The sequence below is a fragment of the Phaseolus vulgaris genome, unplaced genomic scaffold (assembly GCF_000499845.2).
Source record: "Phaseolus vulgaris cultivar G19833 unplaced genomic scaffold, P. vulgaris v2.0 scaffold_16, whole genome shotgun sequence".
In the NCBI taxonomy this organism is placed as follows: Eukaryota; Viridiplantae; Streptophyta; class Magnoliopsida; order Fabales; family Fabaceae; genus Phaseolus; species Phaseolus vulgaris.
The window spans coordinates 43,536-115,624 of NW_027174085.1; the positions used below are offsets into that span (position 1 = coordinate 43,536).

Genomic DNA, 72,089 nt, shown 5'->3' on the forward strand with positions numbered 1-72,089 from the left:
GCTCGGCAAGTGTCTAAGCTAGGAAGCACAATACCAGATCGTCGAGGTGATAACACGACATATGGACGCTTCGCGTGGTCTGCCTCAGACATGGCTGGCATCGACCCTAATTTCTTATGCCATCGTCTCACCATGGATCCAAAGGCTCGTCCCGTCCGCCAAAGATGGAGGAAGTTTAATGACGAATGACGACTGTTCATCAGGCAGGAGACTGGCCACATAAGGGAGATACAGTACCCTGAGTGGCTAGCGAATGTGGTGTTGGTTAAGAAGGCCAATGGAAAATGGAGGATGTGTGTCGACTTCACAGATTTAAACAAGGCCTGTCCAAAGGACTCATATCCGTTGCCAAGCCTTGACGCCCTAGTAGATAACACATCAGGCTGTAGACTTAGTTTTTTGGATGCCTTCTCTGGGTATAATCATATCCGGATGCATCCCAGAGATGAATGCAAGACTACATTCATGACAGAGCTCTCTAGTTACTTCTATAAGATAATGCCCTTTGGGCTAAAAAACGCTGGTGCAACCTATCAAAGGTTGATGGACAGGGTGCTCGCCCCTATGATAGCGCGAAATGTGAAAGCATACGTAGACGATATGGTCGTCACCTTCCATAAGAAGGATCAACACGTCGCCGACCTAGAGGAGTTGTTCACCACAATAGCGAAGTACAAGTTGAAGTTAAACCCCGAGAAGTGCATATTCGGGGTAGAGGCAGGGAAGTTCTTAGGTTTCCTCCTCACTGAGCGGGGAGTACTGGCAAACCCCAAGAAGTGTGCGACGATCATCGGCATGAAGAGCCCAACCTCGGTGAAGGAGGTGTAGCAGTTGACGGGACAAATGGCCACCCTATCTCAGTTTCTATCGGCAGGAGGAGATAGGGGGCATCCTTATTTCCAGTGTTTAAAGAGGAACAACAGGTTTGTGTGGACAAACGAGTGTGAAAAATCGTTCCTCAAGCTGAAAGAGTACCTGGCTAGCCCTCCGGTGTTGCGCAAGCCACTGCCAGGTACCTCCCTCCATCTATACTTTGCCATCACAGAGCGGGCGATCAGTTCGGACATCGTCCAGGAGAAGAACCACGTCCTGAGACCTATATATTTTGTTAGCAAAGTGTTGCAGGGGCTCAAGGTATGCTATCAGGCAATTGAAAAGGCAGCTTTAGCAATGGTATTTGCAGCACGAAGGCTCCGCCACTATTTCCAAAGTTTCACTGTAATCGTGATGACCGACCTTCCCATTCGTAAGGGCTTACAGAAGCTTGACGTGGCAGGACGTATGGTGTGCTGGACGGTCGAGCTGTCCAAGTTTGATGTGCAGTATAAGCCAAGAGGACCTATCAAGGGACATGTTTACGCTGACTTCGTGGTAGAACTCTCCTCAACGGCCATACATCGAGCGGAGGGAGACTTCCAGTGGGTCCTCTCCGTGGACGGGTCCTCCAACCAACAAGGAAGTGGGGCTGGTGTCATCTTAGAAGGACCAAATGGGCTATTGATAGAACAGGCCCTACGGTTCGCCTTCAAGGCTAGTAATAACCAAGCTAAATATGAGGCCTTAGTGGTAGAGATGTTGCTAGCTAAGGATATGGGTGGTCGAAGCTTGTTGGTAAAGAGCAACTCATTGTTGATAACTGGGCAGGTTATGGGCGAGTACCAGGCCAAGGACCCCCGGATGGCCGCATACCTAGAGTATGTTAAACTCTTAAGAGAGGCTTTTCATACGTTCGAGTTAGTACATGTCCCCAGAGAGCAGAATGCCCGAGCCAACTTGCTGGCAAAGCTTGTCAGCTCAAGCAGGGGGGGCAAACATAGGATAGTCATCTAGGAGACCTTAAAAACAAAGAACTACCACAGGATGCACGAAAGAGATCCAACAGGTAAGTGTCTCGGAAGGCTGAGGAAGTGGTCATCGGTCGTTGACCCAGGAAACGTTAAGGGTACCCAAGATAAGCGCATACGACTTGTCAATAGGAGAGCCATAACACATTTTCCTGGTCGACGAAGGTGAAACCTGGATGACACCCTATAGGCGCTACCTGGCTGATGGTCTACTCCCACTGGATCCAGCGGAAGCCAGGGTCGTCAAGAAGAACGCAGGTTCGTATACTCTGGTTGATGGCAACTTATTTAGGCATGGCTACACTCACCCTATCTTGTCCTGTGTGAGTGGGATGCAGTGTAAACGTATCATGGCTGAACTCCATGAAGGTATTTATGGGAGTCACATCGGCGGGCGAGCTCTCTCGTCAAAAACAGTTTGAGCAGGGTATTACTGGCCAACCATGAGGGAAGACTGCACGAGATACGCACAATGATGCAAGCAGTGCCAACAGCATGCCGATTGGCATCATGCGCCCCCAGAGGAATTACGGTCGATCCATAGCCCATGGCCTTTCCACACGGGGGGATTGACATCTTGGGCCCGTTTCTTCTCACAGTTTGCCAGATGAAGTACCTAGTGGTCGCCATCGAGTACTTCACAAAGTGGGTCGAGGCCGAGCCTGTTGCTTAGATCACTGGTCACAAGGTGCAACACTTCGTGTGGAAGAACATAGTTTTCCACTTTGGAATCCCAAAGCGTTTAGTATCTGACAATGGCACCCAATTCGCAAGTCAACAACTGGGCAAGCTATGCACAAAGCTTGACATCAAACAGGTATTTTCCTCGGTAGAACACCCCTAGAAGAATGGTCAGGTCGAGTCTGCCAACTGAGTCTTGCTCAAGGGCCTAAGGAGAAGACTGGAGAAAGCCAAGGGAACTTGGGCGGACAAGGTCCCCAAAATTGTGTGGGCTTACCACACCACTCCACAGTCCACCACTAAGGAGACGCCTTTTAGCCTGATGTATGGGTCGGATGCAATGATTCCCGTTGAGATCCATGAAAGTCCACCACGTTTCCAGAACTTCGTGGCTGAGGAGTCTAACGAAGAAAGAAGGGTAAACCTATACTTGCTGGACGAGGTCAGGGAGGAAACGTGCATCAAGGTCGAAGCTTTGAAGAGAAGGGTGTCTTAGAATATATGGCCTTAAACAAGAGGGGGGAGGGTGAATTGTTTATAAAAGATTTTCGAAAACTTTTGAAGGTTTAGTGAAACTCAGTGAAGAAATCCAGAAGAGGAATCAAGTTAGCCAACAACATAATCTGTTTTAAAGAGAAACACATAAAACAATCGGTTGTTTCTTCGATTCAATCGGTTGTTTATACCAGTAAAATTATAAACAACTTAAAAACAAAATTTAAAGAAGATCAGAGAAAGAGAAATGCACACAAGCAGTTTATACTGGTTCACTCTTACAACAAGAGGTACATCCAGTTCCCAGAAACCACTGGGTAATCCACTAAGCAATCAAACCAAATTACAAACACCACACACCAAAGTAGTGACCTTGAACCCCTCAAGAAACACACTACCTTTGGCAAACCATACCAAAAGTATTGATCTTGGACACCTCAAGAACACACAACACTCCTTGGCAATACAACAACAGAAATACAGAAGATTGAGAAAAGGATTACACCTGATCAAAGTACAACTGAAAAGAATAGAATTGCAATCGTATTCTACTCTCACTTGAAAATCCAAAGCTTGATGTGAATCTTGAAAACTTGAGATCAAATATGTCAAAATAAATTTCTCAAAATTGTTTCTTACACTTCAAAAACATATAACAAACTATTTATATTTACCAAAGATTGGTTAAAACATTTAATGAAGGAGCGTATTCAGTTAGAAAACATTTAAGACAGATTCACCATTCAAAACTGAATTCTATTAGGATTTTCAAAGAAACAATCGGTTGAAACCACGAAACAACCGATTGATTTGGTTTGACAATTAAGTCAACCAAGTCAAACAACTTTCAACCTTTTTCAAAACCTCTAAGAGCAAAACAACCGATTGATTCGACAAAACAACAGGTTGTTTTCCACTTAGTTGGAAAAACATCTAATTTCAAAAAGGTTTTAATTCACATCAGTTTTAGATTCAACAAAAGAGTGGATCACACTTTAATCTACCCAGATCCCACCCACACACAACAACAACACTAGCCTTTCATCAAACACCTTGGATTTGGATTCTTCAAAGCTCTTAATCACTCTTGATCATTAGGATGAACACCTCCACAAAAATCACACCTGATTGACTGACTTTGGCTTTGAGATGAATGAACAACATATAATTGTTGGGGCAATTTAGCCATTTGTGTAGTTAGTTGCTCAATCTGCTGTGTCAGAATCTTATTTTTAGCCAAGAGTGCATCTTCTAACAACCCTTTATTCTGAAGATCTTGTCCATCATGTTGGGCTTTATAATCAGTTGATGCCAATGCATCAATAATTATTGTCGCTTGTTCTACATCAAGGGCCATGATTGTGCCACCAGCTGCAACATCTAGGAGCATCTTTATGTCAGATCTGAGACCATTCAGGAATATGCTCAGTTGAGCAATATCTTCAAACCCATGATTTGGGCATTTTCTCAATATCATCTTAAATCTTTTCCATGTATCACAAAAGACTTCATTTGCTCCTTGTCTGAACATAGAGATTTCAGACTTTGCTTTGATGTAGCGAGAAATTGGAAAAAATCTTTGCAAAAAATTTTCCTCTACATCCTTTCAGCTAGTGAGGCTCTGATTTGGAAGTGATTTGAGCCATTCCTTAGCCTTTCCTGCCAATGAAAAAGAAAACAAGCGCATATAAACATTTTCAAGATCACCTGATTGAAAACCCATTGTTCCTACTAATTCATAAAATGTATCCAAATGTGAATATGGATCCTCATGTTCTATTGCTGTAAATTGATAGGCACTGATGAGAGTGAGAAAATCGGGATTTATTTCCAAGGCCTTGGTAGTAGTAGGTATTGCAATACTAGAAAAATGTCTTGGTCCTTAGTACATGACATAATCTCCAAGTGTCTTCTTAGTAGGTGGTGCTGGTTCTTTCATGTTGCTTTCTTCCTAAAACATATTAGTGGAGAGAAAAAATAGAGAACTTTTTTTTTCTTTAAAAAGAATAAAATAAAATAAAAACAAATCTGCAAAATAAAATAAAAATAAAACAAAAACAAAAGTAAAACACTAAAATGACGTTAAGAGAAAAATAACAAAAATATTAAAAATATATACAGATAAAACCAAAATTAAAAACAGAATAAAAGAAAACACTTAAAAACAAGAAATAACGTACTTAAAAATAAAAAATAAATACTAGAAATAAAATAAAAATAAAATAAAATAAAGCTAAACAGAATAAAACTGAAAAGTATAATTGTAAACAAAATTTCTAACGAACTTACGTAAAAATAATTAATTAAAACAAATAAATAATAATTACGTAAACCTAAATAAAACTACCTACAAATAAACTACACTACGTAAACTAAACCTAAAAGCAAAAAAAAAAACGAAATAAAATTTAAGAAAACAAAACAAAATTAAAATCAAAATAAAATAAAATAAAAATAAAAACCAACTAAAATAAATAACGTAAAGAAAAAAAATAAAAACAATTTTTTTTTAAAAATAGAAAATCTATAAATTAAAATAAAATAAAATCTATAATAAAATAAAATAAACAAAATCATAACAAATCAAAACAATTAAAATATTTACAATATTTAGGAAGTTATACTCAATAAATTAAACTTGTTCCAACTTGATGACTTTTTACAGCAAGTGCACCGCGTTTGTCAAAAGTAATAATTGTCCCTAAATACGGATATCGATCCCACAAGGAACAGTGAATTATTGAGTACAATAATCGCTAAATATAAAAATAGAACAATTAAAATAGTTTTGAATTAATTGTGTTGGCACTGATCAATAAGAAAACAGACAAAGAATTAGTTGTTTCAATTGGAAAAATAAGGATTAGTTTCATCTCTCTCACTCTCAAGTATTTTGATTAGCATGTCAATATTAAGTTCCTTGATTGAAATTGATGCCCATATAAAAATCATTTATATCGATTCCTCGCATATAAAATCCTTAAGAATGTTCCCTAACTATCGATCCGTCGCATAATTATAAGAGCAACTTAGAACGAAGCTTCGTTTAATAGCAATTAACATTTCAAGTCTATTACTAGCACTCAAATATGTTAAGTATTGTTGTTTAGGTCCGAACCCTAAAAATACCTCCCGGTCAGATTTAAGATTCTCAATTTGTCATGGAAAATTAAAAGTAAAACAACAATACCAATAATCAATCAAGAACTGAATATTAATATATAAGATATCACCTCAATACATAAGAGTTTGAGCAGATTACTCCCAATCCCAAAGGGTAGAATTAGCCACGCATACATCTAGCACCTTCCATTCTCCCAATTGGGTTACAATTCACTCTATGGTGTTTTCCTCTCAATCTGGCACACTAAGGTTGAGCCTCTAGCCCTCTATTTATCCTAATTTTCTAGGGTTAGGTTGTTTATTGTGTCGCGCTAATGGGCTAAATGATAAAACATAAAAAATGCTCAATCTTTCTTTGCATCTTTTTCCATTTTGAGACCTTCTATCTTTATCTTTTTAGCTCAAATCATTCATCTTTAATCCAAATCTCCAATCTTCCTTAGAAATCTGCAATTAACACCAAATTTGGGAATAAAATACTCTTATTCAAATAAATATCATAAAAAATGTAAAAAGGTATAAATTCATAAATTAGGGATTATTTTATATGTAAATTAGCAATAAATCCTCATAAGTGCCTATATTTTAATATGAAATATTATTGAAATTAGACACTTATCACTTCTCTAACAAGAGATAATCTAATGGAGCTTTGGGGAACACAAAGACGTTTTCCTTTAAAAAGAAAGCCATCTTTTATAAAAAAAATCTTTGTGTCCACCTTTAATACACTCTTGATAGATAAGAGAAAAATCAAAGTCATCATGATAAAGATCCTTAATGTGATCAAAGCCAAGAAATTGAGAACCCAAAAATTGAACAAGGCATAGCGTCTAGAAAGTGCATCGACCACAACATTATTTTTGCCTTGCTTATGCTTGATCACATAAGGAAATTGCTCAAGGAATTCCACCCACTTAGCATGCCTCTTGTTAAGTTTGTTTTGGCTTTTCAAATATTTAAGAGACTCATGATCACTATGAATCACAAACTCTTTAGGAAAAAGATAATGTTGCCAAGTAAACAAAGCTCTAACAAGTGCATATAATTCCTTATCATAAGTGGAATAGTTGAGATGACTTCCTTTCAATTTCTCACTAAAATAAGCTATGGGGTGGCCCTCTTGAAGAAGAACAACCCCAATGCCTATACTTGAAGCATCACATTCAATCTCAAATGTTTTAGCAAAATTAGGAAGGGCTAAAATGGGAGCATTAGTCCATTTTTCTTTTAAAACATCAAAAGCATGTTGTTGTGCTTCTCCCCATTTAAAAACCACATCCTTTTTCACTATATCATTGAGAGGTGCAGCTATGGTACCGAAGTTGGGTACAAATCTTCTATAAAAAGAAGCAAGACCATGGAAACTTCGGCCATCATTCACATTGGTAGGCGTTGGCCAATTTTGAATGGCCACTACCTTAGATTGATCTACATGGACCCCTTTTTTATTCACAACAAACCCTAGGAATTCTATATGATCAAGTACAAACATACATTTAGCAAGGTTAGCATACAAATGTTCTTTCCTAAGGGTTTCCAAGACTTGTCTAACATGCATCCTATGGTCACACAAAGACAAGCTATAAATGAGGATATCATCAAAATAAACAACAAAAAACTTGCCAATGAATGGTCTTAAAACATGATGCATGAGGCGCATGAAAGTACTTGGAGCATTAGTTAAGCCAAATGGCATAACCAACCACTCATATAAACCAAAGTTGGTCTTAAAGGCCATCTTCCATTCATCACCCGGATTTATACGGATTTGATTGTAACCGCTTTTAAGATCAATCTTTGTAAAAATTTTGGAACCATGCAATTCATCCAACAAATCATCAAGCCTAGGTATGGGATGCCTATACTTAATTGTAATGTTATTTATAGCCCTACAATCCGAACACATCCTCCATGTGCCATCTTTTTTAGGGACAAGTATAATAGGCATAGCACAAGGGCTCATGCTATCTTGAACCCAACCTTTAGCAATTAATTCCTCAATTTGTTGGCAAATTTCCCTAGTCTCACTTGGATTGGTCCTATAGGCCGGACGATTGGGTAAAGAAGATCCCGGAATTAAATCAATTTGGTGCTCAATCCTTCTCAAAGGTGGAAGGCCTTTTGGAGGATCTTGAAACACATCATGAAACTCCTTTACCAAATTATCCAAACAATGAGGACTATCTACAAGTGGTTCTAACTTAAGAGGTCTAGGAATAGCTAAGAAGATAGGATTGTGAGCCACTATATCCCTTTGGACCTCATGCCTAGAAATAAGAAGCGTAGGCTTAGGACTTTTTACTTTTTCACTCTCCCTCTTTTTCTTCATAAGAATTTGGTCCTCATGGACTTCTCTTGGAGAGAGAGATTTCAAAATGACCTTGTGACCATGGAAATCAAAAGAGAGTTTATTGGTAAAGCCATCATGAAAAACTTTTCTATCATATTGCCAAGGCCTTCCCAAAAGAACATGTGTAGCTTCCATGGGCACAACATCACATAAGACCTCATCCTTGTATTTTCCAATAGAGAATTTTTTTTTATTTTTTTTATCAGCAACGAATTAATAAAATTAAAAGAGTCACTTTAGGGGTGTCCCAACCCGTATACATCAGACCTTAAAGTCTAGCCTGTACGCATAAGCTAAACCGATTCTGCTAGACATAAAAGAGCCAACCTCAAATATGGTTTACCCATTTACCCCAACAGACAAAACCACCACAAAAGACCCTCACTCACCACCTAAGACAGAACCAACTTAACCCTTATAGAAGACCACGAAACTACATTCACCTCGCCACGCAACGAGTTACCCATGCACATTGCCTTCAGCGACCACCGACTACATCCATAAAGAGCACGCCACTTCCTCGACCAGCGATTATCTTTGCATAACTTCGGCGACCACCGACCGGCGATCATGTTAGCCTTTGCATCATTTCGACATCCACCGCATATGGGGAACGCCGCTTCCTCGATCGGTGATCATATTGACCATTGTCGTTTTTTATAACCGGCGATCATGTTGAGTGCTGCCATCTACGATCGCCGTCTGCACAGAGATGGAGAGCGCCGCTTCATCAACCGGCGATCATGTTGAAATCGTCGTTTCAATTACCGGCGATCATGTTGAGCTTTGCACAGTCGGCGATCACCGACTACATACAAATGGGTCATGCCGCTTCACCGATCGGCAATCAAGTTAACCTATGTAAAGCACCACTGCACCGACCGGCGATCATGTTGACTTGCATACCTTCGACGATCACCGACTGTAGTATCATCCTTCCACATAACAGTCCTTCAGATGCTCCAGAGCCAGAACCTTTGCCCTCCGCTACTTACACCAACAATAGACCTCACCCTTCCAAGGAGAACCCTGAGGTACTCCTTTGCTCAGGTTCGCCCACTGTAGCCAGCTGCATTGCAACCTTCCATAGGTGAATTAAAATCACCATCCCGCAATTATGGTTGTGACAACAGCTTCCAATCCAATGAGCATGACAGGGGCAATTCACCACCGATCTGTCTGAGAAGCTAAGCTGGCCAGTTCAGCCGGTACCTATAGAACAGGACAAGACCAATGGAAACTAAAAACCTTTAGTCAGCAGCCTCTAAACCCTGCAACCAGCACACTACCAATGCCTTATTCCCACGCTAGCAACATCTCCTCCTTTCCTCCACTGAGCATGTCACCAAGATCTGGTTATTTGTAGCTTTTTATGCAGCACATTGGATTCAGGACCCAATCCACTAAGGAGTAGTTAAAGGAACTTGTCTTATGTTTCAGCCATTGCCAAGATTTAATTTGTGCTTGCTGAAAAATTTCTTCTGCATCTACAACGTCTTGTTTGAACACTACCAAGTTCCTTTGATCCCAAATACACCTGACTATCGCCGCCCAAACCCCTTTCCAAACCAGGTTTTGATTATGACTAACCTGAAACAGGTTGAAGCTCTCGAAGTGCGCCATTATATCATTGTGTTGAACAGACAACATTCCAATCCACTTGAAGCACATGGACCACACTTGATTAGCATATTTACAATCCAAAAATAGATGTTGACACGATTCATCCTTCGTCTGGCAAAGAGCACATAAGGTTGTTTCCATCAACACCCCTCTCCTTCTCAAACATATTCTAGTAGGAAGTCTATCCATCATAATTCTCCACGCTACAGTCACCACACTTGGGAACGCCTTAGCTTCCCACAGCGACTTAAAGACATCATGTTGAGGCCCTCTTCCTTGTTTTGATAGACACACGTAAGCATTATTGACTGAGAAGCACCCTTTCTCCTCGTTCCCTCATACCTGGACGTCCTTCTCTTCTTTAAGAATGGTTGTCGTGGTTATGAGCACTTCAAGTTCTTGTACTAGAGCGGATTCCCACTCAAATCTTTCCCGTCTCCACCTTAACCGCCAGCACCACCCCGACTCTTCCCACACACCTACCTCTCCCACCTTGTGCCCCTGGTTTAAAGACAACGAGTATAATCTGGGGAACAAAGTTTTGAGATTACAGTTACCAATCCACACATCCTCCCAGAACCTAATTTTATCTCCACATCCTAATTTCCATCCAATTTCTTTATAAAACCACCCTTCACCTTCACCCTCCCTACATACTTTGTATAAGTCTCTCCACCACCATGATTGAAGTTTGACCGGAATCTGCACTTCCGAACCATACTTTGAATCTAGCAGTTCCTTCCATCTCCCTTTCTCCTCCGAAATGTATCTCCACCTCCATTTAGCCAGAAGAGCTGCATTGAACTTTCGAATCTCTCTCACACCCAGACCACCCTCCTCTCTATTTTTGCACACAACTTCCCAGCTTACCCAAGAGATAGACGTCTTCTCCTTCCCCCAACCCCAAAGAAACCTCCTTTGGATTCTGGTGATACTCTTGCAGATCGACGCCGGTGCTTTATACATAGATAGGTAGTAAAGCGGGACAGAGGTGAGAACCGATTTGATTAAGCACACCCTCCCTGCCATGGATAGGAATCTACCCTTCCACACATTGAGTCGGTCTTTTAACTTGTTTAGCACAGGCTCCCAAAACTTGCTTGTCCTAGGATTCCCTCCTACTTCAAGGCCCAAATATTTGAAAGGTATCCCCATTTGAGCACAGTTGAGGGTCTTGGCATAGCAATCTAAGCTGTTACTTTGGACATTGATGCCTGCTAGTTTTGACTTGTGAAAGTTTATCTTCAGACCTGAAGCTAACTCAAAACCCCTGAGTATTGCCTTCAACGTCACCACATTGGTGTAGGAATCCTCACAGAAGAACATGGTGTCATCTGCGAACTGCAGGATACTCAACTCAACCTTCTTCCTCCCAATCTTAAGGCCAGAGAGTAGATTCGCCTTAGTAGCTTGTCTTACTAGACCTGCCAAGCCTTCTACTACCAATATGAACAGGAAGGGGGCAAGAGGATCGCCCTGCCTCAGCCCTCTCGAAGGTTTAAATTCCTCCGTCGGGCTCCCGTTTACAAGCACTGAAACGGTGGAACTTTCCATGCATCCTCTGATCCAGCTAATCCACTTATTTTGAAACCCCAACCTTTGGAGCATGTCATAGAGAAATTCCCATCTTACCGAATCATAAGCTTTCTCAAAATCCACATTCAGACACAATCCACTCCCCCCACCCCTCCTTATATCCTCTACTACTTCATTGGCCATTAGCACACTGTCAAGTATCCCTTTGTTCTTTACAAAAGCTGATTGGCTATCATCAACTATTGAGGAGATGACGTTCCTGATTCTGCCAGCCAACACCTTAGAGATGATTTTGTACATAGCCCCTACTAACGAAATAGGTCGATATTGCTCCAATTTGATAGGGTCCCTAATCTTCGGGACCAAAGCAATGAAGGATGCATTGCATCCCTTCGGTAAAGCACCTGTAGCATGGAAGAGATTCATAATTGCCATAACCTCCTCTTTTACAAAGTCCCAGCTTTTCTTAATGAAATTGAAGTTAAAACCGTCAGGTCCTGGGCTCTTAGAACCTTCACATTGCCACACGGCATCCCTTACTTCTTCCTCAGAGAACACTTTTAGGAGGCTCATACTGTCTTCCCAGGTTAGGGATTCAAACTCAACCGCATCTAGTCTTACACCAAAGTCTTTCGTTGCTGTAAATCTAGATTCAAAGAGCTTCTTCGCTTCCAACCGAACTGTACAGGGTTCTTCACACCATTGACCTCCCACCTCCACACCTTTAACTTCGTTTCTGAGGCGTCTCCACTTTAGAGAGGAATGATAGAAACTAGTGCAAGAGTCCCCATACTTAAGCCAATTGGTTCTAGCTTTTTGGCTCAATAAGGATTCTATCCTCCTATCGGTTTCCTTTAGACGACTCAACAAGCCCAACCTCTGCACATTCTCGCTAACATCTAAAACTCCACTACATGCCTGGCAATCAAGAGCCTCAAGCTCCTCCAAAATCTTCTTCTTAGAAGACTCCAAGTTACCGAAACTATCCCTATTCCAAACCTTCAAGTCTCTCTTTAAACATTTCAGTTTCTCCTTAAACACTACAAAAGCATTCCCCTGAACGGGGTAAGAGGTCCACCAATCCTTCACCATCGTTAAGAATCCTTTCTCCATAAACCACGCATCAATGGTCCGAAAGGGTTTAGGTCCCCAATCCTTAACCAAAGACTTCACCACTATCGCACAGTGATCAGAAACCTCTCTACGTTGCACATACTGCTTACCCATTGGCCATTCCTGCAGCCATTCTTCAGAGACTAACACTCTGTCTAACCTGCTCATTGCCTTCCCATTTGAACTAAACCAAGTGTATTTTTTTCCTACAATTGGTAGTTCAATCAACATATTAGATTCAATGAAGTTATTAAACCTTCCCATCTCGCTTGTATGGTTGTCCCGTACACTTGTTCCTTTCCTTTCTCCTCGCTTTCTAATTGCATTAAAATCTCCACAGAAGCACCAAATTGGGTCCACAGAAGCCCCTTTAATAGCAGATAAATTCCCCCACAGATCAATCTTCTCTCTCAACAAGCATGCGGAATAAACATTTACAACCACACACCTACAGTTAGATTTAGTGTGCTGTCCAACCACCGCAATGAACCCCTTCCCCATTTCATGACTTTCATAAGTGAAAGCATCCTTATGCCACATAGTCAGCAAGCTTCCACTCCCATTTTCTCCACCATAGTGAACCCAGCCCACGTTGTTGTCCCCCCAAAGGGAGAAACATTTTACGTCTGTACAAGTTCTCAATTTCGTTTCTTGAATACACGCGAATTCTGCACCTTCCTTTGCTATAATATGCCTCAAGTATCTAGTCTTTGTGCTTCCCCCCACCCCTCTTATATTCAGGTTTACAATTAACATGATTGATCCTTCTTCTTACCCTCCTCATAACTCTGCAGAAACTCCAAGTCTCTCTCCTCTAGGCACATATATTCCTTAACCACCTCATCCTCGTCCTTTGTACAGTACAACCCCGCTTTTTTACCGATCTCCCAAAGCTTTGGTGGTTCCACCATATTACCGGGATCACAATTTCGAGTATTACAATTGACGAAATCCCCATCAGAGATGGACGCTGAAGAAATACCATGTCTATGATTAGAGGAAGCCCCAGCCTTAGTAACACGTGCATTAATTCTCACTGATCTTCTCGGATTTGAAGTAGAGGCCCCCACTTCAGAGAGCCCTTCAATCATGCGCCAACGTGGTGAGAGCATAAGGTTACTTCCTGCAACCGCGCCTTCCTCTCCAAACGCGATAGGCTTCGACCCTCCACCCATAACACCCTTTAAAGCTTCGTCAAATTCTTCCGTGCCATGGCATTCGTCCACCCTTTCCTTCAAAGGAGATTCAGTCTCCATCCCTTGATTACCTAGTCCACTAACCTCTCTTTCACCGGTTTGAACCTCCTCACACTCCTCCTCCTGTTTACCTCCTCGGTAGCTCACAGATTTGATATTTTCATTTGCATTTTCACTTCGAGGAGCCTCCTGCATCGTGCGCGGTCCAACGTCTTTTTTCCTAGATTGGGTTTCACAAGGAATATGGGCCACAAGGCATTGGGCCTCCTCCTTCCTTCCTTGGCCCACAGAGAGAGCGGGGGTCCCTTGTGAGTTAAAACTTTCAAGTTTTACCACTACTTTGGCCAGTTCAGCATGGATAGAGTAACTACTGCAGATAGGGGAACGACCTTGGTCAGGGTTGACATCTAGGTCAGCACCTTGACACGCAACCTGGCCTATTCTATCTTCTTCCATGCAAGATGTGCAGTCTATACTCTGGTCAGGGCTGTCTTTGTCAGCAATTGACTTAAAAAACAATTTTGTCTTATGTGCACCTTCGTCACCTTCTTCCACCGCCTTGCCACCGTCCTCCTCCCCTTCTGACCGCTGTTCTTCCTTGGACCCAAACCTCGCCTCCTCCTCACAGCTTTTAGAAGAGAAAATTGTTTCTTCAATAAAAGTCTCTGATGACGACACACTATCCGACGAGTCACCAAACCAGGATTGCGTGTGCCTTCCTTCGTGACAAGCAGGGGGTTCTTCTTCAATGAGGATATTCCAAAACTGTTCATTAATCCGCAACTTCTTCTTCAGTCTGATGTAGCTTTGGTTCTTCACCCAGACTTGCAACCTTGCGTATTCTAGGTTCTCCCATAGCAACGTGGAAGTGTCTATGGATACCAGCGTAGCCATATCTCCTAGAACCTTTGTTTCCAATAGAGAAATGAATGAGGACTTGCTTATTCACAATGATTTCGCCCACTTCACTTAGCCATTGAAATTTGTAGGGCTTTGTATGAGAGATAGTAGGCAATCCAAGCTTATCTACCACTCTTGTACTAGCCACATTAGCACAACTACCACCATCCACTATTAAAGAACAAATGTTGTTTTGAATAAGACATCTTGTATGAAAAATATTTTCCCTTTGACTTTCATCAAAAGGTTGTAAAACTTGTCCAAGAAGTCTTCTCACAACCAACAAATCTCCTTCAAGTGGACTCTCACTCTCATGCTCACTAGATGATCTAGAATGTGAAGAATGCTTAGGTGAATCCGAATCATGCTCACTAACTACAATGCCATTATGCACAAACATATTCCTTTTAGAAGGACAATTAGCCGCAATGTGACCATAACCCGTACACTTAAAGCATTTCTTACTAGACGATTTGATTGGAGATTTACGAATAGAAGTCGAAGGCCTAGATTCCTTAGGTTTGAAAGAAGACTCTTTATAAGGGTTTTTGGAAAAAGATTTTCTATTTTTCCAAGAGTTGTTGTAGTAACCATCATTGGGAGAATTTTTAAAAGCATGTCTTTTAGCAATTTGGGCCTCAACCTTCATTGCAGGATGAACCAAAGATCCCAAAGATGAATACTCTTGAAGCTCAACAACATCTTGAATATCCCTCCTTAGACCACTTACAAACCTAGCTATCAAGGCTTCCTCACTCTCTCTCAAATTAACCTTAAGCAAAAGCGTTTCCAATTCCTTGAAATATGCATCCACACTTAGCGTGCCTTGTTGAAACCGTTGGAGCTTCAACATGAGGTCTTTCCTAAAGTGTGGTGGTACAAACCTAAAGCGCATACACTCAACCAAATTGTTCCAAGAGACCACGGGAGGTCTCTTGTTATAGCAAATGTCCGTTACATAGCTATGCCACCATTTCATGGCATAATCAACAAATTCTAGGGTAGCTATCTTCACCTTTTAGTCCTCCTCAACCTCATAGGTGTTAAAGATTTGTTCACATTTAGCCTCCCAATCTAGATATACATTAGGATCACTATCCCCATTAAAACTAGGAACTTTGACAAAAGGAACTTGAGGCTTGGACTCTTGGTGAGGTCTTTGGTCACGGTGATGGTTTCTTTCATTGGAATGATGATGATGCCTCCTTCGTCTAGGATCATCTCTATAGCCATGAGCAGATGCAGAACCCTTTGAAGAATGCCTAGGAGAAAGTTGCCTCTCATGCAAAGAATGGAAAACTCCTTCTTGTTGCAATTCAATCTTAGCCAAACGTGCTTCTAATCTTTGCAATTCTTCATCCTTTTGAGCAAGAGCCTTCCTTGCTTCTTTTAATTCATTAAGACCATAAGCTCTATGATTAGAGCGTGGCTTTGAAGATTCAGCACTTGAATAGGTATCCATTAGAAAAGAAAACAACAAACACAAGAACAAACAATGTTAAGAAACAAAGTTAGCAACAACAATTAGAACAAAATGTCGAAGGTAGGAGTCACTCAAAGCACTCCAAAGAAAGAATATTTCCTTTTACCAATCTGATCTTGAGGCCTTTAGTAACCTCAAATGAAAGATGTCAAAGCAAAAGCACACAATCTCAAAGATAAACACCACAAAACCAAAGAATCAATGAAAGACAAACAAGAAAAGGCTATAACAAAAGGAATACAAGATATATGACAAACTCAAAGATTAGTGAATAAAAGACAAGCAAGAAGATAAGGTACTCAATGAAAAAGAAGGCACACAAAAGAGACCTAGAGAAAAGTACTAGAGTAGATGAAGAAAACAAAAACAGAACTACTGGAACATATTTTTATGAAAACTGTGCGTAATGTTTACATATTTATCTGGAATGATATAAAGCGAACTGGATTATGAAATTGTAACCATAGAAAGTTAAAGATCTTATCTCAATAATGGCACTGGAATTACTCAAAAACAGTAAGCCAATTAATTGTGATAAATTTTCTAAAATCACTGCCAGATTACCGTATTTTTTTCGGCAGAATTACACACTGTTTGTATTTCATTTATCATTTTTTTTGTACTTTGAATTTTGAAGTACTTCTTTTTTCTAATTTTTTTATAATACCTTGACGAACTCAAATCCAGAATTTCAGAAATTTCCAGTAAGCAAATCAATTGCAATAAATCGAAACAGTTAACACGTTTTCAGAAAACAGAGGAAACCTAACTGGAATGAAAAACAGAATTAAGAACTAACAAAGACATAATAGAAATGATGTTTAAGAACTTGTAGAGGTCTAAAATACAAGTATGAACTCAATACTAAAAAGAAAATGCATCAAAGGATCAAGAAACAAACTCAGAAAACTACACCACACAAAATCAAGAAACAAAAATTACAACAAAAGGACCACAAAGAATTGATAACATTGTTGGAAGAAACATGACTTGACAAAACTTTATAAGGATTCACAAATCAAAAGACACAAAAACAATGTAATATCAAAAAGAAAACAACAAGAAAACTCAAAAATAACCTAAAACAGAAAGGAAACAACAAGAATAGAAAGTTCTTGAATTAAAGAGCCTACAAACAACTCAAAACACAAACAAGAATAAACCTAAACTCTAGATACCACATGATATGACTCAAATAGCAAGATATAGATTATTCTTTGACATTTTATAGAATCAACTTGAGTTGGAAAGGGAATAGGCACTTTTCTAGAATTGGATCAATGTTCTTGATTCAAGAACTCACCAAAACTTGAGCCACCACACCAAAACTCATATGGAAGTCCATTTCTTGTCAATTGAACCGATTAAAATGCATAAGAATTCAAATGAACCGATTAAAATGCTTAACAATTGAAATGCTCCGAACAAAAGCAAGAAAGAAGGAAGATGAACCGATTAAACTCAGCAAGGAAGAAGATGAACCAAACAAAACAAGAAATAAAGCTAAAGAACCGAATATAAATGCAATAAAGGACGTAAGACATGTTTTAAGAGTTCATATGAACATGGAGATGAAAGAAAAGGATGGAAAAGAGAGAAGACTTATGTGGTTGAAGAACTTGGTTGATAAACACGCCACTTGAAGTGTGAATGCTCCAAGATAAGTGTGAATTGCCGCCACTTGAGGAACCAAGGCACTCAAGATGAGACTAGGAAGAGGAGAAGACAATTCTCACTCACTCAATCACCAATTTGGGAGAGTTTCATTACTTCAAAAATCAATTCTATTATTTGAAGGACCTAAGCCCTCCTTTTATAGGGGCAAGGACCGGTCATGAAGCTTACAAAGCTTGCACCACAAGCTAACCAAAAAGTCCTTTCATGCTACTCACTTCTAACGCCTATAGGGAGACATGAAGAGTCACCTTCTAGAAAAATTCTAAACTAATGCCTAAAGATGCTTTACAAAAGAGGTATCTAATGTTTCCCTCTAAGCACCTTCCTAAAAACTATATATTTAAACATTCTACTTTTTATACAAAAGATACTATAAAAAGAGAAAACATTCTACCACTACTTCCTAATTCTTTAAACTTGCTCCTTGTAAGTCTTTGAGGTAAGTTAAAGTCTTCTTGAGCCTCTTCAACTTCGGCCTCTACCTCTTCTTGATCTTGATCTTCGGCCTTTATCTCTTCTTGATCTTGATCTCCATCAACGCTTCTTCATTCGGGAAACCACACTGACCCAGGAGCTGGGTGTTCTTCGAAAGGTTGAGTTGGAGGCCAACAAGAGGCTTCACGGTGAAGGCCAGAAGTACACCACCCTGCTAAAAAAAGTGGTGCCACTGCGTGCTGAGGTGGTGGAACTCAAAGAAGCTGTTGTGGCCAACAAAGCCAAAATGGCCAGCCTCGAGGAGCGCTCTATTACTCGGGAGGTGCATCTGGGTAAGGTTGAAGCTGAGCTCACCGAGAGAACTAAGACCCTTGACAAGATCAAGGAGGAACTTACTGAGCAAGCTAAAAACCTTAAGAAGACCAAGGGGGAGCTTATAGAGAAACTGAAGCCCTTATGAAAACTAAGGAGGAGATGGCTGCCCAAGCTGAGGGCTTCGAGAAGGCCAAGGCAGAACTCCTCGATGATGTTGTTGATGCCTATGTCACCGGGTTCGAAGATGCCCTGGCTCAGGTTGTTTGCAAACATCCTGAGATGGACACTTCTCCTTTCGCAACGGCTAACTACATCGTCAATGGACAAATCGTGCCAAGGCGTTCTCAACAGAATGCCACTTAGTCTTCTAAGCTTTAAAATTGTATTCTCAAGAACACTTATAATTTTGAATGTATCTCGCACCTTGATTTAGATGCTTTATTCATCTCTGCTTGTGCTTTTACTTGCTTCCTTTACTAACAACGCTTCTGATGCTAACTTCATACGATGTTCTTAAGATTATTTAATGCTTCGAGCTTTAGGTAGCACGCCTTCTTCTTTTAACTTGCTTAACTACTTGCGAAGGCAACGAGTATGCGTGAACCTTCGTCTGCCATTGTCTTCACCTCCTGCTTTGGACAAGGAACTTCTTTGCTTGACACTTCTTTGCACTTTGCGGTCTTGAGGTGTCTACCCTCAAGGTGCGTCTCTGGCCTCATCTTCACTTAGAAGGCGAAGGAGGACTTATCTAGTCGAAGCCTACTGTTCGAACTTGGTGCCCACGCTCGAGGAGGAGGCGTCCTGAAAGAAGTTGTCACTCCCCCTCGAGGTGTCTAAACACCTAGACGACTGGTGCACTTTGTGCCCACTCTCGAGGAGGAGGCGTCCCAGAGGGAGCTGCCACCCTCCTCGAGGTGTCTAAACACCAAGACGACAGGTGCACTTGGTGCCCACGCTCGAGGAGGAGGCGTCTCGAAGGATACTGCCACTCCCTCTTGAGGTGTCTAAACACTGAGGCGACCAGTTCCTCACCAATCGAATTTTGCTAGTCACGCTTGATGCCCACACTCGAGGAGAGGCGTACCATAAGGCGTTGCCATTCCTCCTCGAGGTGTCTAAACATCAAGGCAACGGGTTCGTTTCTTACTGAACCGTGTTGTCCGCACCTGGCGCCCACGCTCGAGGAGGAGGCGTCCCGAAGGATATTGCCACTCCCTCTCGAGGTGTCTAAACACCAAAGCGACGTCGTTCTCCCCTGCATTGTACAGAAAACTTAGGAATACTTGAAAATGTAATTTTATTGGGTGACCTCATTAAAAAAACCCTTGTAAGGGAAAAAGAGTGTCCCCTTAAACTGTATACAATGCAAGAGTTTTTAACTGAAATAAAACTTGAGGTTGGCTGCATTCCAGATACGAGGAATGGGGCCTCCCTCCCAGGTCTCAAGCCTGTACGCCCCATTTTCCAGGACTTCCGTCACCCTAAAGGGGCCAGTCCACTTGGGGGACAACTTGTTCTACAACTGGTATGGGTGAGCCTTTAGCATTACCAGGTCAACGACTTGGAACTGTCGGGGCTTTAACTTGGAATTGTGCTTATGCTCCACCCTTCTCTTTACTGCCTCAACTTTGATCCTCACCTCCTCTCTCACCTCGTCCAGTAGATCCAGGTTCACCTTTCTCTCTTCATTGGACTCTTCAGCCATGAAGCTCTTCTGAATCTCTACTGGGATCATCGTGTTCGACCTGTACACCAAACTGAAAGGTGTCTCCCCGGTGGTGGACTGAGGCGTGGTGTGGTAAGCCCACACTATTCTAGGACCTTCTTCCGCCCAGGTCCCCTTAGTCTTTTCGAGTCTCCTCTTCAGCCCCCTGAGCAGGACTCTGTTGGCAGACCCTATCTGCCCATTCGTCTTGGGGTGCTCGACCGATGCGAACACCTGCTTTATCCTGACCTCTATACACAGCTTGCTCAGCTGCTGGCTTGCGAACTGTGTACCATTGTCAGAGACAAGGCGCCTAGGCACGCCAAAACGGCATACTATATTCCTCCACACAAAGTGTTGCACCTTGTGGGGTGTAATCTGTGCTACCAGCTCAGCCTCGATCCACTTCATGAAGTACTCGATGGCCACTACCAGATACTTCATCTGCGTTATCGCTAAAGGGAAAGGACCCAGAATGTCGATTCCCCACGTGTGAAAAGGCCACGAGCTGTAAATCAACCTCAGCTTTTTTGGAGGCGCCTTATGCCAATCGGCGTGTTGTTGACACTGCTTACACCGCTGGGCGTGCCTTATGCAATTTTCTCTCATCGTGGGCCAATAATAACCCGCACAGACTACCTTCGACGCCAAAGAGCGTCCTCCCACGTGACTATCGCAGATCCCCTCATGGAGCTCTGCCATTATACGCGTGCACTGCTCTCCACTCACACATACCAGGATAAGGTGAGTGAAACCGTGCCTGAACAGCTCCCCATCCATAAGGGTGTACTTGGCATAATTTCTCTTTATCTTTTTGCCCTCATCGGGCTCCAATGGAAGTATCCCATCAACCAGGTAGCGTCTGTAGGGCGTCATCCATGTGTCCTGTACCGATCAGGTCATCAGGTGTGATGACGTGGACAAGAGAAAGGCGGGTGGTCGAGAAGTCAAGTTAATTGGGTTGAGTGAAAACCAACCAAGTTATCAGGTGATCGCACAACAGATAAGTTAAAGCCACGTAGGTCGTCGAAAATGCAACCTCTTAGTCTTTTCGTTGAACAAGTCACAACTTAAGACTGGGGGGCTTGTGTACCGATCAGGTCATCAGGTGTGATGACGTGGACAAGAGAAAGGCGGGTGGTCAAGAGGTCAAATAGTCGCCGTTTATAGAAGTGGCGCTCTGCAGTATACATAATCGATTGTCGCCGAGTTGATGTCATCGTCGTGTTAGATAACGGAAGATCAGGTGGTTTGGCATCGCCGCAAGAAGCACATCGCCGGATTTCCCAGTAAACTGTTGGGGGGTAAAGACAAGAATGCCATGAGGATAATGGGCGAGGCCTTAGTCTTTTCGCTGTTGGGGGTTCAGGCGAGGAAGTTCAAGCGTGTGAGTTCAGTAAAGACAAGAATGCCATGAGGATAATGGGCGAGGCCTTAGTCTTTTCGCTGAATCAAGTATCAGCTCAAGACTGGTGGGCTTGTGTACCGTCCTGTTCCCGGGCGTTGACCAGAAGTCAAAGTCAACACATGGTGGGACCCCTCAAGGGACCCAAGGAAGGAAAGTCAACAGGTCGACCGCTCGTGACGTCGCCCCAAGTAAGACGTCGCCCAAGTAAGACGTCGCCTAAGTAAGACATCGCCCAAGAGAGACATCGGGCCTCGACAGTTCAGAACAGTAGCAAGGAGAAGAGAAAGGTGGCTTCAAGGCCATGAGTTCTAGTACCATGAGGGGGTAAACCTGACGCGTGAAGTATCCACGCCACTGCTGGGAGACCCTGGGACAGATACGACCCATGAGAGGGCCATGACCAGGGGAGAACCACGTGCATGATACGAGAGAAAGGTAGATACACCCCCAGGGCAAGTGACTAGTGATTGGGGCGCATGAGTTGGCACCCAAAAAGTCAACCCACGTGACATAAGCACTTCGCAGAGAAGAGGGCTCACACGATGGAAAAACCCTAAGTTGGGTGGCGGCGCTGTGAGACCCTCTGCACAGAATAACGATCAAGTCAGAGGGGCACGTGGCAATGCCCACGTGCTCATTAAAGGTTTCAGGGAAAGTTTGCCAAGGTACGCATTAAGTAAGTTAAGATTCGTATATTCCAAGACACATTTTGATACGCCTTCAATGCGCTTCAACGCGCTTTAAATGCAGAAGGTATATAAAAAGGGGCCTTGGGTCGTTTGAAAGGGGAGAGAGTTTTTAACCTAATTCTCATAGTCTTCAACCACACATACCTGCATAGGATCCCCTTCTCCCACCGAGACCGGATAAGCACTTACACTGGGCGTCCTCAGCGTTTCTTGAGTCAGCGACCGGTGACTCCTCGCCCTTTCCCTATCCGTACTGATCTGATGGACACCTACCATGTTATCAGCGACAAACGTCCGTGGTGTCTTGAGGGTCTCCTGTATCACTGTCCTCTGCCTTCCCCCTTGCCCGAACTGGCCAACTTGGCGAGTAGGTCAGCACGGGCATTCTGCTCCCTTGGGACATGCACCAGCTCAAACACCGCAAACGCCTTTCTCAAGACTTGTACATACCCTAGGTACGCGGCCATCTGTGGGTCCTTGGCCTGGTACTCCCCGGTGACTTGACCCGTAACTAACTGTGAATCACTCTTTACCAGTAAGATTTGTGTCCCCATCTCCTTGGCCAGGAGCATCCCAACTATGAGGGCTTCGTACTCCGCCTGGTTGTTGCTTCCCTTGAAAGCAAACCTCAGGGCCTGCTCGATCAACAACCAGTTCGGCCCTTCCAAGATTACACCCGCTCCACTCCCTTGCTAGTTGGAAGACCCATCCACCGAGAGCACCCATCGAAAACTAACCTCCTCCTCTAGCTGTGCACTTCCTGGGGAGATTTCTACTACAAAATTCGCGTACACCTGGCCCTTGATTGGGCCTAGGGGCTCATAATGAATGTCGAACTCCGAGAGCTCCACCGTCCAGCGCAACATTCTTCTTGCTACATCGGGCTTCTGCAGCACCTTCTGGATAGGTAAGTCCGTCATTACTGTTGCGTCCAATAGTGTCAAAGTTCAAGAGGGGGGGTGAATTGACCTTTTAAAAGTTTCTCGCAGAATCAGTATTTATCACAGTACACAGAAAATAAATCGATTTATTTGGAAATGAACATATTTATTTTGGCACTGTTTATGTTTGAAAACGTTTATATCAGCCAAGTTATTCTCAAGGTTGTACAGATTCATTTTCAAGCCACACACACTGATATTAGAGAGAAAACAATGAACAGCAAAAACAGTAACCTTCAATTTTTTACGCAAGTGATAAAGGTTCAATTATTAGCTTATCAATCAATTGGGTAACCTATCAAAAACAAGTTGTTCTAGTTGTAATTAACAGTTCATATAACTTCTTAACAGAACCAAACTGATTTTCCAGAAAATAAGAACAGTATGAACAGAACCAGAAAGAACAAATTTATTTTTAATTGAACATATTCAATTTCTGGTAGATTAACAGATAAGCAAGAATTCGAGTGCAGAGATGAAGAGAAATGAACACACAACAGTTATATTGGTTCACTCAAATGAGCTACATCCAGTCTCACCTAATCCAAGGTGAAATCCACTAAACAAAATGTACCAAACACACTTACACAGCCACTATTCTTGAACCCTACAACAAACTTGGCACACTTGCTGAAAAACCCTATTTCAGCACACACACTCTTCAAGAAACCCTATCAAGAAGAGTTTACAATCACACTTTTACAAGAAAAGAAATATGAAACGAATACACCTGATAGAGGATGCAGAAATCTGCCTTTAAACCAGTAGAACAGATTGCTCAAACAGTTGCAACACCTCTCACCAAGCTTTAGAACCAAACAAGAACAAGCACACTTTTGATTTTTGAAATCTTTCAAGAACACATGCTAATTCTATATAAATCCTTAATTCTCTGATGTAAAAACTTGTTTTCTCAAATGTATGATTCTTTTATAAACGCAAGAACAAGTTTTCAAAAAACAGATTTTCAAAAAACAGTTAAAGTTGTTATAAAAAGAACAAATTGAAAATAAAAAGAACAGATTTATTTTCAAAAGCAGTTAGAGAATTTGTTATGTGAAAGAGACTCAGTCAACCATTCTGGTGCAGGGACAAAACGAAAAATCGTTTAAGATAAACATGGCACCAGACTAAAAAGAATCTATTCATTTACAGATGAACAAATTTATTTTTCAAAACGATAACAGGAAGACTTAACTATTGAAACACAGTCATTTTGAAAAAGAGAAGACTTAGTCAAAATACTTGATGCACAAAACCTGATTTTCAAAAGACTTAGTCAATGCATCAGTTTAAAAAAGAATCTGGTTATTTAGAAAAGAACAGATTTATTTTTATGCAATAAAGGTGTTTTTTGCAAAACATGTGAAAAACAGTTTCAGAAAACTTGTGCTTGCTCTTATCACATGGTCAGGGGTTAAGAGGTGAGTTACCCAGCAGAAAGCCTACTCTTAAACAACCTCTAACCTATACCTAAGACATTCTTAAAGCAAATACAACTATACATGAAATGTACACAAATGGCTTCATCAAACACATGTCTTGAAGGGGCAGCAACCATCTTCAACAATTACCACCACCGTGAAGCTCTAGAAGTAATGACGAAGCCTCCTGGCCGAGAACACCACGGCCAGGGCCGCCTTCTCCAGGGCCTGATACCTCACCTCTGGCCTCTGCAGTACCTTGCTTACAAAATATATTGGCCTTTGCGTCTGGTCCTGCTCCTGAACGAGGACTGAGCTGATCTCCCGCTCCGTCACGGCAAAATACAACCAGAGCGACACGCCTAGGTGTGGCTTGCACAGCACAGGAGGAGCGGCCAGATACTCCTTTAACTTGAGGAACGCCTCCTCACACTCTGCGGTCCATACAAACCGGTTGTTTCTTCTCAAACACTAGAAATAAGAGTGGCCCTTGTCTCCTCCAGTGGATACAAATATGGACAGGGCAGCCATCCGCCCTGTCAGCTGTTGTACCTCCATTACCGAGGCAGGGCTCCTCATGGCAAGAATCGCCACACACTTTTCTGGGTTTGCCTCTATCCCACGCTCGGTGAGTAGGAAACCCAAAAACTTCCCTGCCTCGACCCCGAACACACACTTTTCGGGGATAAACTTCAAGCGGTACCTCGCTATTGTAGCAAATAGCTCATCAAGATCACCTACGTGTTGGCCCCTCACCTGAAAGGTCACCACCTTATCATCTACATAGGCGTGGACGTTTCTCCCTAGCATGGGTGCAAGGACCCTGTCCATCAGCCTTTGGTATGTGGCTCCTGCATTCTTCAGACCGATCGACATCACCGTATAACAATAACAGGACGTCTCGGTCATAAATGTTGTTTTACACTCGTCTCTGGGATGCATCTTGATCTGATTATACCCTGAGAACGCATCCAGGAAACTGAGCATCCTGCACCCCAAGGCGCTATCTACCAAGGTGTCAATGCTGGGTAGGGGGTACGAGTCCTTAGGGCACGCCTTGTTGAGGTCAGTGAAGTCTAAGCACATCCTCCACTTCCCATTGACCTTCTTTACTAAGACCACGTTTGCCAACCACTCAGGGTATTGAATTTCCCTGACGTGGCCAACGTCCAACAACTTCTTCCTCTCTTCCTGGACAACCAGGCGCCTCTCTTCGTTGAGCTTCCTTCTTCTTTGGAGAACGGGCCTCACCTTAGGATCCATGGTGAGGCAATGGCACAAGAAGTTCGGGTCTATCCCTGGCATGTCCGAGGCGGACCATGCGTAGGCGTCTAGATGGCGTGCTATCACCCCGCCACCAGGTCTTGTTCCGCTTGGTCCAATGACTTACCCAGCTTAAACGTCTTGCCACCTATCTGCCTCTCCACCACATTCCCAATTGGCTCAGGTCGCCTTTCCCGAGCGCTTTCCACGCGAGCAACTCCTGCGCGGTCCTCTTTGAATGGCGGGCGCTCCACCACCATGAACACCCCCATTGGCTTTGAGACTATTCTCATAGCATCTTTTGGCCTCTTGTTGGTCGAACTTGATCACTATCACCTTCCCGCTCAGCTCTGGCAACTTCATCTTCATGTGGCGTGTCAACGCCACCGCCCTTAACCTGTTCAGAGATGGTCTTCCCAACAAAACATTATATGTAGGGTGTGCATTAACCACTAGGTACCTAATATTCTCTGTGCGGGAGGCGGAGCCATCTGTAAAGGTGGTCCTCAGCTCCAAATACCCCCGCACTTCCACCTGATCTCCAGCAAACCCGTACAAACACCCTGTGTAAGGTCTGAGCTGGTCAGAAGACAACTGCAGCTTGTTAAAGGTGGACCAAAACATTACATCCGCTGAGCTGCCCTGGTCCACGAGCACCCTGTGCACCTTCCTCCATGCGGTCACCACCGAAATCACCACAAGGTCATTATCATGTGGAATGACGTCGCGAAGGTCGGCCTTCGTGAAAGGAAGGTCAATGTCGAGTATGTCATCCACCGCATGCGCCTCTAACGACATAACTGAACGTGTATACCTCTTGCGCTGAGAGGCAGTACACCTTCCTCCTGAGAATCCACCTGAGATCGTATGGATCTCACCATGGACAGGCATCTCGTGCCCCTGTTCTTCCCCTGACGTTGTTGAGGCCCCAGTCCCTTGTGACTCTGCCAAATAGTCATTCAGAAACCCGCTCTTCACCAGTTCATCCAGTTGATGCCCCAACGCCAAGCAGTTGCGTATGGGGTGTCCAAACGCCTGGTGAAACTCACACCATGCATCCATGTGGGGTCCCAGCACCTTGTTAGTCTTCGATGGGATCTTCAGCCTTTCTGCTATGCTAGGCACTGCTATGAGATCCTTCAGCTCCACCACGAAACTATGCCTCACAGGCTTATTCTCCCTTGCTCGCCCCTTAGCTTGGGGCTTCCTAGACTCGTAAGGCTGCTTCCTCCCCTAGCTCTTCTTGTCCGTCGCAGCTTCATGCACCCTCATGGGTTGCGCACGCACCGGTCCACGTGGGCGCGTGGGGACAATACACGCGCACTTTTCATTTACTTCACCTTCTGCTGCGATGTACACCACCGCGCGACGCCTAATCTCAGTAAAGGTCTTGGGGCGGTTTCTGATGAGAGATTCACTGAAAGGGCAAGGACAAATCCCTTCCCGAAACGCATGAACCATCATTGTCTCATCCTTGCTGGTGACCTTCACCACCTACGCCCCGAAACAATTCACGAACTCCTTCAGCGTCTCCCCCTGATACTGCCTTACGTCAAAGAGGTCGTAAGAATTGAGTGGGGGAGCGCGGTTCGCGATATAATGCTCTCTGAACAATTACGACAGTTGTGCAAACGAAGTCACGTGACCGTCTGGGAGACTGATGAACCAGTCCATTGCCACCCCCACCAACGTGCTCATGAATAGCTTGCACCTCATGGCGTCAGAACCGCCAACCAGCATCATCTGCATGTGAAACGCAGTGAGATTTTCCTCTAGATCTTCCACACCAGTAAACATAGCTTTCGGCGCTACGAACGTGGATGGTATCACCGCATCCATGATCGCCTGCAAGAAGGGCATGGGGAACTCTCTGGGAGGTGTAACGCATTCTTGATCCTCTATTTCGCGACTCCCAACCTGGTTGCGCAACCCGCGACGCAACACCTCGTTGGTGTGGTGCAACTCCTCATTTCTTGGACGTTTCTTGACGAATCTTGAACTGTTTTAACGAATCTTCGAACTTTCTTGATGAATCTTGGACTTTCTTCGGTGAATCTTGAACTTTCTTGATGAATCTTGAACTTTCTTGCGGTTGGGACAGATGTTTTAAATCGTGCCCCATGGTGGGCGCCAAATGTTCCCGCCGGTTGACCTAACGTCTTTGTGCATTTTTGTTGACTTCGTTTCCAAGTACCCTTCGCTCCAACATTCCCTTCCTCCGGTAGAAACACCTGAAAACAGAGAAACAAAGGGCGCCCTCGCGGCCGTTTGCACTCCGACGGTCAAGTCAGTATCTCGGGAAATGAACACCAAACTATCACTCTAAGATCACTGTGGGTTCTTTCTCACTCTGTTCACTCTCAGAAATGCGTAACTTGCACTAACGAAAGCGCAGAGTGTTTTCTGTAAAATGTCAAAAGCGTACCTTAGTTATCTCTGTTGTCAACCTTATATACCTTTGGTGTTATTGCCCTTCTGTTTAGCTTTGACCTAAGCGTTCTATAGGGGTGTCTTAGCAACACTAACGCCCAGACTTAGGGTTGTCTAGCATGTAAGACCGCCCTGCCGTAGTGCAACTGGCGTGGGATGACTGCTTGGGTGCCAACTCATGCACCCAATCTCTGAGTCATCCTCCCTGGGAGTCCCCTGCCTTCCCTACATGCCATGCATGCAGATCACCCTCTGGGAGTCCCTACACCCCATGCACGGATCCCTCGTGAGTTGGGTCTCTCCCTACTGGTAACTAGGAGTGTGGCTTGAAAACGAACTTTCTTTGTCTATCTTTATTGTTGAGGTGTCGAAGCCCGAGCCCTCCACGCCCTGCCTCTGTGTCGCCCCCTCCACGGTCGCCCTCACCCGCGAACCTGAGAGCCTAAGGGAACACTTTTCTGGACTGTTGTTCTTTCCATGGGTTCCACCTTCGGAGTCCCATCATGTTGACTTTGGTCAACGCCTGAGGTCGGTCAACGCCCGAGGCTGGTCAATGCCAAAAGGTTATGTTAGCTTCTTTAGCTTTCGTAGACCATGCCAACTGTACCGACCAGTCCTCGGACATAGACGTCAGGGATCGACATCGGACCTTGCCAACAGAGGGAGAGATCGAACATCGGTGGTCTGAACAGCTATATTGGGCCACGTAAGGTGAGCCGCAGAATTATTCTAGTTACTAGTTAAAACATCATATATGAGAGGAAGCCCTAAGACACGAGGGATCCATGCAAGTGTTGTGTACACATTCAGGCGCGACACAAGTAAATAGCCCTTGGAGGCACAAAGGCCCGATTAGGGTTAGGGTTTCCAAGGGAAGTTGCATGCATGGCACCTGAATACTTAAGGCACCCACAGAACAAATGGCCTCAAAGATTTGGTGCACAAGTTGGTACCCAGGCGATCATTCTATTAGTCGTTGCACTCCAGTTAAGGGAAGTCTTATGTGGCAGATTACACTAAGATTACGTAATAGCGGCGCAGGGACATTCTCCAAGGAACCCTAGACATGGGTAATAGAACAAAGGTAAACCTTAGTTTCAACCTATATAGAGGGTGCTAAGAACCCTAGCAAGGTACATGGTTTCTAAGACTGAAACTACTTTATACACTTAGTGTTTCTTTGCCCTTATACTGACTTGAGCGTCGGAGTGCAAACGGTCGTCAAGGCGCCCCTTTGTCTTTGCAGGTGAGAGATTCTTTGATCAAGAAAGTACGATTCTCAGACGGAGATAGAAGGGTCGAAGGTTGTCGTTAGAGTCAACCGGCGAAGCGAGTCAACCGGTAGGAACATTTGGCACCCACCGTGGGGCCCGGTAAAACCTAATCCCATCCACAATTGTGTTTGAGTTTTTTGATGTGATGAGGAACACGCGGATGGTCCATTGAGATCTGAAGGGAGCAAGGACCCCACCTTGCAGCAAATCATGGAAACCGTGAGAATCCTCCAATGAGTAAACGAAGAATTCAAGGCTGACCGGTTGAGGCCATTCCTAGAGCGTGGAATGTGGCAAACCTCGGGTTGTATTTCCAGCTAAGATATTCTAACCTAATGCTTTCTTTGTGAACAATGTGTGATAAGTTTGTTCTTGAAAGATGAGGAATTTAGCTTTATTGATTTATTTGAATTGGCACATGGTAAGTCGACCTAGCTCGGCATAAGTACGAGCAGAGGCGCTATGTGGGATTGATTTGTTTATTGATTTGCTTAAGCAAAGCACAGGTAAGTCAACCTAGCTCGGTGTCAGTACTGCCACTCGAGTATAGGCGCCCCGTGAGTAAATGATTACCTAGTGGCAGGTAAGACAGAGGGCATGCAGGAGAGCTCGTCAGCTCGACCCAAGTGTTTGGGGGAGGTCATCTCGGTGTTTGGGCACAAGAGGTGAGTTGTGAGCTCGGATCAGATGTTGGTCAGCCCAGAAAAGGAGAAAAGTTATTCTTGTTACTGGATATAGAGCATAGTAGTGTAAGAGTACATGTCTAGGAAAGTTCTGGCGAGGAAAGACTTGGTATTTAAGCGCGTCCATTGGTGACCCACCTCTCTTTCCTGGGAACTTACCTGGTGTACTAGTTCACTATCTACAATATACAATAAAGATCAACTCTGACAAATTTTCCAGAACTCATGTTTCAAGAATCACAAATGATTATGTCCTACCATAACTCGACGGTAAAGGGCAGTATAACACCAAACTTTTATACCATACAGGTTCATAGAAGTGTTGGGCGACGAAACCTTTCGGCTAGAAATTCAAGACGATGGAGCCATTCCTCGGATGAGGAACGCGCCAAGCCTCAAGTTCTATTTCAGGTTATTTTTAACAAGGTCACCCAGATAAAATTTCAAGTTGTTCAGTTGAAAAGTATGAGTGCAGTGCAGTTAATGAACCTCTCCCTTGAAGTGATACACCAAGAGCGGAGGTAGTTTGGTTCCCCAATGAACCCCCTCTTGTGTGAGTTCACCAAGGCGAAGAATAGTATGGTTCACCAGTTAATGAACCTCTCCCTTGAAGTAATGCGCCAAGGTTGGGAATAGTATGGTTCCTCGGTGAACCTCCCTCTTGCGCAAGTTTACCAAGGCTGAGAACAGTATGGTTCAAACGTTAAAGACCTGTCCCTTGACTTTTTATAACAAGGTTGCGCTCAGTTATTCAGACCTGTCCCTTGACTTCATACAGCAAGGTAGCGGTCAGTTCTTAAAAACCTCCCTTGCCTTATGGGGGGCTTGTGTACCGACCAGTTCTCGGACATCGACGTCAGGGATCGACATCGGACCTCGCCAATAGAGGGAGAGATCAGACGTCGGTGGTCTGAACAGCTATATTGGGCCATGTAAGGTGAGCCCCAGAATTATACTAGTTACCAATTAAAACATCATATTTGAGAGGAAGCCCTAAGACACGAGGGATCCATGCAGGTGGTGTGTATAGCACATTCAGGCGCGACACGAGTAAAAAGCCCTTGGAGGCACTAAGGCTCGATTAGGGTTAGGATTTCCAAGGGAAGTTGCATGCATGGCACGTGAATACTTAAGGCACCCACAGAACAGATGACCTCAGAGATTTGGTGCACAAGTTGGTACCCAGGCGACCATTCTATTAGTCATTGCACTCCAGTTAAGGGAAGTCTTATGTGCCAGATTACACTAAGATTACGTAATAGCGGCGCAGGTACATTCTCCAAGGAACCTATATAAAGGATGCTAAGAACCCTAGCAAGGTACACAGTTTCCAAGACTGAAACTACTTTATACACTTAGTGTTTCTTTGCCCTTATACTGACTTGAGCGTCGGAGTGCAAACGGCCATCAAGGCGCCCCTTTGTCTTTGCAGGTGAGAGATTCTTTGATCAAGAAAGTACGATTCTTAGGCGGAGATAGAAGGGTCGAAGGTTGTCGTTAGCTTCCTTAGCTTTCTTAGACTATGCCAACCAATGGTGGCATAAAATTGTAATGGACATTGGGCTAAACAAGAGACCAATCGTGGTTTCTTGGAATAATTTAAAGGCATGCATGCGCAAAAGGTTTGTTCCTCCTCCTTCTAGGAAGGAACACTTGTTGAAGTTCCAAAGGCTTCATCAAGGACATAGGATGGTAGATGAATACTTTAAAGATTTTGAAACAACCTTGGTTAGAACTAATATGCATGATAATGAAAAAACCAAGATAGTTAAGTTTGTAGTGGTTTGAGAAAAGAAATTAAAGATTTTGTAGAATTACATGAGTATTCTTCTTTAAAGAAAGTGGTTCACCTAGCCATCAAGGTGGAATCACACCTTTTGAAAACAACAACTTTCAAACATACTCATAATGATGGTTTCTACAACTCTTCTTGGAAGGATACACACAAACCTTTTACAAAAACTTCTCCTTCCAATTTTTCAAATCAACCATTTCTAAACCAAAAGTTTCTACCCAAAATCCTTCTACCCCTAAGTCACCCACCAAAATTTCAAAAACCAAATGTTGTAAATGTTTAAGTTTTGGGCACTTAGTTGCCACATGTCCAAATAAACAAACCATAATGTTACAAGTGGTTAATCAAGACCAACTTACCATAAACAACAAAAGCAAAAATGAAAAAGAAAGAGAAGGACAAGATAAATTAGGCCTCATCCCTTTACCTCCAAGGTGTTTTCCTTCCTTGTCTTTTTCATTTCCTAAACATTCTAAGTACTTGAAATTTTTGTTTAAGAAGTTTAGGGATACTATTCCAAACCCTCCTAAAGGTTCTCACCTTCTAAGAGGCTTTTTCACTAAATATTTCATCCCAAAATCTTCTTTCCAAACATGTCTTGTAGCTAGAATTCAACCATATCATCTCCCTAAACTTAATGAAAATAAGTTTTCTTCACCCATACATTCTCCAACTAATGAGCGCAAACTTACTCTATTATTTGCAAGACTACTAAATTTGTGGACGAATTCTTTCGCGCCTGGGGAGCATGATAAGAACCAAAAATACATGAAGATGACCAAGGATGTTGTACTGAAGGGTCATCTCAACAACCAAAGAAAGACTTCATCACAAGGAGGAATAGACAAGGGCTAAAGCACTTGAAGTTCTTCCATTAGTCTTCTTAAAATAATTAGCAAAATGTTGTAAATAAGTGGGCTCACATAAAGGGTCCAAATAGTAAAGAATAAACTAAAGTAGAGTAGGTTTTATGTAGAACATAAAAGGAAGGTGTAGATATAGATATAAGGGGTGCTAATGTATAAAGATAAGTCACACCTTCCATGTGACATAAAAAGAAGGTGTAGGTGTAGTTTTAGGAGGTGCCAAGGAAAGAAACCAAGTCACACCTCCCATGTGAAGTCACACCTTTTATGTGACTTTTTTTTGTGGCAATTTTAAATGAGTTTCATTTGAATTTTCCCACCTAAATTTCAGCCCTCTCACACTATAAATAGAGGTGCTATGCTCATGTAAATTCAGATTTGAAATTTGAAGAAAAGTTACTCTACTCAAATTGAGAGAGATTTGTGTGAGAATTGTTCTCCTTCTACTAGTCTTATCTTGTGAGTTTGGGGAAGCTCTCAAGTGGCGGCATTTTGCACTTATCTTGGATCAATCACCATCCAAGTGGTGTGTTCTTCCCTTCCATGGCTTCATTCACATAAGTTATTCTTGCTTAAGTCTTCCATTTCCATTTCCGCACCTAATCTACAAATTCTATTCGGTCAATTGTGTTTGTTCTTCATTTTTATTCGGTAGTTTGTGTTCTTGTTTAATTCAATCGGTTCAATTGCTTTGTGTTGTGATTCTAATCGATTCAATGTCTTGTTCTTGCCTTCTTTAAGTTTCCGCACCAATTTCTATTGTTCTCTTGTTGTTCTTGTGTTTTTACTATTCAATTGTTGTGTAAGGAGATGGCACTCATGTTCATGAGTTTGGTTCATCATTTGGAAGGAATTGAACTCCATTGATGTTTCCTTAAGCCTCCTTATTGTGTTGCACCTTGTCTTCTTTTTATTCAATTCCTTATTTTGTTCTTAAAAGTGCCATGAATCTCCAAATCAACTCACATCACTATTAGATGGGAGTTCCCTTCATCAGGCTAAGTTAAAATTAACACGAATGGGGTTGCTAAGGGATATCATGGTCTTGCTACTTGTGGAGGTATTTTCCATGGGAGTATGAGGGAGTTTATTGGTGCTTTATTTGCTATGGAGGAAGCTCAAAAGATGGGGCTTACTAATGTATGGCTTGAATGTCATTTTGCCTTGGTTTGTGTTGCGTTTACTGCTAGTACTGATGTTTCGTAATCAAAGAAATACTTGTCTTAATTATTGTGGGAAAATCAGGTTTAGGGTTACTCATATTTTTCGTGAAGGGAATGTGTGTGCTGATAAGTTGGTTAATTTAGGATTTATTCATAGAGAATCATTTCATTGGTATAGTAGGTTTTCATCTAGTTTGTTTTTAGAATTCTTTATGAATAGGTATAGTCTACCTATGTGTCGTTTTTCTTAACATACGAGTTTTAGTCTAGTCCCCCATATTTTTTTGTATTTTCTTTTTTTTCTTTTTTTTTAATAATATTTTTTTCATGTGATGGCAAATGATTGTTGTTATTTGAGATGTCAGTCTAGCTGAGATGTCAAGTTGCATAGTGAGGCCTAACATAAAAGCTTTTATAAATAAAATTAGGACCAAGAAGTGAATTCAACCTTTGGTTAGAAATATCTTTAGCATGTCTAGCCAACTGACCAACTTTCTCTTCTAATTCTAATATACTAGCATTTATGCTTTGTTAAGATTTCATTGTATTTATTATTAATTGTCTCACTGACTCTTCTAAAGACGATTTTTCAAAGTTAGGAGGAGTAATATCAGGTTGCAAAAATTGTTGAAAAGGTGTTTCTCATATTCATCGTAGCAGTATGACTTATAAGACTATTGGGAATATGGCCCACAAGACTACAGTGACTGCTGAAAGTATGACTCACTGCACTGCAAATGATGCACATAAAACTGTGAAGGTTGTCGCAAATATGACTCACAATGCATCTCATAGTTTTATTGTTGTTCATGATGAGATGAAGAATAATTTTTAGATGAAAAATAGTTTGAATACATACCAATTTTAGAATAAAAATCAAGAGAAATATGTAATGAAAACATTTAGACGCTCTAGCAGTAGTGTCTATTATGAAAATATATTTCTTTTTTTATAATAACGTGTGAATGTTAAATTGACACTAGAAAGGAGGGTTCAGTGGAGCATAAACTCAATTCTTGGAATATGAAAAATTAAAACTAGTATCTAAATAAAGAGCAGATAAAGAGAAAAGACAAATATTTATACCGATTCACCCAACAACAAGGGTTATGTCTAGTTCCCTCAAACAACCTGCTAAAGGCCTTTCACTAACATGAGTATTTTACACCTCTTCAGGTTACACAAGTATTCTCAACCTCTTCAGGTTCTCCAAGTATTCTCTACCTCTCTAGGCAACCATACCTAAACTTCCCTTGAGATCAAGACCTCTTTATAGTGAGAAAACCTCTCTATTGAAAGAAAAAATGAAAGCTCACAAGGTGTGCTTCACAATGTTAAGGATTAACAATGTTAGGCTCATAATCCAATTCTCACAAGTTTGCTCTTTACTAGTGGATATGAAATTTTATAAGTGCGGTTCTAGACACCACTACAACAAAGCTTTAACGTACACTTATATGTTTCATATATTGATTATATGTTCTTCGTTGTTGTGCTTTTCACCCTTAAGGTCTTTATATAGACTTCTGAATGTGAACGTTGTGGCTTCAGGATTCTTCATTCTTCGTATAGTCGTTAGACGCTTGATAGGGAAATAATTTCTTCTAATTGATCTTTGTGTTTAAGGCTTTTCAAAATCTTTCTTTATCTTCTTCCAATGTGAACGTTGTGACTTTAATTTTCATAACTTCAATATTTGCTCAAATATGCCACGTAGTTCTTCATCTTGAATGTAGTAGACGCTTGATATAGAAACTTTTGATCTCATGCAATTTTGCGCATCCTTGAGTCTTTATAAACATTTCAAAATGTTTTTGTATCTACATTTTGTTAGAATTAAAGGCCTTAAAAAATAAGGGGATGAATTGTATAATGAAAGATTTTCGAAAATATTGGACAAGAATGAAGATTAATGCAGAATCACAGAAGAAACAATCAGATCAACCAAGAAACAAAATTGTTTTAAATTGATTCCAGAAAATCAATTGGTTGTTTATGCTAATCAACCGATTGTCTTTATCAGCAATTTACAAAAACACAGATCAAACAGTTTTAAAGCAGTGAGGGATAGAGATATTCACACACAAAATTTATACTGGTTCACTCTTACCTTGAGCTACATCCAGTCCCAAAAAACCCCTGGATATTTCACTAAGTAATCAACCACAGATTACACAACACAAACACCAAAGAGGTAATCTTGAACCCTTCAAGAACACTCACCCTCTTTGAAACACAAACAACATATGTGAAGAAAGACACTTTTCAGCATATGAACACAACAATATATGTGAAGAAAGACGACAATTAAGAGTTGAAAACAAGGACAAACAATTAGGAACAAGTGGAGGAACTTAAGGAATCATCATTGAAGTACAAAGCCTTCTAATAGATGAACCAAACTCAAGATTGAGTGCCATTCCACAATGAACCGAAACAACACAAGGAGTTGGAGATACAAATACATAATAAAATTAAGCTACAAGTGTAGAATTGAAAGTAGAACACAAGATGAACAAGAATAATCAGTGGAAATTAAAGAACAACACCTAAAAAGACAAACTACCGATTGGAATTGCTAAAAACATGGAAATGGAGATGGAAGGAAGAAGGAACTTAATTGGATGAAGACTTGAAGGAGATGGACACGCCACTTGGAGATGATGATCCAAGATGAGTGCTAGTTGCCGCCACTTGAAGCCCTCCAAAGCTCACAAGATAAGACTTAGTGAAGGAGATCAAATCTCTCACAATTCTCTCTCAATTTGAGTAGAGTTTCCTTTCTTCAATTTCTAAATTCTGATTTTACAAGAGCATGGTCTCTCTATTTATAGTAGAAGAGGGCTGAAAATGAAAAGGCACAATTCAAAATTGGAGCCAAAACAAGTCACATGAGAAGTGTGACTTGCTTTCCTACTTTGGCACCTCCTAAAACTATATCTACACATACTCCTTTATGTCACATGGAAGGTGTGACTTTGTTTTGTACATTAGCACCCCTTATTTAATATCTACACCTTCCTTTCAAAGTTCTACTATAAAAACTACACAAAAGTAATTACAAAAAAAAAGACATCAATTGATGCTCATGTATTAATGCTTGGCCTTGCTCCTCATGGGTTGGGTTTGGCCTTCTTGAGCTTGGGCCTCATCTTTTGAAAAGACTAATAAGAAGAACTTTAAATATTTTGGCTCTTGTCCATTCCTCCTATTAATAGCATCTTTTTTATTCTCATCATACCCTCCAAGTTGGAGAGAATTCGTCCACGAATTTAGTACTCCTGCATAAAACAAAGTCAATTTGCAATTAGATAAGAGAATACAAGAAGAAATAGGCAAAATTGACTTAGCACTTTGAAACGTTGGGAGTTCAGAAAAAGATGTCATATACACAGACCATGTTGGAAAAGATTGTTTAAGAATGATGTTATTTGGAAAATAAGAGGTATGAAAAAGTCATCCTTAACATTCTTTATCCAATATGGTGTGGAAGTAGGAATCTTGGGTAATGAAAAAGACAAAGAAGAAGAATACCTTGTAGGCGTAGCACGAGTCAATAAAATTGATTTAGTTAAAAAGGTATTGTGATCAATTAAAAAAATTTAATTAAAATAATAAATTTATTCATAATTATAATCCAAAAATATATGATTAAAACTATTATTAAGTGTGAATAAAATTATGTTTTTCATTTCCTTATTATTATCAAATGCATACACATAGTTATCAAACATTTATTTTATCTTCTGTATTCTATATTATCTCTTTAGTTAGTTTAGTAAAGATAAAACTTACATTAATTTCTTCTAGTTTTCATTAAGTTTCCAAAAAAAATTCTCTTTGTATAATTAATATATATATATATTCAAATAAAATATATATGTAGTTTCGTCCTTTTGATCGTAATTACCCTTAGTCTGTATCCTCTTTATATAAGCAACCTCCATCTAAAAGACATAAATTAGATGAAACTTTTACCCTCAACTATACTAATGCTTCCCATGTACTTGGAGACTTCCACAGTTCATGATTTAGTTTTGTAGAAAAAACTAATTTATAAGTAGTTTTAAAAAGATAAACTAAATTAATTAATTTAAGTATTGAACTGAAATGAACTAAATTGTTTAGTTATTAATTAACAACTCAACCAAATTAACAAGTAATAATTCATTAAATATATAATTTTTTCTTAGCAAAATATGGTAAAATAAATTAAATAAATAAATGGTGATGAAAGTAATAATTTTTGCATGAGCGGATCCTACAACACCAATTAAATAGATGAGTCAAATTGAATTGAATTGTATTAAATTCAATTAAACTAGAGAATGGCTTGTACAGATTAAATTGACTAAAAAGTAGTTTAAAGTACTAAAATGAACTATTTTTTCTTTTAGATTTTTAACAGATTTAAATATTTGAATTGCATTGTTAATACACCAGAGGTAAAACAAAAACAATTTATTATTATTATTTCTTTAGACTCAGATGCATACAGAAATTCATCTATTAATGATATATATAACCACCAACTTCTTTTTAATAGTGAATCTAGTAAACTAACATAATTATGAAAGTTATGGAATGAAACTAGCTATTCACTAGGTAAAATCTTTATAGCAATACAATGCAGATATTAGTAATGATTTAAATTTATTTTATTCATAAAAAACATAATTGAAAATTCACTTAAAAAATTGTAGATAATTATGTAAATATTTTTTCAATTCTTATAATGGTTAAAATAGTGCACTAAGTTATTTTTTTAAGTAGCTCAATTTTTAAAAAAGGAACTGAAAACAATTTATTTAAGTCTTAATAAAAAATAATTTAATTCTTTTATGGTTTAGTTTAATTAAGTGTAGCTTTTGGCAACATTCTTACTTAAAGGGAAACCTAATGAAAAATATATAGAGTTTGATTGAAGTGTTTATTAAACTAAAAATTAATGTTTTTTATACTTCAACACAAATAACTGTTATTTGAAATTATTAAAATTACAGAAAATATTTTTATTTGAAAATTACAAATAACAAGAAAGAAATAAAAGAGTGTTGATGTTCAATATATCCTATTGAAAATTAACCAAAATTTTTCATTTAGAATATGCTTAACACTAAGTTGTAAACAAATCTTATACTAACTTATAACTAAACACATTTAGAATACATAAATAAATTAACTTCTCCATAAATTAAAATTAATTTATATAACTAATTTATAAAAATTATTTTATTTAACTTCTTTAAATTTTAGTGTTAACATATACATAAAATAATTTAAAATTATAAAAATACTTATTTTATTTTTCTTATTCATTCACAAACAAATTATAAAGATTAATAATTTATCATGTCTTAGATCATGTTACCATAATTGTATACTGATGGATATTTTCAAATTTACATTTAATGAAATAATTTCCCCTAAAATTATAAGTTAATACAATGTTCTTAAAAAGTTGTATACTTTGAAACGTGAATAATAACAATAAGTTAGTAATGTTTTTCAAGTAAGCTACTTACTCTAAAATTCAAACTTTCCTTTATTATTATGGACTCCATTTGATACTATGGATAAATAAATATGTCTGAAAATTACAAATAGGGCATCTTTTGCTTAAACCCAAGAGTCAGTGAAAATGTCTCTTCATTTGGATGAATTAACTTTGGAAGAAGATTAGGTTTTATGATTTCATCCAAAGAAGAGGTGTAAGCGCCATCAAACTAGAGATAAGAGTAACAAACAATAAAGTTAACATCTTATCCATTTTGAAGCATATTTATTAGTGAAAATCCAAAAAAAACATACTAACTATTCACAAAATTTCTATGGATATGAGAAAAAAAAAATTGAGTTTGATGACATACTTGACTTTAGAGATGAACATCTTTTCCTCTAAATTTTAATGTGCTAGTGTAAATTCTTTATTTCTTTGGGTGAATCAGGTACTAGAGTAATCCTGAATATACTATATGCTGAACTTTTGAAGTGTAAGTGACAAAACATTAATGTTCCACCAGACAAACTACAATGTTACTCTCAACATTAATTGTTTTTTCTTCTCAATGTTTTGAGAAAAGAAATACAAGAAGATCACAAATCATCATTTTCCCACAACCATATAGGAAAGCAGAAGACACAAGGCACATGCCATGATTCCAAAGCTAAACGGGCTCCTGCCTTTGTTTATAACTTAGCACATACTTTCCAGGTTAATGGCACACAGAAATCCCAAATACTGTGCAAACTTTTGCTTCTTCCCTCGGTAATTTAAATGTTTAGTTAATTGGAATTGACTTGAAGTAGTGTATCTGTCATTGTCTACTCTAAACACAAAAAACCAAAACATGTGTTGGAGAGGGGAAGCTTGGAAAGAGGGGAAGCTTGGAAAGAGGGAAGAAGAGAGAGGATGCTGCAACTTTTTAAAAAGTTAAAGTTAATGAAGCAAATAGAGACTCAATACTGTGGAGAGAAGAGAATAAAGAATCATCCAAGTGATAAAGAAATAGGCACAAAATTTTCACCCACTCAGGATGACAAACATTCATTACTCTAGGTATATTTGATCTTTACCTTGTAATGTAAAAAAATGTCACTTTCATGAGCTAATTACACCCTTCTTCACAACAAAATCATCTTACCTAACTACAAGAAGGACTTTTTCCCTATCTGCTAAAGTCTAATTACCAGATATTTCAATCGTTTTCATTCAAAAAGCTATATATAAAAAACAATCCATTGCATGAAGGATTATGCCTCCTCAGTCAATCATCTTCAACTGTCAATAATCTGTGCAGGAAAATGATGTTGTAAGATGACAAGAGCAGAATATAGAAATCAGACTTCAAACTGAACCTAGTAATATTAAAAACACCATCAATTTCATATAGTCATGTATAACACATACCATCATGTTTCTTCTTCAAACTCCTAGCAAACAACAAACATATAACCACAAATGCCACCCCAGCTGCCCCTCCTAATATTATAGCCACAGTCTTCCCTGCATTTTGCCCTGCCATTACATCCATTAGCCCCAAATCACTTCATAATTCAAAAAATTCCAGACATTGAAGGAAAGTTGAACATTAGACATTGCATTTGAACAATGGAACAATTAGAGAATGGTGCACAAAACGAGGTGTGTGTGTGAAATTGAACAAGGACAAACAAACACAAATTCAACATGACAAGAGAAATGAACAGAGTCTCTTCTGCCAATACTATCTCTTTTGGTCGTCATTACCAGAAGAAGACGAGGAGAAGGAATTAGAGGATGATGAAGCTGCAGATGAAGAGTGTTTTCCTGGAACCCCATTAGGATAATAACTATAACTAATGAAGCACTTGTGCAAATAGACCTGGCCTGAAATGGAACTGCCACATTCTACCTCAGCCCTCTGTACAGCACTTTTGATACACTCCCCACAATCAGAATCACCAACATCTCCTTCACACTGTCCCATCACATACAAAAACTGGTAACTGGTTGCATAGAAGCCATGACCACTCACCACCCCATTTTCCATCACAGAGAAAGCAGTGTCCCTCCTCTCCTCAAACCCTCTTCCAGCAGCATTGGTTGCCCCACAAGTCTTGAACAGAATTTGCATTCCCGAGATTTGTGCAAACCCAGCAACCTCGTACAGCATGTAGCAACCTAGGAGCTGGACTCTAGCAGCTATGGTTTTGCCACACAATTTGTCAGACAAGACTGGGAGTTTGCTTACACAGTTATAGCAATCAGAGTTGGAGAGGTCCCCTCTGCATTGGAAGAGCCCAGTCATGGAGGTTTGGCCACTCCCGGCGGTGGCCTTAAAGAACTTGGTTTTAGTGGATTGTGAGACCAATGAGCCAAACAGTGCTGAAAGGGCTTGCGAGTATACACCATTTGGATCTGTGAATGGTTCCTTTGAGCAGCCCTTGTAGACCAAGGTGGTGTAATCAGAAGCAGATTCGGCAAGTTTTGAGGACAAAATCAGGAACAAAAGAAGAAACAGACACTTTAAAGGAAGACCCATTTGGGTGTGTGGTGTTGAGAGATGAGATAATCAAATCATGACAATTTTAGAGGGGAGAAAGGAAAAAGGAGAAAACTTGAAGGGTCTGAATGTGTGTGATATGGTGTGGTACTATCAGATTCAGAGAGGGTCTGATTAAGGAAATGAAGAATCAAGGGTGGTGATTGAAGATTGGATTTTTGTTCCCTTTTTGGCTGAATCAGGAGGAAAAGGGTTTTGAGGAGCTGTGGTGGAGTGACTCTACATTCTGGATTTTGCATCCTTGGGATTCACTTTCCTTTGGATGGATGGATGGATACTGGATACCATAATGTAATGTAGTGCAATGCCTCTGTAGATGTGCACAAGGACACTATCTGTATCATACCATATATACTCTCTTTTTCTTTCTCTTTCTCTCTCTATAACTGGTTAATACTACAGAAAATGTGTTTTGAAAAGAGGGTGTAAGGTTTTTGAAAATGGTGAATAGTTTTTTATTATTTGAATAGAATGAGAACAAAAGTGGTTGAATTAATTAGGCGTTAAAAGTAGTGGGGGAAATATTCCCCCTCTAGTGAAGGTCTTGGTTTTGGAGTGCATGAAGAGAAAGGAATCTGGTTTTGGTAAGAGAGAACAACATGTTAATTTGACAGTAAGATATTGTGCTTTATCCACCATTTCATTTCAATTCAACATTTTTTTTCCATTCTACTATTATATTGGTTTGTGACAAGTTTAGGGGACTATTTCTTAGAACCTATAAAAGTGACAAGGAAGTGAGAAGTTTAACTATTAAAAATTGGGTATTACTAAAATATTCAAATTTCAACCTTTTCAAATTCACAAAATCTAATAAGATAATTGCAAAACAACAGCAAACATAGTGAAAAATTATTAAAAAGTTTAAAACATTAGAATATTTAGAAGTAAAGAAATACGAAATACAATTTTTGTTTCTTTCTTACTTACTGTGTCACTGCAAATTCAGTGATTTATGTAAAAGAGACTGCACACATCACAACTACATGAATATATGGCTGGCTAAGATGAAAAACCGAGAACAGGACAAATTAGAAAAAAAAGAGTATAGCTGGCACATTTTAATTTTAATTGAAACAAATTGGATTCAGACAAGAGTGTGCGCTATTGTTTGAGCGGTGCGGTGAGATGCAGAAGTTCTGCCACCCTGCACCAGCAAAAAAAAAACTTTCTTCTACTGTTCTTAAACAATTAAATGAAATTATTGTAATAAAATCCTAATTTATGTTCTAAATGACATTTTTAATCATTTAAAATTCTACATGTGCCTAAGTTAATACTCACCATTCTTATATTTATTTTAAAATCATAATTTTATATACTACAGTTTTTATTTCATAAATTACATCCATAGTTTTTAATTTGAAATAAATTTTAATCAAGGATAGAAAGTAGTGACAAGTGTACTGTTAATGTTAGTCAAGATATTGCACACTAATTAAAGTTGATTATCTAAATGTTTAAAAAAAAACTTAATTAAATGTAAGAGCAATTGGTTCAATATATATTAGACCGTACATAAATGTTATAATAATTCATTTTAATACATAATGTATCAAAATAAACTAAAACAAAAGACTTAGTACATTTTGTTAGATTTTTATTAAATATAGACTTTAATTAAAAATAGTTATTATTTTGGTGTCCTTTAAATTTATTATATAATTTATCATTGATATTTTATAAATTTTATAACATTATTTATATAAATTATATATTTATAATTGCATAAGTTTATACTTTTACAATTTTTAATATAAAATTTTAGGTAATATGTATAGATATATAAACTTTATAGTTCTAAATACTAATATAGTTTTATAATATACATAATTTTATTATATAAATTATATATTAATATAATTTATAATTATATTATTTGTATAACTTTATATATAGTCTTATAATGATATAATTTTAATTTTATAAAATAAACGTAATATAAATATGTAATTTTTAAAATTTTATATCAACTATAAATGCACATAATTATTAATATATAACTATATAGTTTATAAATTACTAATTTAGTTATAAATTTTATATAATATATAAATTATAATTATGAATTTAATAAATTATATAATTTTATATAACCCAAAATAAGAATTAATAGAGTTTATGGTGTTTTCGATTTTTACTTTATTATTATTAATATTATTATTATTATTATTATATATTATTTTACAATATATCATGTATAATTATATTTTTCACTTATATTTATAAACTTAAATTTAACAGTTATTTGCAGTTATCAGAATATTTTTTATTTAATAAAAAATATTGTAACGTATATTTATTAAATAAAATATTTTATTAATAGGCCAACACTTATAATTATAATCTTTATTTATTTTAGCATAATCTAATTTCTTTAAAAATTTTATTTTTTTCATATATTTTTATGTTATTTAGGCATACTAATTTATAACTGTATAACTAAAATTTAATATTTAATCAAACGTAAAATAATATATTATAATAGAAATTAATAACAATAAATTAAAATATAATAATTATATCTCTTATATTTCAATTAGAAAAAAAATGTTTTATTATTTCACTGTAATAAATATTATAATTGTAATTTGGATATTAACAATAACCTAATTATTCATTTATACAAAATATTATGCAAGATGCTTTATGCAAATGCTCTCACACTAGATGTACAAATCTCATTCAGCTTTTTAATATTTGATATCTTAATTTACTTTATCACTTATGAACATAAGAGATCTCATTTTTTTATATAAGTATTAAGGAAGCTTAATATCTAAACCATTTTGTTAAATAACATTCTAATATTTTCAAATATCCAAAAAAAAATACACAACCTGAAGAACATATATTAGACAAGTGTGAAAGAACATATATTAGACAAGTGTGTATATGACACGAATAATCAATCTCGTCATTCATATCTCATCCATACTATACATCATCATATATAATTAATTCATGTCTTGCATCACATCACACCATCACAACTAAGAGTCATTTCATTGTACTTCTCTAGCTTGAATGTTATGGTTTCTCACAACTAAGAAAGATTTTCTAGGTTAAGTAATGTCACATAATTTTAAGATACCTTCAAATAGCATAATTAATTATCTTTTCCTTGCTAAAAAGCTCACTTCCAATCTTAAAACTCATTGTTTCACTAATGTTGTTTAAGCTCATATTATAGTTGTATGGTCTCTAATATTTCAAACTCATACACCACTTTGAGTAACCACACAATCACTTGAGTAACATCACTTATAGATAAGAGAATTGTTTTAGTCTCTCTCTTGCTTCAACTACAAGATTTCTCTTGATATTGTCCCTAGAACTCAAGCATTCACGCTATCACTATCACTTGAGTGTTGAGTGTCACTAGAGGGGTAAGTCAATGCTTAAGCTATATCAAACCTAGGAGCATCATCCTCAATTGTGCAAATAATCCAACAATGAAATAAACACCCCAGACATACTAAACTTCCCCAAAATCATCATTTATATTGTTATTCAACTCCAAAATAGATTACTAATATCATACATACTTCATCTTATTCCAGAACTTTGAGTAAAAATATACATGTATCAACTTCCATGTAAATATGACAATTCAAACATAACATGCTTTACATGTGATCCGGTCGGTCATCGGTAGTCGGTGACGTCAGCAACAGATAGCCACGTGGACCGTTCTTAGTGGGACACGTGGGCCTGGGAAGCATATGTGTCTTTGAGAGGGTCACCCAGGGGGTGATCGGTGATCAGGGGGTGATCGGTGATCAGAGGGTGATCGGTGGTCCGAGAGGATGCGCGATCAGCGCCTAGATAAGCGTCGTGAGGCAGAAGGCGTGGCGCTATGACGCACCGATCGGTCGACTAGGGTGAGCGATGGTCATCGGGTTTTCGTGTTGCACGCGGTTAAGCTGGAAGCGAAGGACGTTTCCCAGCGAGAGCGTTGCATACGAACCTCGGTTGGTAGAGTATCAGAGAAAGGAGAAGTTAAGTGTTTAGTAGCGTCGTGCACGAGAGTGGCCTAAGAGAGCTAGTAAGCCAGTCGGTGATTGGTGCTCTCTTAGCCCATAACGTGCATGGCGCAAAGCAGAGGTGATCGTTCACACAGTAGGTGACGCCTAGTATGTGCGCTTAGCCAAGCCACATTTGGTACTCACGTTGAGGTTGCACGAGACACCTAGTGAAAGAAACGCGCTAAGTTACTTCATACGCGAATAACTTAGGCGCGTAACAGAGTATATAAAGGCATTCTGCGCTCATGCAGAGGAGGTAAGATTCATTCTTGCAAGTTACTAGTGTACACACAGAGAGAGAATCACAGAGTGCACACGAGTCTCGCTGAGATTCTTAGTTATGTAGTTCTTTGGTGGTTTTGCAAAGGCTGTCTTGAGCGTCGGAGTGCAATCGGCCGCTAGAGGCACCGTTTGTTGTGTTTCGCAGGTTTGCTTGGAGTTCTTGTGGAGTGCTTGGAGCGTTCTTGCGGAAGACAGAGTTTGACGTGGCGAATCCTTCGACGTTCGAATCACCTACGAGATCATTTGGCGCCCACCGTGGGGCACGTGTGAATTTGTGATCCCATCCACACTTTGCTGTCAGACTTCGTTTGTTCTTGAGATTCTTTGCTAAAAAAGAAAATGAGAAAGACAAGGCAAACTTCACCCGCGCCATCAGCTGAAGAAGGAGCTGTGACAATGGCGCAGGTCTTGGAAATGATGCGAGCGCTACAAGACGATGTAGCAGCGTCAAGAATGGAACAAGAAAGGATGCAAGCGAACTTGGCTGCATCACAGGGCAGAAACGAGGAGTTGGACAAAGTGAATGAAGAGTTGCGCAAGGCGCTGCAGGCGCAAAAGGAACGCGCAGCGGAGGAAAGGGTGGCGCCGCCGCCGTCTCCCCCTAGGACTTTCCCCATGCCTTTCTCATCTGAGATCATGAGTGCAGTGGTGCCACCAAGCTTGGTGGGGATGAAAGCCTCATTTACAAGGGTGGAGGACCCAGAGACGCATCTGACAGCATTTCACACCCAGATGATGCTCTATGGGGGCTCAGATGCAGTGTATTGCAAGCTGTTCATGGGCACCCTGAGCGGGATTGCTCTGGAGTGGTTCGTGAGCCTACCAGATGGCCACATCACTTCGTTTCAATAGTTCTCCAAGTTGTTCATGGAGCAGTACATCGTGAACAGGGGACCCCCGGTGGTGTCGTATGATTTGTTTGACGTGCGACAAAACCAAGGTGAGTCCCTCAGGGATTACCTTAGTCGTTTTGGAGCTCAAGTAGTGAGGCTGCCCAGCAAAGATGAAGATATGCTGGTGCATGCGTTCAAGAAAGGGGTTCTGCCGGGCCCTTTCAGTGAATCTTTGATCAGAAATCACCCCAGCACCTTTGCGAAGATTAGGCGTCGTGTTGTGGCGCACATCGTAGCAGAAACGGAGGTTTCTGAGAAGAGGGGAAGCGCGGCCCCGACTAAGTCACGCGCAGGACCGAGCAGGTCTCAGCAGCCGATGAGGGTGCATGAGGCCAAGGAAGGAAAGAGGGCTCAGGGGAAGCCACGCCCTTACGAGCCCAGGAAGGACCAGGGCAGGGGGCGCGCGAGAGAGAGCAACGTGCCCCCAGGTTTGACTTCGTGGTGGAGTTGGCGGAGCTGATCGCCATTCCAGCCATAGCGGCAAGGTTGTGAGCACCAGAGAAGACTGACAAGGTGCTCGGAAGGAAGAAGAACGTGTGGTGTGAGTTTCACCAGGCTTACAGCCACTCACTCCACACTTGCTTGGCGTTGGGACACCAACTCGCGGAGTTGGTAAAAAGTGGCTTTATGAGCGATTACTTGCGGGAGACGCAAGGTGATCGGGAGTCGGGGCCACCAGCGGAAGATCCGCAGCACGAGGTACCTGTGCACGGGGAGGTGCACACGAACGCGGGGGGCTTCTCTGGAGGAGGGTGTACAGCCTCTCAGAGGAAGAGGTATGCTCGGTCGGTGATGACCGTCGACTCGGTAGAAGATCACTCCCTCGACGCTGACCTCACATTCACAAAGGTGGATCTCCAGGATGTTGTGCCTCACGACAACGATCCTATTGTCATCTCCCTTGTCACGACAGGGAGAAAAGTGCACAGGGTCCTTGTGGACCAGGGAAGCTCGGCGTTCGTGATGTTCTGGCCGACGTTCAGCAAGCTGCAGCTGTCCCTTGATCATCTGAGGCCATACCTGGGGTGCTTGTATGGCTTCGCAGGGGACCAGGTGGAGGTGCGAGGCTACATAGAGCTGAGGACCACGTTCACGGATGGGACCGTGGCCCGCACCGAGAAAATCAAGTACCTCGTGGTCAATGCCCCATCCGCCTACAACATACTGTTGGGAAGGCCGACGCTCAACAGGTTGGAGGTTGTACCATCGACGAGGCACATGAAGTTGAAGTTGCCGTCAACGGAGGGGGTGGTGATCACCATTAGGTCGGACCAGAAGGAAGCTAGGCGCTGCTACGAGAACAGCCTCAAGCATCAGAGGAGTGTGTGCCATGTTACCTCGACACCACCGCCGGGTGTGGGCGAGAAGCGATCGGAGGCCACAGTGCTGGGAGGAGATCGGCGATCCCCAGAACGTGGAACGCCACACATTTGAAGTTCTATCTTAGTTGAAAATGTAAAGTAGTCGCGCTTTTGCGCTAGTATAAACAGTTTGAACAATTCAGGGCACTCTTTTTCCCAGAAGAGGGTTTTAATGAGGCCACCCAATAAAAAAAAAAAGTTATCAGTATAAGAGTTTGCAAAGTTTTAAAGTTAAAATCCTCCTCGCCCCAGGCGCGAGTGCAGGTAATCGGTTAGGCCTTCCTCGTCCCAGGTGCGAGCATGGCAACCGGTTTAAAGTCCTCCTCACCCAAGGTGTGAGTGCAGGCAGCTAAGGTTCGAAAGCCAGGGGTGCTAGTAAGCCCAAGAAGGGAAAGGAAGGATTTCGAGAAACGCCTTTACCCAAGTGGCATAGCACCGATATTGGCGCAGTAGAACTCTTAGTCAAAACCCTTCTCACCCCAGGAGTGAGAAGGTGGAAGCACGACCCGATGTGTTAAGGATCGATGACCTTGGGGCAGGCAAGAGGGGTTATCGAGAAACACTCTTCATCCCCAAAACAAGGCATCATCCTTGACCGATCAGTGTAGGAGTCCTCTATGCACTTAGTGCTGGAGCGACAAGCGATATAGGGAGATATAAGGTAGAAGCAGAGGCGCGATGACTGATGAGTGGGTGGCAGTGACATTTTGATCGGTTATCGATGGTTAGAGCGTTGTTTAAGAAGTTTTAGACAAGTTCTTACGCGATAGGCCTGAGCAAGCAAAGCCACGCCAGAACAGTTATCAAGTGTGGTTAGTTGTGATCAAAGTCAGAGGTAGAAAAGTCAAGTACAGTGAAGATTTGTGCCAAGTTTGAGCGGGTTAGCAGTTAATCGTGCATGGCAAGAGATGAAAACTAAGAGGTACACAGCAGAAGAAACAGTAAGAAGAAAGTGGCATTCATATATACAATAAGAGTGTTACATTTAAAGTTTATGTACAGAAAGGTAAAGGCAAAACAATAAATGATCAAGGGCGAACGATCTCGCCATCCACCACCTCGAAGTCCATGGCGAATTGAGAATAGTCAGCCTCCGGAAAGACGCACTTAACCTGCTCAAGGGCCAAGTCGAAAACCTCAGCAAAGGTGTCAGCAGCCTCTTCCCAAAGCTTGGTCTTCTCAGTCTCGAGCACGACCTTCTCAGTGACAAGGGTGGCGATGGTGGACTCGGCCTCTTTAAGTTTGGACCCTTGATCATTGGCACGCCTTTCGTTCGCCGCGAGAGCCTCTGCTAGGTTTGCAATCTGTTGGCGCAAGAAGGCATTCTCAACTTCAAGTTGGATGGCCCTACCCGTGGTCTCCACCAGATCGGCGTCAAGAGCGGCGACGGCGTCCCCCATCAACATCTCCGTCTTGATGGTTTCTTGGACTTGCAGGGCGCTCCCTCTCTTGGCCTCCTCCACCATATCGCTCAGGAGCTCATTGGTGCCCTGTAGGGCCTCATAGTCACTTTGAAGCGACTCCTTTTGGTTAAGCAGCTCGCTCATCTTACCCTCCAGCTTCTCGAGGCGGCGATGTTGGGTGGAGAACTCGAGAGAGAGCACCATTTGGCGGGCCAGATGAAGGTCCACCTCGCTCCCGCTCCACTTGACTAGCTCGCGGTTTTGGAGTAGTTGTATAGTCAGTTGGATGACCTTGGTGAGCCCTTCAGTGCTGGAGCCCGATGCTCGAAGGGAACTCTCACCACCACCCTCGGTTGTGGTAGCGGAGTCCTGAGGGCATGGTGACGTGGGGGGGCGAGAGGTTCCCTCCAAACGAGCAGCCCCGCTCCCAGCTGTTTGAGATGGTAAGGTAGGGGGTGGCCTGGCTGGGGGCGGGGAGGGAAGAGGGGCTGGAGAAGGAGAGCGTGCGGGAGAAGCATGTGCTTGAGGGATCAGAGTGGCATCTCCCTCAGCGCCCTCGGTTCCCCTTTTTCTCCGTTGGACTAAAGGAGACCCCAAGCTCTCCTCTTCGATTGATATGACGGTGGTGGGAGCCTTCACCAACCGTTTCCTTTTCTTATCACCCCTAGTCTCGGGGCCTTCAGCTGGCGCGACCGAGATGGGGGAGGCAGAGATAGGCTCGGAGGTGGCCTCAGTCCCTGTGGACGACTCGACAGCTCGTCGGCTCTTGGCAAGCGCGATCAGCTTTTGTCGTCGTTCTTTGTTGGAAGTCATATCTGCACCAGTTAAACATAGCAAAGGGTTAGTACGGAAAGCAAGCAAGGTGCAAAAAGAGTGAAAGCAGCACAGGCAGTTAAGCGCGAGGATGCATGCTCAGAGAAATAACAAGTTAAAGGAGAGAAGAGAATGCAAACCAATATATTTCTTGAGCATCTCCGCGTCGAACTCATGCTTGATGAGGGTGGAGGAGCCGAACTTAGCGCCCAAGCTCGAGAGCAAGCCGCACAGCTCGCGCTCGTAGGGTGCCATGGCCTCCAAGCCTCGGGGTTTTTGAACCCTACCTTGGGGACCCAATAGAGTGGGAAGCCCTCAAGTAGGGTCGGGCTGTGCTCGTTGGAGGTGATCATGTAGAACCTACCCTTCCAGTCCTTGAAGGATTGTTGGTATAGGCCCAAGATCACTCTCCTTGTCACGCCGTTCAGGCTTACCCATGACCTATCGCCTGGGTTCTTGGCCTCGAAGAAGTGGAGGAAGACGTCGGTCGAAGGGGGGTGCCCAAAGTGGTTGCAAAGAATCTCGAACGCTCGGATGAAGGCCCAAGCGTTCGGATGGAGTTGACAAGGAGCCACGTTCAGCTCGGTGAGGAGATCCTTCTCGAAGAAGGTGAAAGGAAGTCGAAGGCGCAACCTCTTGAAGATGGCAGAGTAGATGAAGGTGAAGGGCACCCCATTGGTGGCCCTATCATCCACGCATATTGGCATGCCTCGAGGGGGGATGCACACGTCCAGGTGTGAGTTGTCCTCCCTGTCAAGGGCGCACGTGGGATCGTCTGCGTCGCTGCTCAGCAGGTTGGTGAGATGGTCGTCGGGGAGTTGGCTAGATGTCTCGGCGAGCAAGTGGAGGGGAGCCCACTGGTACATCCGCGCGTAGTCGTGTTGAGGAGGCGTCGCTTGGGGGTGCGCACTCGCCGAGGGGGGCGCACTCGTCGAAGGCGATGGCGGTGCACTTGCGGAAGGCTGTGCACCAGAAGATGAAGCAAGACGTGCGGTGGTTTTTGTGCGAGCCATTGCTCAGTAGCTACAATGGAGAAAGAAAAGAAGGAGTGAGGGACCAATGAAAAGCATGGTTCAGTGAAAAACAAGAGGAAGGCGAAGGGAACGAAAATGTTATGGTTTGAAGGGAGTGGAGAAGTGAAACTGACGAAGAAGAAGAAGTGAAAACACAGAAAAACCAGAAGAAACCCTGGTACAGTGCAGGGAAAGGGAAAACAACCCACAACGTATGCACAGTGTAGTTATGGGATGATGCAATCGGTAGAAAGTATTCGAATATGCCATAGATAAAGAAAAGGGGTACCTTTTTATGATCGCAAGCGGTTTCTGGAGGCTTGAGGTTGGGAAAGACGAATCGCAGAGAGGAAGCTCGAGAGTTTTAGAGAAGAAGTGTTGGAGAAGGTGATGGAACAGTGGAGGCGCGTAAGTTTTGAATATGAGAAGCGCAAACGACGTTTCATGCTAGCCGTTGATGCGTACACGCGTCGCAAGATTAAGGAAGGAAGGCGCAACGTCACTTAAGACGCAACACGTGATGTGGCACGTGACGTGGCATCACTTGCCACGTGGCCACTGAGGACGATCACTTAGCCTCTTCGCCGAAAACAAGTTTACAGCTCGAGGCTGGGGGGCTTGTGATCCGGTCGGTCATCGGTAGTCAGTGACGTCAGCAACAGATAGCCACGTGGACCATTCTTAGTGGGACACGTGGGCCTGGGAAGCAGATGTGTCTTTGAGAGGGTCACCCAGGGGGTGATCGGTGATCAGGGGGTGATCGGTGGTCCGAGAGGATGCGCGATCAGCGCTTAGATAAGCTTCGTGAGGCAGAAGGCGTGGCGCTATGACGCACCGATCGGTCGACTGGGGTGAGCGATGGTCATCGGGTTTTCGTGTTGCACGCAGTTAAACAGGAAGCGAAGGACGTTTCCCAGCGAGAGCGTTGCATACGAACCTCGGGTGGTAGAGTATTAGAGAAAGGAGAAGCTAAGTGTTTAGTAGCGTCGTGCACGAGAGTGGCCTAAGAGAGCTAGTAAGCCAGTCGGTGATTGGTGCTCTCTTAGCCCATAACGTGCATGGCGCAAAGCAGAGGTGATCGTTCACACAGTAGGTGATGCCTAGTATGTGCGCTTAGCCAAGCTACACTTGGTACTCACGTTGAGGTTGCACGAGACACCTAGTGAAAGAAACGCGCTAAGTTACTTCATACGCGAATAACTTAGGCGCGCAACAGAGTATATAAAGGCATTCCGCGCTCATGCAGAGGAGGTAAGATTCATTCTTGCAAGTTACTAGTTTACACACACAGAGAGAAAATCACAGAGTGCACACGAGTCTCGCTGAGATTCTTAGTTCTGTAGTTCTTTGGTGGTTTTGCAAAGGCTGACTTGAGCGTCGGAGTGCAATCGGCCGCTAGAGGCGCCGTTTGTTGTGTTTCGCAGGTTTGCTTGGAGTTCTTGTGGAGTGCTTGGAGCGTTCTTGCGGAAGACAAAGTTTGACGTGGCGTATCCTTCGATGTTCGAATCACCTGCGAGATCAACATGTATAAACAATTTTATATTAAGTCCCCTTACCTGCATATAATGTGTCTATTAGAAAAAAACTTTCTTTTAACACTTACACAAATCCAATAAACTTCAAGTAAGCCACCAAATGTCAAACCCTACATCAACAACATGTCATTTTTACAAAACGCTTAAAGAGGAGAAGACAAAATTATAATATTTAGTAAGAATTGAACCACTTACTTGAATCACCACTCTAATAAGTCTACTTTGCTCTTTATCTCCTTACCTCCTCAACATTACAAGTCATAGTATTTTCTAAACTTAAAGATAATTAAGAGAATACAAGTTTTTGAGAGATAGAATTCTGAATGAAATAAAAATAAAGATGTATTGTCTATTTATAAACATTATAATCTTTATCCATTTAAAATTTATCCCCAAATAAAACTAGGATTTTATCCATTTATCTTATTGTCTTCAAGCTCCATTGTAGAATCACTAGTCTTCAAATCTCATAACACTTTTATATTATTGGTGTTTATACCTTTGAATTGTTTTATCTCATGGTTTTCGACTGGTCTAACATCAAAAGAAAAATTCTTTCATATTTGAACTTTGTTAGGTTTCCAATACATGAATTAGAGTTTATATGTATTTCTTCAACTAAGATACAAGAAACATGTTATGCACCCAAACAAGATCAAATGGTAAAAGAACCTCATAGCTAAATTAACCCATTTTTGGAAGCATCTGATATAGTTCAATACATGTGGGAATCAACCTTTTTTATTTGATTGCTCCTCCAACACTTGTAGTAGGAAAAACCTTGATGTGATATTGGAGTCAATATAATTTTGAATTTTCTTTATAATTTTTATTATATTTTAATTAAGTGGTTGAATGGTCATAGGGAAGATAAAAAATGTGAATCATTCATGTTTTCATGATAGGAAATAATAATGTATAAAGTGGGAATTAAAAAGCAACAATAGTGGAAGTTAATTACTAATGGACATTAAATATGGTTACTCATGAGCATACTTTTATTCATACTTTAAAGTTTTAATCATAGATTCTTGGACTACAATCATGAATAAATTCATTATTTTAATTGAGATTCATGTAATTAAGTTTATTTTTTCCTTAACTGTTATTTATGCTCATCTTATGTTTTAGTCACAGTAGATAGTCTAATATTTCTCATAGTAGACAGTCTAATAGAAGGTTCGACTAAATGATCAGAATGAAGCATCTACCACTACGAGTGGACTAAATCACACGAAATTCCAAGTTGTTTCTTTGAATCTAAACGGTAAATAAAATATGATTTAAAGAGATGGAGAATTAAATCTTTAATATCTTAGGAGCAAAATTTGAAGCAAATATTCTACAGGGATATTCTCTCGAATTTCTGAAATAAAAAACCTCTGTTAAACACACCAAAAATAGAGCAAATATCCTTCGAAGATATTGTCCAAGTAAATCTTCTTCAAAATATCTCTCATAACAGCGTTGAGTTTAATTATAATCAATGTGTAAATCTGAATGGAGTTTGGAAACAAAATATTTGAAAGAGAAACAAAACAAGATCTGGATTTAATAGGGAAAGAAGATATCTACTTGATACTCAAAATAGAGAAAATAAACATTTGATAATAGCAAAACAATATCCTGGGACGGATTTTTATTTTTATTTTATGCAAAAAAAAAAAAAGATTCTAAAAGTGACTTCTGAGGAAGAATATGGCATCGTGTTTTCAACGCATTTCATCGTTTTTGGTTCGCGTTTCATAGTTGAATAACACTTTTAGACAAATTTATTTCTTTTTTGTATTTTTATTGTTTTTGCTACCACATGGAAAGCTAAAACCTTTTGGGTTCATTCCCTAGTGATTTCCCATTGAGTTCTAAGGTTTTGATCAATAAAATTTTCATTTTTCAATTATTTATAGTTGTTTTAACCTTTTGATATTTTTTAAATTTGATTTCTGTAAAAGGTTGTTCTCAAACACGTGATGAGGGTTCAGTTATTTTCTCTAATTTGGATTTCTTGGTTAGTTTGCATTATTTTGATTAATCTCTTGGGCGTGTGATTTAAGTGATAAAAGATAAATATATTATAAGTAGACGAATTACAAATGGTGTATTGAATACATCAATAAACGCATGATTTACTGATAAGATTAAATTGAATTGAATTAACACATGGTTTAATTTAGTTTAACCCTATGTGAGAATTGAAGGATGATAATCTTTAGATAACATGTGAAGAATTCATTGGTGGAAAAATTTGGGAGTCACCTGTTTTTCATTCATTACTATTGGCTTTGTTGGGGGACAACTTGTAGTTATCTGACCACAATTATACTATCCGTTCTCTAGCATTAGACGGTATATCATTGTGTTCGATAGTCTACACTGGAATCATATAAATTTGACTGCTAAACAACAACTATCAGTTACTTAATGATAATTAATGTAGAATGTAGATGACCTTGCATATGAATTCTGAAAAAAGATTGAGTTTGTTTTTATGAGAACTTATGGAGATCTGAGTTATAAGAACCCAAATTTAATCTTATCAAGGTAACATGTGCAATCAATCCCATAACTTATCACTAACTTTCTCATCTTTCTTAAGTAGGACGTTAATATCCTTTCCTATTTTGCATTTTCATGAATTGGTAAGAACCTTCAACTCTTGATATTCAGTGAGATTTATTTTTTACTTTCAATTTTTATTTTATTTTTATTTTTATTTGTTGAACTTATGGTAGGTACTAGTGTTAAAAGTGCTTCTCAACTCCACATATCACAACTTGTTTGTTGATGACTTCTTTTTTCATAAATAGAGATGAAGTTGAAAGAAAATTTCAAGGAGAAAGGAAGGAAAAAACACAAAAAAAAAAAGCAAAGTATAAATATAAAGAGAAAATGTTTGATAAGTATTGGAAAAGATATGTTCTAATTGTAATGAGAGAGTGAGGGAGAAAAATAAAAAGAAAGAGCTAGTAGAAAAGAAAATTAGTGAATAAAAAAATTAAAGAGAAGGAGTTTAGAGAAAAATAAAATAGAGTGGACTTAAGAGAAAAAAAAAAGATTAAAGAGAAGGAGTTGAGAGAAAATTAAATAAAAGAAAATAAGTTAAATGAAAAGGAAATTCAAGAAAAAAAAATATAGAAAAAAGAAAAATGAAGAAATAAACCTAAAAGAACTTGCCAACAAAAATGAAGGAAAACATAATAATGAAGATATTTTATGCGATTGTGTAGATATTTTTGTTTTTTTCCATTCAACAATGTCATAAAGAGTTTTTTCATGAGATGTCTCAACAATATATTATTTGGTATCAATAAATAAAAAATGATTTCAGGGATTATAGTTTTGAATTGGAAAACTAAAAAAAATATCATATTTCATCTTTATATTAGTTTTCTTTTGAAGGAAGTGTACTCATGACATTCGATGACGAATGTCCTTGAAGAATGAAGGAATAATGTGATCTTGAGGGGGTCAATATAATTTTGGGTTTTCTTTGTGATTTTTATTATATTTTTAATTAAGTGGTTGAATTGTCACATATGAAAGACAATAAAATCACAAGAAGGTGAATCATTCATGCTTTCATGGTGGTAAATAATGATACATAAAGTGAGAATTAAAGTTTTATTCTTAAATTTTCTACAAAAAAAATAAAATTGAACACTTGTTGAGAATTCAATTCTTTTCCTTAATTGAATTTTTTGGTTAATTTGTTTAGTTTTAATCAATCTCTTGTTTGCTTAATTCAAGAGGTAGAAGATAAACATTTCACGAGTCGACATTGGAACTAGTAAGATACTGAATACATTATTGGACACTTGTTTTGTTGATACAATTATGTTGAATTTGATTGACTCTTGTTTGATTAAGTTTAACAATGTTTGAGGACTGAATATTATCGCTTGTGGATGGAGTGTGACTCTAGCCTAATATGCCTTGCTTTCTCTTTTATGCACTTACATCTTGTTCCTTGGATTGTACATAGTAGATGAAATAAATATTTGTCTTTCTGTAAAAGGATTGAATTTAAAATTTCACATATTTTTAAGGAGGTTTCAGCTTGAGTTTCTTTGGTATTCTAGTTTTCCCTCTAGTCTTTACTTAGACTTTTTCCATAATAGGTATAAACTCTCTATGCATCATTTTGTCTATGTTCTAGTGAGTTGTTTTGTATTTATTTACATGTGTTTGGTCTAGTTCCCTTTTTTTTTATTGTTTTCTTTTTCTATTTAATGGATTGCTTCATCTAATGGCAAATTATTGTTGAGGTTTAGGGTGTCAGCGTAGCTGAGATGTCAAGTTTCGTAGTGATGTTTAACATGAGTTTATTAAAAACACTTGAGTGTCAACCTCCTTCCTATTTTCTGTTTTATAATCCCTATTTTATTTTTGTGCACACCAATCTCAATCTCATTTTTTACTTTATTTTTATTGCTAACATTTGTTGCTTGCATATAGATTCTAAACATTGTTTGATTGATTTCACTATTAGATTTTTGGGAATTTAATGTCATTGTCGAGGAATCCAATTTGAATTTGGTTACAAGTTTTTTTCTTTATCTACATAATCTTTTTCATGTATATGCATAACTTTTATTTTTATTTTTTATGCACGTCTAACTCTATTTTTCCATTCTAATTGTACAACTTTTTAGCTTTCTCGGAGATCACATTATTAAAAAAAAAAAAACAAAAAAAAAATATATATATATATATATATTTAGAATATATGGTCTATTGGAAAAGAATTTAAATGTTTTTCGTGACAAAAATCTTTTGGTTTTGATTCTGAAATTGACATGGATTTAAACTATTTTTCATATGGAAATTATTCTTCATCTCATCATGATCAACAATATAACTATGACACATTGTAGGTCATATTTGCAACAATTTTCCCTGTTTATGAGAATCCTTTGTATCACAGTGGGTCATACTTCTAACAGCCTTATGAGCCATATTGTCAACAATATTATTATGATGAATATAAGAAAATCCAACCACCCTTTCAAAATTTTGTGCAACCACCTGACATTACTCCTCCTAGTTTTGAAAAACCATCTTTAGAGAAGTTGGTCAGACAACTAATGGTAAATATAATAAAATCTCAGCAAAGCATCGAAGCTAGTTGATAAGTCTCATATTTCAATAATATTTTATATTAAAAGATAGACACTTATGGATATTTATGTAAGAATTGATGGCTTAAACAAGAGGGGGGGTGAATTGTTTGTCAAAGATTTTCGCAAAGATTGATTAAGAATGAACATTTATCAAACTATCACAGATAAGCACTTAAGGAAAGTAATGAAACAATGATACAAAAATTGTTTTCAGAATTTTAACTGATTGAAATTGCGTTTTAATCGGTTGTTTATACCAGCAGCAAAAACTGAATTAACACAAATAGTTATAATGAGATAGAGATAGAAAAATTTACACAGAGAGATTTATACTGGTTCACTCAACCTTGAGCTACATCAGTTCTCAAAACAGAGTTCCACTAGTAATCAATTCTAGATTACACCAACACACCACAAAGAGGTGACCTTGAAAACCACAAGACCCACTCACCCTCTTTGCAACACCACACACCTCAAGTCAGAATACCCTCTGACTTTGCAAGATTTCACACACACTTATAGTTAATGAAAGTACAATTATAAGAATTTTGAAAGGGGTAGAAAACACCTGAGATTACAGAAAACAGAAAGCCCTATTATCAGATCTTGTACCAGTGCAAAGCTTAACAACAATCTTGCAAATCTTTTGTGATGGCAGAGGCCCAAGCCCAAGCCCAAATAAAAGTTCAAGGTTCAGCTCAAGCCCAACACATAGAAGATCTGGGCCAACTAAGCATCATTGGATGTCTCTTGTTGTAATTACTTTTGACTGGTTTTTAGGAGAACGTAAAGGGAGGTGTAGATATAGATATAAGAGGTGTAAATGTATAAAGATAAGTCACACCTTCCATGTGACATAAAAAGAAGATGTAGGTGTAGATTTAGGGGGTGCCAAAGAAAGAAACCAAGTCACATTTCCCTTGTGACTAGGAATTGGCGCCAAATTCAAATGCTTCTCATTTGAATTTTCCCACTTTAATTTCAGCCCTTTCACACTATAAATAAGAGGGCTTGGCTCATGCAATTGCAAGATTAATCATAGAGTGAAATTGCTGCCAAATTTGTGCCAATTTGTCACTCTTGTCTACTTCCTCTCTAGGATAGGCAAGCTTAGTCTTCAACCTTCACCTTCCAAGTGAGCTGGCCGAACCACTCACCCTCCATACATTACATGCACCTTCAAGGAGTCCACACCTCTTAGGAGATCCTTGCACGCCTCTTTCATAAGTTTCCGCCCCCATCAATTCAAGTTTCATCAACATGAAGGCACTTCTTCCATCATTTTGAAAACTCCTTTCAAAAACAAATCTAAATCTCTATTTCAAACTCTATAAAACTTGTTGTATTTTGATTTGACAGAAAGGTTATATTTATAGCACTTGAAATCTAGTCGTTCAAGGCAACATTTAATGAGCCAAAGCAGTTTTGATCACACCCAAAATAGAATAACAGGTTTTCAAAAAATTGTTATGAAAACACACAATCAACCGGTTGAAAGCACGATTTAACCGGTTGAATTGGTTAGGAAGTTACATAACCAAGTCAAAAACAGTTTCAAAACCTCCAAGTCAGCTAAGTGACAAACAACCGATTATTCCGATAATTCAATCGGTTGTTTTTCCCTTAGCTTAGAAATACACTTTGCTTTTTGAAACAGATTGGGCAAACTTTGTGCAAGTAACAAGAACTGATCTTTAAATGGATTCTAAACATTCTAATCTAAACCCAAACCAAAAGCAACAAGGCTTCAAGCTTCATCTTGGATTTGAAACATCAAAGCTCCCATGCTCAATAATTTATTGATAAAACAACTATAATTTAACCCCTAATTTATGAATTTAAACATTTTTATACATTTTGTGATTATAATATGAATAAGAATGATTTATTCACAAAATTGTGTTAATTTCATAATTCTGAGCGCTCAGCGCAACGTACAAAGCATTTCTGAGTGGACATTTCACCACACTCGATCGCAAGTGCACATGTGGCCTTTCATCAACAGCTAGAACTCATTGTCGCTTGCCCTTCCCAACATGGTGTTTTATAACGTTTGAAAAAACCTTGTCATTTCTCATTGTTCCATCTTCCACTCGTGAAGCCTTCGCACCTTTACTCAAACTCTCTAGACCTCCTTCCTCACCCTAGGTAACCTCCTCGCCTCGACTCGTTCTTCGAACCAAGGTACCCTCTCTGATTCATGGCCATGCACTGGTATCATTTAATCCTTTCATCATGATCATATCAACTGCTCTGGGACTGTTTTGCATTCATTTGATTCTGATTGCAATCTCTGTTTAGCTTCATTGTTTTTCTTGAATCTTAAATGCGTGTTGCTTCATTGCCTGAATATGTGCATGTATTATGCTTGTCTATTTTTCTTGTTTTAGATACTCTGTGTGATGGATTATTGAACCATGTACCCCTGGGCTTTTAATACCCTTATATAGGAAACTTCCATGTGCACCTCCCACGAGCAAATAGTGCTTTATATGAAAAGTCAACGTCCCAAAAAGTGTATTTTTGGTAGGAAAAACGATAGAGGCCTTAAGCTAGTACCCTGTAGAGAGGATGAGTCGATCTGTTGCGATGAATCCTCGGACCCAAACGGTCCTTTTTGTTATTTTTACACCACCGTTTTCAAAAACGTTCTTCTTCACCTTCCCTTGTATAATTTCGAGAAAGCCCTCCTTACCGAAATTAACGTTGCCCCAGCCCAGCTACATCTAAATAGTTGGGCGCTTGTTCGGGGTTTTTCCATTCTTTGCACCCACTTCGACCATCTGCCATCAGTTGAGGTATTCTTGTACTTCTTTGAAAGCCAAACGCCTAGGTCGCCAACTGTGTGTGTCCTTTAACGGGTTGGCTGGGAGAGCCTCGTGTCACTCTTCCAGCAATCTTATAAGGGCTTTAAAGGCAAATTCCTGAAAATCTGCTGCAATAAGAGGGATCCAACTCTTCTAGATGGGTTTCCCTTGTATTGGACTGAGAAACCAAGATTCAAAGGTGCCAGATGCTTGGAGGACATGCCCCAACAGGAGCGAGAGGTGTGCCTCTTCTTCTTCAGTTTGAAGGTGGGTTTTGACACAGCCACCCTCATAAGCCAATCGTTCTCCCCAGTGGGACTTAAAGCATATATTGGTATCCTTCATTCTTTTGCTCTTACTGATGTTAACTTGTGTGCTTGCTTGCTGATCCACCTCTTTTCTCTTGTAGAAAGCATGCTGGGTAGACTCAACAAGAAGGACTTGGCAGCTAAGGCCCAGAAGATGAAGGCAGTTGCCCAAGCTTCACCTGTTAAGGATTTGAAGCTCAAGGTCGTGGCTGAGGTTGTCCCTTCTGATGATGAAGAAACCTACTCTGGGACTGCCTTCAAGCGAAGGCAAAAGGTTGCCGCTGAGCCTGCGGAACACTCTACTTCAGATGGTCGCGCTCCATCTCCTCAAACTCCTCCACCCAACCCACTCCTTCCCGCGACATAGTGGTGCAGGAAAGTGTGGGTGTAAGTGCACTAATGGGAGGATTGTGGGATCTTACCTTGGATGCCCCTACCTTCCTCGAGAAGACCTTGCTGTCTGCCCAGGCCAAGGAAAAACTTGAGAGCTTGGAGGAGGACCAGCTGGTGGAGCAAGCAGTGAGGCAACTAGGGCAAGCCTTGGCTGCGAACTTCCTGGCCATCTCCAAACTAAGGGGGTGGAAGGGCTCAGTCAAGGAGGAAACCCACGAGGTTGATGAGCTCACATGGCATGTGGATGGTCTTAAGCAATAAACAACCAAACTCCACGAAGAGCTCCAACGAACACAAGAAAAGTCAAGGGTTCTTCTGACTAAGAAGTCTAAGGAAGCCCTAGAATTATCCAACAAGAACGCGGAGCTCCAAGCTGAAGTGGAGAGACTTAAGGGGGAGCTGACCAAGAAGGATGAAGAGTTGATCCGAAAGGATGACGAGAAGGTGTGAGAGAGGGAAGCTCTCACCAACGATGTTGCTAACTCATTCATGGCGGGCTTTGAAGACGCCGTCGCACAGGCCTCGGGAATCTACCCACAGATGGATTTCTCCCAACTTGGTTTGGGCAAAACCGTGGTAGATGGGGGACTGGTGGATAAGGAGGAGCAGAGTGTTGAGTCTTCTTGTTATCAGCTACCTTTCGCGGCTCTTTGAACAATTTCTCAAACGTTTTGTATATATTAGTACCTTTATTTATTTACCTCGCTTCTCTTTGTCATACCTCGACTAGGGTATCAATAATGCACGTCTCGGTAAACACGACTATCATAACTTAATCAACTGATAATTATGTAACCAACCACCTTATCAATGTAATACATCGATTAAGCATGGTAAATCATAGTGCTCTTGGCGGAGCTATCTCATGGATGACGTCTACCTTCTAACTGCGAAGGATGTCACACATGCTAAAGCGTTGACTAGTTACATGAGCAAGGGATTAGGGCTTTCGATTCAATTGCGCAGGACTTGTGCACTTGGAAAGTTTATTCGCTTTCTTCACACATCCTTCCCAAGACTAGGGGCGACTTAAGCATCTGACTTGGGGCAAGTCACTATACCAAGTCTACCCTTGAACGACTTTTAGTGGTTTGGAGTATCTGACTTGGGTGTTGGCTCACATACTAAGTCTACCCTTTAATAATTTTCATTACTTGGAGTATCTGACTTGAGTGTTGGCTTACACACCATGGTTCCACCAACGCCGAGGTGGGTTGCTCTCTATACCTTTAGCTGTGCGCTCTTAGGTATTGTTAATCGTGGTTCAGTACCTCCTGGACTCATAATCTTACTGAGGAGAGAGCGTACTACCTCATGGTATATGTTTAGGGTGCCTGGACTCAGAATCTTACCGAGCTAGGTCATCTTTCCCAAGTTAAGCCAAACAATCTTAGTTATGGCTAACTATGATTCGGAGCACCTGAGCTCAGAGTCTTACTGAGAAAAAGTCGTCCTATCTGATATTCAATTATATATTCAATTATAGATATTTCTTTCGTAACTTTTTGGCCTTTAGAATATCTGACCTGGGTGTCAGCTCACATGCCATGTCTATTCTATTAAGGCCTTTCGATTGGAGTATCTGACTTGGGTGTTTGGCTTACACACTGAGTCTACTCTTAAACAATTTTTATCACTTGGAGTATCTAATTGAATATTGGCTTACACCAAGTCTACTCCTTAACGCCGAGGTAGGTTAGCTTACCTGCCCTCGGATAAATAATCTTAATTCCATTCAGAGTGCCTAGCCTCAGAGTCTTACTGAGAAAAGGTTTCCCCATCTGAATAGTATGATCTTCGAGTCAGGTAGGCCCCAAAATCTTACCAGAGGAATAGGTGACCTCGTTTAGTTGTCAATCATGCACACATTGCGCTTGCTCGGATAACCTATCGGTCAAGTCGCTTTCTTGTGTGTTAACGAAGTATATTGGCAAACATCTTCCAAGAAATTTTTTTCATTGGGCGACCTCATTAAAAAACCTCGTAAGGGAAAAAGAGCATTACCTTAATTACTCAAATTGTTCATAAAGATCGACAAAATATATTAACTAAAATAAAACTTGAGGTTGGCCCCATTCCACGTTCGGGGTATAGCTCCACCCTCCAGAGTCTCGAGCCTGTAAGCTTTGTTTTTTAGTGACTCTACCACGCAGAATGGGCCGGTCCACTTGGGAGACAACTTGTTCTCTAACTGGTAGGGGTGAGCATTTCGCATTACTAGGTCGACAATCTAGAACTGCCAAGGTCTGAGCTTGGACTTTTGCTTCTGCTCCACCCTCCTCTTCAAGGCTTCAGCTTTGACGCGTGCCTGTTTTCGCACCTCATCGAGTAAGTCTAAGTTCACCTTCCTCCCTTCGTTAGACTCTTCTATCACGAAGTTCTGGAATCGCGGTGAGCTCTCCTAGATCTCCACAAGGATCATGGCGTCTAATCCATATACCAAACTAAAAGGCATTTCCTTCGTGGTGGGTTGTGGAGTGGTGTGGTAGGCGCACAAGATTCGAGGTACCTCTTCTGCCCAGGTCCCCTTAGCCTTCTCCAACCTCCTCTTCAAGCCTCTAAGCAAAACTATGTTGGCGGACTCGACCTGTCTGTTCGTCTAAGGATGCTCTATCGAGGTGAACACGTGTTTGATGCTGAGCTCTGTGCACAACTTGCACAATTGTTGGCTCGCGAACTGGGTGTCGTTGTTAGACACTAAACATTTTGGAATCCCAAAACGACAAACAATGTTCTTCCACACAAAGTGCTGAACCTTGTAGGCAGTTATCCGCGTAACTGGTTCGGCTTCTATCCACTTGGTGAAGTATTCAATGGCCATCACCAGGTACTTCATTTGACGAATCGCTAGTGGGAACAAACTTAAGATGTTTATCCCCCAAGTGTGGAAAGGCCAGGGGCTGTGTATGGATCGCAACTCCTTTGGGGTGCATGATGCCAATTAGCGTGCTTTTGACATTGATCGCATCACTGTGCATACTTCATGTTGTCTTCCCTCATGGTTGGCCAATAATACCCCGCCTGAACAACCTTCAGGGAGAGAGCTTGTCCCCCGACATGACTTCCACAGATGCCTTCATGGGGCTCTACCATGATGAGTGTACATTGATCCCCGCTTGTATCGTCCCGTCCCCGGGCGTTGACTAAAGTCAAAGTCAAAGATACGATGGTACCCGTTGAGGGGCCCGAGGAAGGAGGATGAGGCGTCGCCAAGAAGAAGAGGCGTCGCCAAGATGAGGCGCCGCCAATAGAAGGGCGTCGCCAGGATAAGGCGCTGATGGCGTCGCACCCCGATACCCACGGGTAGGAAAGACTGTGGAGGGGACGAAATTGCCAGAAGCCAAGTTAGAGGGGAGAGAAAGATGGCTTCAAGGCCATAGTTCCAATACCAGTGGGGAGTATCCTGACTCGTGAAGCCCATGCCACCTCAGGGTGATCCCTAGGATAGTTACGACCCAAGAGAGGGTCATACCCAGGGGCGTGGTGCGAGAGGAAGGTAAATACACTCCCAGGGTGAGTGGCTGAGACCTGGGGAGCATGAGTTGGCACCCAGAATATCACCCCCTGCGCCAGCGGCACTTCGAGAAGGAGGGAACTCACGCGACAGAATGTTCCTAAGATTGTGATACGGCGCCATGAGGCCCTCCACGTGTGATAGTAATCAAGTCAGAGAAAAGATCGTAAGTCAACGAGAAGTTAGCAGAGAAAATAAATGAGGAAACATTAAATGTTTCCTCATCAGGTATGTTTTTATTTCAGTTAACACTTTAAATGCTTTAAAGCGCTTTAAATGCCTCCATTAAAGGTTTTAAGGAAACGTGTTAAATGCGCCTTAAAGCGCCTTAAATGCACTTTATGATGTGTTTAATGCATGGTGGCGTTAAAAGGGTTTTTGAGCGTTTGAAGGAAGGATCAGACTTCTGGCAAATTTTCCCCAGAACTCACTCTAGTTGCTTGCTCGAGCCCTGAGGTTACGCACAAGGGACTAGAGAAGGATTGTTTGCCAGAACCAGAAACAGTACACAATATATAGTTCATTACCACCTTCAGAGCGTCTTCACGGTGCTCCGATACGAAGGTGCAGAGTTTTGGTGTTTCTTGCTAGCTGACTTGAGCGTCGGAGTGCAAACGGCCGCTAGGGCGCCCATTTGTTCACTTCTTTGCAAGTGTTCGCAGATTACCAGAAAGGGGTGACCTAGCAGACGGGCAAGGTCGCACAGAAAGGAGTACCCAGGTCAACCGGCAGGAACATTCGGCGCCCACCGTGGGGCCGATTTAAAACATCAGTCCCATCACAGGTTTTAGACCAACAGTTCCAGAGAGTTCATCAAAGCCACCATAACAACAAGCATGAGGGCCACGAGACAAGGTGTCACGTGCGCTACAAGTGAGGAAATGACCATGCAGCAGGTCATGGACATGATGCAAGGGCTGCAGGAGGAAATGGCAGAATCAAGGGTGGAGCAAGAACGTATGCAGGCGGATCTCGCGGCCTCCCACGTGAGAAACGAAGAGCTCCATCGTATGAATGAAGAGTTGCGCCGTGGTTTGGGCAATAACCAAGGGCAACGTGACCTAGATGAGACCGAACGTCTCACCCCACCAAGGGAGTTTTCCACACCATTCTCGCAGGATATTCTGGAAGCAGTGATCCCCAACACGTTCGCAGGGCCCAAGGTGATCTTCACCGGGATGGAGGATCCTGAAGCACATCTCACTGCATTCCACACGCAGATGGTGCTAGTAGGCGGCTCCGAGCCGTGAGGTGCAAGCTTTTTATGAGCACCTTGACGGGAATGGCCATGGATTGGTTCATCAGCCTTCTAGACGGCCATATCACCTCCTTCCCGCAGCTGTCGCGGTTATTTAGGGAGCAATACCTAGCGAACAGGGCCCCACCGCCCGTTTCGTATGATCTGTTCGACATAAAGCAGTACCAGGGTGAGACTATGAAGGAGTACATCAACCGTTTCGGGGCCCAAGTAGTAAAGGTTGGTACTACGGAAGAGCCCATGATTGTGTACGCGTTCAGGAAAGGCGTGTGTCCCGGCCCCTTTTGCGAATCCATCATTCGCAACCGCCCCAGGACCTTCGCTGAAATAAGGCGTCGCACGGTGGAGCATATTGCCTCTGAGGGAGAGGTGTGTGAGAAGCGCCCGAGCATCGCACCCTCACGCCCGAGGGCACAGACACAGGCTCAACCCGTCAGGGTCAACGAGACCACGACGGGAAGGAAGAAGCAAGAGGGGAGACGCCCCTATGAGGCAAGAAAACCCCAACCCAGGGGTCAAGCGGGAGGAAATCGTCCGGCCAGAGAAAGGGCCAGACCAGCGAGGTACGACTTTGTGGTGGAGTTGAAGGACCTAATCGTCGTGCCTAATATAGCTGAAAGGTTGAGGCGACCGGCAAAGACTGACAAGGTGCTAGGGCCTCGCAAGGACTCTTGGTGTGAGTTCCACGAAGCTTTCGATCACCACATCAACAACTGCCTGTCGTTGGGGTACCAGTTGGACGAGTTAGTAAAAAGCGGGTTCTTAAAGGATTATCTCGCTGAACCCACCACGACTGTGGCCCTGCCAGAACCAGCGGAGGATCAAGCACATGAGATGCCGGTCCATGGCGAAGTCCACACCATTTCTGGTGGTTTTTCGGGAGGGGGACCCACTGCATCCCAGTGCAAGAAATATGCGAGGGGAGTAAATTCGATTGATGAAAAGATCTCAGGCGACCCGTGGGAGTCAGACCTCGTGTTCACGAGGGCGGACCTGCGAGATGTCGTCCGACACGACAATGACCCCGTGGTCATTTCGGTTGTCACAGCAGGAAGAAAGGTGCATAGGGTGTTAGTCGACCAGGGAAGTTCTGCAGATGTTATGTTCTGGCCGACCTTCAACAAGCTACGGTTGTCTCCCGACCTTTTGAGGCCCTACACCGGGTGCTTGTATGGATTTGCTGACAACCAGGTGGAAGTACGTGGCTACTTGGAGTTGAGGACGACATTCACAGATGGAGCAGCCTCACGTACTGAAAGCATTCGGTACTTAGTTGTAAACGCCAATTCGGCTTACAACATTCTGTTGGGATGACCAGCGTTAAATAGGCTGAGAGCGGTAGCCTCCACGCGCCACATGAAGATGAAGCTGCCAGATCTCAGTGGCAGGGCGATTGTCATCAAGTCAGACCAGGAATAAGCGCGAAAATGCTACGAAAACAGTTTAAAGACGAAGAGAGGGGTGTTCGAACGTCCACCAAGTTCAGACACTGTGATGGAAGTAGAGCCCTTGAACGAGGCGACGCCTACAGAGCCAACGCCTGGCGAGGCCGCATCCGTAAGGGCGACGCCTAAAGCAGACGCGCACACAGAGGAGAGACAAGACGATGTTTCACCCATAGAAGAGGCGACGCCTGGAGACCACTACCGGACGGCGCCCCCTAAGGAAGATGCAGAGACCAGCCGGCGTCCAACGTGGTGGAGAGACAGATTGGCGGCAAACGTGTTCAGGGAATGATGACATGTCACCAGAGTGCCACGTGGATAGCGTGGGCGAAGCCTTAGTCTTTTCGCAGAAGACAAGTCATCAGCTCAAACCTGGGGGGCTTGTGTATCGTCCCGTCCCCGGGCGTTGACTAAAGTCAAAGTCAAAGATACGGTGGGACCCGTTGAGGGGCCCGAGGAAGGAGGATGAGGCGTCGCCAAGAAGAAGAGGCGTCACCAGGAGGAGGCGTCGCCAAGATGAGGGGCCGCCAATAGAAGGGCGTCGCCAGGATAAGGCGCTGATGGCGTCGCCCCCCGATACCCACGGGTAGGAAAGACTGTGGAGGGGACGAAATTGCCAGAAGCCAAGTTAGAGGGGAGAGAAAGATGGCTTCAAGGCCATAGTTCCAATACCAGTGGGGAGTATCCTGACTCGTGAAGCCCATGCCACCTCAGGGTGATCCCTAGGATAGTTACGACCCAAGAGAGGGTCATACCCAGGGACGAACCAGGGGCGTGGTGCGAGAGGAAGGTAAATACACTTCCAGGGTGAGTGGCTGAGACCTGGGGAGCATGAGTTGGCACCCAGAATGTCACCCCTGCGCCAGCGGCACTTCGAGAAGGAGGGAACTCACGCGACAGAATGTTCCTAAGATTGTGATACGGCGCCATGAGGCCCTCCACGTGTGATAGTAATCAAGTCAGAGAAAAGATCGTAAGTCAACGAGAAGTTAGCAGAGAAAATAAATGAGGAAACATTAAATGTTTCCTCATCAGGTATGTTTTTATTTCAGTTAACACTTTAAATGCTTTAAAGCGCTTTAAATGCCTCCATTAAAGGTTTTAAGGAAACGTGTTAAATGCGCCTTAAAGCGCCTTAAATGCACTTTAAGACGTGTTTAGTGCAGGGTGGCGTTAAAAGGGTTTTTGAGCGTTCGAAGCAAGGATCGGACTTCTGGCAAATTTTCCCCATAACTCACTCTAGTTGCTTGCTCGAGCCCTGAGGTTACGCACAAGGGACTAGAGAAGGATTGTTTGCCATAACCAGAAACAGTACACAATATACAGTTCATTACCACCTTCAGAGTGTCTTCACGGTGCTCCGATACGAAGGTGCAGAGTTTTGGTGTTTCTTGCTAGCTGACTTGAGCGTCGGAGTGCAAACGATTGCTAGGGCGCCCATTTGTTCACTTCTTTGCAGGTGTTCGCAGATTACCAGAAAGGGGTGACCTAGCAGACGGGCAAGGCCGCACAGAAAGGTGTACCCAGGTCAACCGGCAGGAACACCGCTTACGTAGGTGAGGACAGGATGAGTGTATCCATGTTTGAACAGCTTTCCATCTACCAGGGTATACCTGCCTGAGTTCTTCTTAATCACCTTAGCCTCCACGGGCTTTGCCAAGAGCATGCCATCAGCAAGGTACCGTTTATATGGTGTCATCAAGGTTTCGCTAACGTCGACCTGATAGACGTCCAACGATTCCTCTCCCGAAGTCATAGGCGCTTACCTTGGGCACCTTTAGCGTTTCTTTTGTCAACAATCGTTGCCCTCTTCTTCCACCCTCCAAAGTCTCCACCTGTTGGACCTCTACCGTACAACCAGCGATGGTTTTGGGTGGCTTTAGGGTCTCTTGAATGACTGACCTCTGGTGATCTCCCTTGCTTGAGCTGGCGAGCTTGGCCAGTAGGTCTACTCGTGCATTTTGTTCCCTTAGGACATGCACTAATTCAAACATGGGAAAAGTCTCCCTTAAGAGAGTGACATACCTTAATTACGAGGCCATATGCGGATCTTTGGCCTGGTACTCACCTGTGACTTGCCCGGTCACTAGTAGTGTACCGCCCTGGTAGTTGGAAGTGATGACGTGGCACCAAGCCACAGAGTAGGCGTGTGGACAAGGCGCCAGAGTTGCAGAAGGGAAGGAAGTCGGGGGGTTCTTGGAATCGCCAGTTATTAAGTTGGCGTGCTCCGATCTCCAGCATACCAGGCGATCGCCCAGTTGAAGATGAAGTCGCCAAATGGTAAACTCAGGCGACCAAGTGATTGGAGATCGCCAGAGCAAGCACATCGCCGAAGATGAAGGTGATGCAGATTATGAAGGCGGTCGGCAAGACCACAGGGTAGGTGTACGAGAGCACCCTAACTCGCCAATTCCAGTAGAGATCGCGCTCCCAAGTTAGCTATGCACTGGGCAGTACCATGCATAAGTAACTTAGCCAAAAAGAGAGTCAGAAGCAGCGCCCAAGTCAAGGAGGCTCCAGATGATGGCACGTGTACGACTGGATGCGAGCCACGTGTCCAGGTCTGTAACTGCCAGGAGAGAGAAAGTGACCAGATATATAAGAGTTCTCAACGAACTTTCTGAGGTACGCACGTTCAGATTATACTCTTTATCCTTGCGAGTTCTAGAGCTTACTGTGAGAGAGAACATTGCACGGTCCCTTGAGATTTCTTGAGTGTTCTTGCTCTTAGTATTTGGTGGTTCTGTAACTGACTTGGGCGTTGGAGTGCGATCGGCCGCAGCGGCGCCGCTCTGTTCTTTTGCAGGTTCTTGAGGTGGATCTCGAAGAAGAACGGAGGCTTGAAGCGGTGCACACGTCGATCCTTTGACGAGGCAGGTTCCAGTGTTCTGGTCAACAGGCAGGATCATCAGGCGCCCACCGTGGGGCCGTGTAAAACTTGCTCCCATCCACAGCGTGAGTTTTTGGAGGTTTTCGTAGTTTTCTGCGTGGTTGTGTGCTGGTGCAACCATCGTTCGCTGTTCGCTTGAGATTTGTTCGGTGATTTCGCGTTTTATACGGTTCGTTCGGATTTTTGATCGGTGAAGTGAGGTTTTCTGTTGTTTACGCGTGGTTTGTTCGGTGGAGTTTGAGTTCTTTCGCTCGTTTCGTTATCCGTGGGGAAAGCGGTGGTTTCTGGTGGAATCGCAGGTTTGTTTGAAGGTTTGCGGTGTTCTTGAGTTTTCTTGCGGAGTTTCGCGCAGTTTTTCCGGTTGATCGCGGAATCGATCGTAGCTGAAGTAGGTGTTGTTCGCTGCATTCTGTGATTCGCTGAGTTTCATGAGAAAAATGAGAAGCAATCGTTCAAGTCCAGTTGCGCCCGTCGCTGCTGAAGGCGCCGCCGCCATGACCATGGCGCAGATGGTAGAGATTATGCGCTCGTTGCAGGCAACTGTGGAAGCCTCGCGCATAGAACAG

At 41.6% G+C, this 72,089-nt stretch overlaps 3 protein-coding genes and 1 pseudogene across 3 annotated transcripts; 2 read left to right on the forward strand and 2 right to left on the reverse strand.

The window, feature by feature from the left end:
• Window positions 1–843: 843 nt before the first annotated feature.
• Window positions 844–1,830, forward strand: LOC137817110 (uncharacterized). The gene has a single exon (XM_068620340.1). It carries the CDS (start codon window positions 844–846, stop codon window positions 1,828–1,830), a length of 987 nt encoding a protein of 328 aa, XP_068476441.1.
• Window positions 1,831–4,465: 2,635 nt separating this feature from the next.
• Window positions 4,466–4,571, forward strand: LOC137817125 (small nucleolar RNA R71; annotated as a pseudogene).
• Window positions 4,572–26,384: 21,813 nt separating this feature from the next.
• LOC137817112 (uncharacterized) lies at window positions 26,385–27,266 on the reverse strand. Its single transcript, XM_068620341.1, has one exon. The coding sequence runs from the start codon at window positions 27,264–27,266 to the stop codon at window positions 26,385–26,387; it is 882 nt and encodes a 293-aa protein (XP_068476442.1).
• A 13,631-nt stretch (window positions 27,267–40,897) lies between these two features.
• Window positions 40,898–43,064, reverse strand: LOC137817107 (plasmodesmata-located protein 2-like). Its single transcript, XM_068620337.1, has 3 exons — window positions 41,665–43,064; window positions 41,326–41,433; window positions 40,898–41,207 (listed from the first exon to the last, which is right to left on the reverse strand). The coding sequence occupies exons 1-3, from the start codon at window positions 42,437–42,439 to the stop codon at window positions 41,200–41,202; spliced, it is 891 nt and encodes a 296-aa protein (XP_068476438.1). The 5' UTR covers window positions 42,440–43,064; the 3' UTR covers window positions 40,898–41,199.
• Between the last annotated feature and the right edge of the window lie 29,025 nt (window positions 43,065–72,089).

What these genes read in the sequence shown, in the direction of transcription:
- LOC137817112 (XM_068620341.1), bottom strand. Translation starts at nt 27,266, where the DNA reads ATGGATGCATGGTGTGAGTTTCACCAGGCGTTTGGACACCCCATACGC.
- LOC137817110 (XM_068620340.1), top strand. Translation starts at nt 844, where the DNA reads ATGGCCACCCTATCTCAGTTTCTATCGGCAGGAGGAGATAGGGGGCAT.
- LOC137817107 (XM_068620337.1), bottom strand. Translation starts at nt 42,439, where the DNA reads ATGGGTCTTCCTTTAAAGTGTCTGTTTCTTCTTTTGTTCCTGATTTTG. An exon ending in CTTCTCCTCGTCTTCTTCTG is followed by an intron (nt 41,434 to 41,664) that starts GTAATGACGACC and finishes ATGTAATGGCAG; the next exon opens with GGCAAAATGCAGGGAAGACT.